Genomic DNA, 72,089 nt, shown 5'->3' with positions numbered 1-72,089 from the left:
CACCAGCCCGAGACCAGAACTAGATGGTGTCCAGCTACCACCAATGACTGCTCTGACAGGGAACACAACAGAGAGTCCTTGACAGAGCAGGAGAAAAGTGGTGTGCAGAACTCAAAAGACCAGATTTAATGGTCTCACTGAGACTGGAGGAACCCCAGAAGATATGGCCCCCGGACTCTGTTAACCGAGAGCTAAAACCATTCCCAGAGCCAACTCTTCAGATGAAGATTAGACTGGACTATAAGACATAAAATGACACTTGTGAAGAGTGTGCTTCTTAGTTCAAGTAGATACAGGAGACTAAATGGGCAGCTCCTGTCTGGAGGCAAGATGAGAAAGCAGAAAGGGATAGGAGCTGGCTGAATGGACGTGGGAAATCTGAGGTGAAAAGGAGGAGTGTGCTGTCACGTTATAGGGATAGCAACTAAGGTCACATAACAATATGTGTATAAATTTTTATATGAGAAACTAACTTGAGCTATAAACTTTCACCTAAAAAGCACAATCAAAAAAAAAAATGAGGAAATGATTTGCTCATAGTTATTACTCTTTACAGGCTTGCTGGTTCACATTTTTATTGTATGTTATTTCTTACTCAGCCATTCTTACACTATTTCAAACCCTCAAGCAACTTCATTATAGAGATGGTACAAGTGTCATTAACTTTATTGTATACATGAAAAAAGAAAAACTGAATATCAGAAATTTCAACAGTTTCTTACACCTTAGTAACATAGACTGACCTAGGACAATAGTGATTTGTCTCCTCTACCAATGGTAACTCTTCTTCCACTGTAATCAGATAGTTGCCTGCTCGCAAAATGCAGTGGCACAGAGAAGAGAAAGGGAATTCTATACAGTAGAGGGTGCAGCTCATGTGCCATTTCCTTTGCAAAACTTATATCACCATGGATAGAACAGATCTTTCTCTGCTTGTCTTCCCACTGCCTCCTGTACAGTCTTCTGCTACAGTTCCCACAATGCACCAGTGCAGGAGTTTATCTGCATGTCTGTCTCCTCTACCAGCTGACTGTTTCTTGGTGATAAAAAAATTAAAAAAAAAATCTTATTCATCTTCGTATTTCTATTATTTAGCATAGTACCCAGGACTCTGTGATTGCTTTATAATAATGGTAAATTGAAGAATGAAAAACATAACTGCATATTATGTGCACTTTGATTCAGATGAATCTAATTTTAGGTTATCGCTCAGGCACTTAAGGGCTTTGGGACCCTATGCAATTACTAGTTTTCTCGTCTGCAAAACATTGCATTGTTATACTATGTTATACTATATTATATCATGTCATTTCATCTTATACATCCGCTTCATTAGAGCTACAGTAAGGATTAAATGAAATACCACATATAAAGCTCTGCTACCTTGATAAATGGATGATGATACATAAATTTTTAGAAATTGAAATGGCATATCAATGTGTTTGTTTGTTTGATTTTGTCTCTTCAGCTGAAAGAAAAGCTCCATCAGTCTGGAAAATGGTCTGTTTTGTTCATTCTCTTCTCCCCAGGACATGGAATAGAGTCTGGCACACAGCAGGTACTTAATAAATATTTTATAAATAAAAGAAGGAATGAATTTTGGTGGACATATATTGAAGAATTAAAAAATTTAATCATGCACACTAATCACGCATCCTCTCTTCTGTGAGTTCATTAAAGGAATTTTATACGTAAGGATCCGGAAGATGAACCTTTATTACATATCGTGTAAGTGCTAGATATCCGGACACAGACCCCTGAGATGCAGCTGCAGCTGGAGCTTGTGATCTGCATGGAACCTGATACTTCCCTCTCAGTCTTATTCTTGGAATTGCACCAACCTTTGTACAGTCGCACAAAGAAAGGAAGTCAAAACAGAGAAGAAAAAAGCTCCATGTCTTGTAAGCAGTGAGTTCTGCTAAGAATGACGGGAAAATTTGGAAACAGATACTGTTAATGGTGGAACAACATGATAAAAAAGTAACTAATGTCACTGAACTGTACATGTGAAGAATGCTGAAAAGGCAAACAATCTGTTACATATACATTTACCACAATTAAAAAAAAAAAGCCGTCCAGAGGGTTTTCTCTACTTATTACATTAGTTGCATTAATGAAGAAAGTGCAAAAGGGACAACACAAGGAGGTGCTTGAAACTTTAACACAATAGCCCAGCCCACCAGCATCTGTGGCTTAAGTGATGTTTTGGATTTTATCCAAGGAATCAATTCTGTTTTAAGAGAGGAGAGAGGTGGAACAAAAGGAGTAAGCATCCTCCAGAGGAAAAAAATGTATGTATTTATATAAACATACATATATATATATATATTCATGTATAAAAATCTACTGCCACTGAGTTGATTCCAACTCATAGTGACCCTATAGAACAGAGTAAAACTGTTCCATAGGGTTTCCGAGGTTGTAAATCTTTACAGAAGCAGACTGCCACTTCTCCCTCGGAGCTGCTGATGGGCTGTAACCTCCAATGTTCAGATTAGTAACCAACAGCTGTAACCACTGCACCACCAGGGCTCCAGTATACATGTGTATACATACACACACACACATACACATTGTTGTTGCTAACTGTTGTTGTTGTTAACTGCTGTCAAGTCATCCCTGATTCATGGCAACCCCATGCACAACAGAACAGAATGCTGCCCTGTCCTGTGCCATCCCCATGATCAATTGCAGATAGGACCATTTTCAAAAATAGATCACCAAGCCTCTCTTCTTAGTTAGCCTTAGTCTGGAAGCTCAGCTGAAAATCTCTTCAGCATCATAGCAACACACGTCTCCACTGACAGAGAGGTGGTGGCTGTACATGAAATACATTGGCCAGGAATGGAACCTGGGTCTCTCGTGTGGAGGAAAAGAATTCTACAACTGAGCAACCATTGCCCACTACAAATATAGTTTACAAATATATATATACATACATATGCATATATGTAAAATATGTAGGTGTTTATTAATAAAAAGCTTCACATATCCCTCCAAGATAAATAAATATCCAGTGTGTTCCTAAGAGAGTATGTATCTTCTTTCCAGGGCCACTGTACAAGCATCATCCAAGGACAGATTCTTAACTACTGGGGATAATAGAGCTGTTACCCTGAAAGTCAATAAGCAGATGAAGTAAGTCCTCAAAGCCCTTCTAGTCAGGAACTGTATGATGCTGCATCTTAATCTCAAATGGAACAGCTTCCCCCAGTAGGTGAACCAAGCAGGGAACTCTCTGGTAAGTGTGGAATAGATCTAGTTTTCATTCCTGATTCCAAAGTATTAACTTGCAGTGTGGCCCTGCACAAGTCACCTAACCTTTCTGCTCCTCAGTTGTCTCATCTGTGAACTCAGGGCTTTGGACTAAACAAGCTTTAAGTTTAAAAATGCAGTGGACCTACTTGTGATTTGTGGCTCAGCGAAAAATGTCATTGCTTCAGCTCCCTCCATTTAAGAAAATACAAATGACTTCAGCCATCACACTGTCAGCCCCAACAAGGAGATATAAAACCTGTGTGGTTCATGACTTATTTTAAAAAGACAGTGACATTTCCACCTAGGTTTTAAAGCAGGTCAGCCTGATGGCAAAGCTGTGCCTCTCCGTTGGCTCCGCTGCTGCAAAGGCAATGCGGGAGTACATACTGCTTGCTCGGCAACAGCCACGTCTATTCTAGAACACCAATTCATTCCTCGAGCCGCGAACGATTTTCTTTTAAAGTTTAAAGCTGTCTTTCGATGTTCACTCCGCCATGTTTTTTTCTTAGACTATAGAGAAACACATTAAATTGCTGAAAAGTCCTGATGAGCTTCCATGGGGAGTTTCCATCCCCCCTCGCACTAAACCTTGTTGCCTCATGTCACTTCACCTGCTAATGAACCACACTTGCCTTAGCTTGATCTATTTCCACTGGCCTCCCAGAAGCTTTTCTCCATTTCCAAAAGACCACCCTGGGGCTAGAAACAAATTGGATTCTCTGAACTTTTTTCTTTTTTTCTCATTTTAAATGGGATTGTAAGGGCCACAATAGAGAAAATTAGTTAGGGGCAGCGGTGTTAGGCAGTTCTTTCCTGGGGCTTTCTAGCTCCTTTGGTTAGAGAAAATCTCTAATGAGGATAAACTCACTATTCTGCAGACAAATGTTCTTCCTAGATTTGGCCAATGACCTGGTTTGTTCATTCACTTGTTTAGTCATTCACTTAACTAACTAGATGCTAGGCACTAAGAAAAAATAATGCTAATTAGCAGTTTTTGAGTACTTACTTTGTGCAGACAAAGTACGATTGATGCTTTATATACAGATCTCATTTAATCTTCACAATTAAGGTAAGTAATATTATTCTTCCTATTTACATCTGAAGACACTAAGATTTAGGCGAATTAAGGAACTCGCCCAAAGTGGAGGAGTAGGAAGCCAGAATCCAACCCTGAATCCATATCAAACTAGAGTTCTAATCCTTATGGAGTCTAGTCCAGTCTAGTCCTCCATAAGGGAGCCAGATACTAAATAACAATCTAGTACACATTCAATTATTATTTGACTGTAATAATTGATCAATCATTATGAATTGTGATGAGGACTGAACAAAGGGACTGAGTGCCATGAGATTCTATTGAGAGTATCTGAGGAGGTTTCCCTGAGGAAGTAACACCTAAGCAGAAACACAAATGTTGAGAAGACATCAGCCAGGTTAAAAGTTCGAGGGTGGGGTGCTTTCTAGGCAGAGGGACCTGCGCTATAAAAAGAAAACAATAAATCAAAGAAGCTAGTATGTATTGATTGGTTAATAAGAACCAGACTATACTAAGCCTTTTGTGGCGATTCTCTTTTAATCTTCACAGAAACCCTTTAGCATAGATACTACTATTATCCTCATTTCAGTTATTCGGAGACTGAGACTTGGTATAGTTAAGCAACGTAACCAAGGCCATGCATCCAATAAGCAGGGACTTGGGGCAGTCTAACTGTAGAATTTATATTCTTAATTACAGTTTGTCTGGCACAGTGGTTAAGAGCTTGGCTGCTAACCAAAAGGTAGGCAGTTTGAATCCACCAGTCACTCCTTGGAAACCCCATATGGCAGTTGTACACTGTCCCATAGGGTCATTATCAGTCAGAATCAACTCGACAGCAATAGGTATTTCGGTATAAGTAGGAAGGAGCCTAGTATATACTGTAGTGCACTGAATAGTGTTCCTCCAAAATTCACATCCACCTGGGACCTCAGAATGTGACCTTATTTGCAAGTAAGATCTTTGCAGATGTAATTAGTTAACTATTTCAAAATGAAATTATCTTAGATTTAGGATGAACCCTAAATCCAAGACTGGTGTACTTAAAAGGAGAAATCAAGGCATAGAGAAGAAAGCAACTTGAAGATGGAGACAGAGTTTGGAGTGATGAATCCACAAGCCAAGGGATGTCAAGGATTGCTGACAATCACCAGAAGGGAGGCACAGGCTGGTTTCTCCCTCAGAGCCTCCGGAAGGAAACAACCTCACTAACACTTTCATTTCTGACTTCTGACCTCCTGAGTGGTGAGAAAATTAATTTGCTGTTTTAAGCTACCTAGTTTGTGGTAATTTGTCATGGCAGCCCTAGGAAATGAACTCAACACTCTTTTCCAAAAAGGAGCCTAGTAATAAAGTTTAGGTAGGTTTATTTATCCAAAAATTTTATTAACTTAGAATTAAGAAAGCCAAAAGCTGGTTCTTTGAAAAAATTAACAAAATCGATAAACCATTGGCCAGACTGACTAAAGAAATACAGGAAACAAATAACCTGAATAAGAAATGAGATGGGCCATATCACAACAGACCCAAACGAAATTAAAAGAATCATATCAGATTACTATGAAAAATTGTACTATAACAAATTTGAAAACCTAGAACAAATGGATGAATTCCTAGAAACACACTACCTACCTAAACTAACACAATCAGAAGTAGAACAACTAAATAGACCCATAACAAAAAAAGAGATTGAAAAGGTAATCAAAAAACTCCAAACAAACAAGAAAAAAAAGCCCTGGCCTGGACGGCTTCACTGCAGAGTTCTACCAAACTTTCAGAGAAGAGTTAACACCACTACTACTAAAGGTATTTCAAAGCACAGAAAAGGATGGAATACTACCAAACTCATTCTATGAAGCCAGCATATCCCTGATACCAAAACCAGGTAAAGACACCACAAAAAAAAGAAAATTACAGACCTATATCCCTCATGAACATAAATGCAAAAATCCTCCACAAAATTCTAGCCAATAGAATTCAAGAACATATCAAAAAAATAATCCACCAAGACCAAGTGGGATTTATACCAGGCATGCAAAGCTGGTTCAATATTAGAAAAACCATAAATGTAATCCACCATATAAATAAAACAAAAGACAAAAACCACATGATCTTATCAATTGATGCAGAAAAAGGCCTTTGACAAAGTCCAACATCCATTCATGATGAAAACTCTCAGCAAAATAGGAATAGAAGGAAAATTCCTCAACATAATAAAGGGCATTTACACAAAGCCAACAGCCAACATCATCCTAAATGGAGAGAGCCTGAAAGCATTTCCTTTGAGAATGTGAACCAGACAAGGATGCCCTTAATCACCACTCTTATTCAACATTGTGCTGGAGGTCCTAGCCAGAGCAGTTAGGCTAGACAAAGGAATAAAGGGCATCCAGATGGGCAAGGAGGAAGTAAAATTATCTCTATTTGCAGATGACATGATCTTATACACAGAAAACCCTAAGGAATCCTCAAGAAAACTACTGAAACTAATAGAAGAATTCGGCAGAGTTTCAGGTTACAAGATAAACATACAAAAATCACTTGGATTCCTCTACATCAGCAAAAAGAACATCGAAGAGGAAATCACCAAATCAATACCATTCACAGTAGCCTCCAAGAAGATAAAATACTCAGGAATAAATTTTACCAAAGATGTAAAAGACCTATACAAAGAAAACTACAAAGTACTACTGCAAGAAACTAAAAGGGACTTACATAAGTGGAAAAACAAACCTTGCTCATGGATAGGAAGACTTAACATAGTAAAAATGTCTATTCTACCAAAATCCATCTATATATACAATGCACTTCTGATCCAAATTCCAATGACATTTTTTAATGTTATGGAGAAACAAATCACCAACTTCATATGGAAGGGAAAGAAGCCCCAGATGAGTAAAGCATTACTGAAAAAGAAGAAGAAAGTGGGAGGCCTCACTCTACCTGATTTTAGAACATATTATATAGCCACAGAAGTCAAAACAGCCTGGTACTGGTACAACAACAGGCACATAGGCCAATGGAACAGAACTGAGAACCCAGATATAAATCCATCCACATATAAGCCGCTGATCTTTGACAAAGGCCCAATGTCAGTTAACTGGGGAAAAGATAGTCTTTTTAACAAATGGTGCTGGCATAACTGGATATCCATCTGCAAAAAAATGAAACATACCTCACACCATGCACAAAAACTAACACCAAATGGATCAAAGACCTAAACATAAAGACTAAAACGATAAAGGCCATGGAACAAAAATAGGAGCAATGTTAGGAGCCCTAAAACAAGGCATAAACAGAATACAAAACATTACTAAAAATGACGAAGAGAAACCAGATAACTGGGAGCTCCTAAAAATCAAACACCTATGCTCATCTAAACATTACAGATTAAATAGGTATGGTGAAAGAATACAACCCTGACGCACACCTTTTCTGACTTTAAACCATGCAGTATCCCCTTGTTCTGTCTGAACAACTGCCTCTTGATCTATGTAAAGGCTCCTCATGAGCACAATTAAGTGTTCTGGAATTCCTATTCTTCGCAGTGTTATCCATAGTTTGTAATGACCACACAGTCGAATGCCTTTGCATAGTCAATAAAACACAAGTAAACATCCTTCTGGTATTCTCTGCTTTCAGCCAAGATCCATCTGACATCAGCAATGATATCCCTGGTTCCATGTCCTCTTCTGAAACAGGCCTGAATTTCTGGCAGTTCCCTGTCGATATACTGCTGCAGCCATTTTTGAATGATCTTCAGCAAAATTTTGCTTGCGTGTGATATTAATGATATTGTTCTATAATTTCCAGATTTGGTTGGATCACCTTTCTTGGGAATAGGCATAAATATGGATCTCTTCCAGTCAGTTGGCCAGGAAGCTGTCTTCCATACCTATTTAATCTGTATGCTGAAGCTGGACTATATGAAGAAGAACGGGGAATCAAGATTGGAGGAAGACTCATTAACAACCTGCGTTATGCAGGTGACACAACCTTGCTTGCTGAAAGTGAAGAGGACTTGAAGCACTTACTGATGAAGATCAAAGACCACAGCCTTCAGTATGGATTACATCTCAACATAAAGAAAACAAAAATCCTCACAACTGGACCAATGAGCAAGATCATGATAAATGGAGAAAAGATTGAAGTTGTCAAGGATTTCATTTTACTTGGATCCACAATCAACAGCCGTAGAAGCAGCAGTTGAGAAATCAAAAGATGCATCGCATTGGGCAAATCTGCTGCAAAGGACCTCTTCAAAGTGTTGAAGAGCAAAGATGTCACCCTGAAGACTAAGGTGCGCCTGACACAAGCCATGATATTTTCCATCACATTGTATGCCTGTGAAAGCTGGACAATGAATAAGGAAGACAGAAGAAGAGTTGATGCCTTTGAATTGTGGTGTTGGCAAAGAATATTGAATATACCACGGACTGCCAAAAGAACAAGCAAATCTGTCTTGGAGGAAGTGTGGCCAGAATGCTCCTTAAAGGCAAGGATGGCGAGACTGCATCCTACATACTTCGGACATGTTGTCAGGAGGGATCAGTCCCTGGAGAAGGACATCATGCTTGTCAGAGTACAGGGTCAGCAGAAAAGAGGAAGACTCTCAACGAAGTGGATTGACACAGTGTTTCATTCTGTTGTGCATAGGGTCTCTACGAGCCAGAACCGACTCAAAGGCACCTAACAACTACAACAACATGCTCATCTAAAGACTTCACCAAAACAGTAAAAAGACCACCTACCGGCTGGGAAAAAATTTTCAGCTATGACATCTCCGACCAGCGCCTGATCTCTAAAATCTATATGATTCTGTTAAAACTCAACCACAAAAAGACAAACAACCCAATTAAAAATTGGGCAAAGGATATGAACACGCACTTAACTAAAGAAGATATTCAGGCAGCCAAGAGATACATGAGAAAATGCTCTCGATCATTAGCCATTAGAGAAATGCAAATTAAAACTACGATGAGATTCCATCCCACTCCAACAAGGCTGGCATTAATCCAAAAAACACAAAATGATAAATGTTGGCGAGGCTGCGGAGAGATTGGAACACTTATACACTGCTGGTGGGAATGTCAAATGGTACAACCACTTTGGAAATAGATCTGGTGTTTTCTTAAAAAGCTGGAAATCGAACTACCATACGACCCAGAAATCCCACTCCTTGGAATATACCCTAGAGAAATAAGGGCCTTTACATGAACAGATAGATGCACACCCATGTTTATTTCAGCATTCTCTACAATAGCAAAAAGCTGGATGCAACCAAGATGTCCATCAACTGATGAATGGATAAATAAATTATGGTATATTCACACAATGGAATACTATGCATCGATAAAGAACAATGATGAATCTGTGAAACATTTCATAACATGGGGGAACCTGGAAAGCATTATGCTGAGTGAAATTAGTCAGATGCAAAAGGACAAATATTTATAAGACCACTATTATAAGATCTTGAGAAATAGTTTAAACTGAGAAGAACACATTCTTTTGTGTTTTATGAGAAGGGGGAGGGAGGGGGGTGGGAGAGGGTTATTTACCAATTAGATAGTAGATAAGAACTACTTTAGGGAAGGAAAGGACAACACTCAATACAGGGGACGTCAGCACAACTGGACTGGACCAAAAGCAAAGAAGTTTCCAGAATAAACTGAATACTTCGAAGGTCAGCGGAGCAAGGGTGGGGGTTTGGGGATTATGGCTTCAGGGAACATCTAAGTCAATTGGCAAAATACATTCTATTAAGAAAACATTCTGCATCCCACTTTGAAGTGAGGCATCTCGGGTCTTAAACGATAACAAGCTGCCATCTAAGATGCATCAATTGGTCTCAACCCACCTGGATCAAAGGAGAATGAAGAACACCAAGGTCACAAGGTAATTATGAGCCCAAGAGACAGAAACAGCCACATGAACTAGAGGCTACAATATCCTGAGACCAGAAGAACTAGATGGTGCCCAGCCACAACCGATGACTGGCCTGACAGGGAGCACAACAGAGAACCCCTGAGGGAGCAGGAGAACAGTGGGATGCAGACCCCAAATTCTCATAAAAATACCAGACTTAATGGTTTGACTAAGACTAGAAGAATCCCAGCGGTCATGGTCCCCAAACCTTCTGTTGGCCTAGTACAGGAACGATTTCCGAAGCCAATTCAACAGACATGGATTGGACTGGACAATGGGTTGGAGAGAGATGCTGATAAGGAGTGAGCTTCTTGCGTCGGATGGACTCTTGAGACTATGTTGGCATCTCCTGTCTGGAGGGGAGATGGGAGGGTAGAGGGGGATAGAAACTGGCAAAATGGTCATGAAAGCAGAGACTGGAAGGAGGGATTGGGCTGACTCATTGGGGGAGAGTAAGAGAGAGTATGTAGTAAGGTGAATATAAGTTTATATGTGAGAGACTGACTTGATTTGTAAACTTTCACTTAAAGCACAATAAAAATTATTTTTAAAAATTTTATTTGTTATGTCAGAAATTTTTGTGAGAGTTATGAAAAATGTACAGAATTTGAATGTGAATCCATTTTTAAGGACTGCAAGGTGGAAAGTGACAAGTGTCATATAAAAGGTTTCAATAGATAGTAATAATAATAATAACTCTAGTGTATTAAACACTTATTAGGTGCCAGGAGGGAGGTGGTTTAAATGCATTATTTAATTTAATCCACAAAGGGTAGATATAATTCACTCCATTTGACAACTAAAGAAATGGAGGCTCAAAGAATTTCAATTACCTTCTCCAATATTATACATTTCTGCCAGTGACATTTAGGGCTGGCTCTCCATTTCCAGTGAGGAGATAAAAGAAGGCACTTCATTAAAGAGAATAGGTTTGATCTGGGTCTTGAATGATACGTAATATCTGGCCATTGGTGAAAGGAGGACAAGGAAATGGCGTTATGGGTGAGAGCAAAAATCTGCCTAATGGCAGAAGAGCAGAGAATGGGACTTTTGTGAGTAACAGAGTACTCCAATAAGTCGGAGTATATAAAACCCTAAACAGGAAAAATGGGAAATCAATTTGGAATGACACATTCAAATCTGTTGTCGATGAATGAGGTAATGTCAGGAGGAACTGGGAAATTATTCTTGAAAGAGTTTGAAGTTCTAGAAGATTTTGCTAAAACAAGTGGAAAGACCAATGTTGCTTCAGAAGGATGAATCCCACAGGGGTATGAAAAATGAACTAGAGACCAGGAGACACTGGGGACCAAGGATCCATTTAGGAGCCAAATGCTATGAGGAAGGAGCAGAATCCATTTACATTCCTAACTCAAATTATTCATTTACTCAAAAATATCTATTGAGCACCTTCTTTGCAAGAGGGAATTTATATTTTTTTAAATTATGCTTCAAGTGAAAGTTTACAGCTCACATTAGTTTCTCATACAAAAGTTTATACTCACATTGTTATATGACCCTAGTTGCTCTCTGTATAATGTGACAGCACACTCCTTTCTGCCCTGGATTTCCTGTGTCCATTCAACCAGCTCCTGTCCCTTTCTGCCTTCTTATCTCTCCTCCAGACATGAACTGCCCATTTAGTCGTAGGAGGGAATATTCTAAGCACTGGGAATAGAGTTGTGAATAAGACAGGCACAGATCCCTGTCGTTCATGAATTTTCTATGGCGGGCTACAAAAGCCTAAACAAAAATAAGACAAAAGAACCAACAGATACTGTGATAGGTAGAATAATGGCCTACCAATGATGTTCATGACAAAATCCATAAATCTGTGAATATGTTCCCTTATGTGGCAAAAGGGACTTTGTAGGTGTGATAAAGTTAATGATCATGAAAGGACATGATTATCCTGTATTATTCAGGGAGGCCCAATGTAAGGGTCCTTATAAGTGAAGGACAGAGGCAGGGGTGGCAGAGAAGGAGATGTGACAAGGGAAATGCAGGTCTGAGTGATGGATTGCTTACAGAAGGCCACAAGCCAAGGAATGCAGGCAGTCTTTAGAAGCTAGAAAAGGCAAGGAATGAATTCTCTTCTAGAACCTCCAGAAATAACTCGGCCCTGTCAGCACCTTGACTTCAGTCCCATGAGACCCCAGGCAAACTTCCAACCTACAGAACTCTAAGATAATAAACTTGTGTTGTTTTAAGCCACTAAGTTTGTGGTCATTTATTGCAGCGCATGACTTATAATAGATAGCAAACTAATGCAGATAGTAAACAGAAAAATAAATATTTTTTTTGTTGTTGTTAGGTGCTGCTGAGTCAGTTCCAACTCATAGTGACCCTATATGTACAACAGAATGAAACACTGACCAGTCTTGCACCATCCTCACAATCATTGTTATACTTGAGTCCATTGTTGCAGCCACTGTGTCAATCCATCTCGTTGAGTGTCTTCCTCTTTTTCGCTCACCCTCTATTTTGTTTTAGTCATCTAGTGCTGCTTGAACAGATGTACCACAAGTGGATGGCTTTAACAAAGAGAAATTTATTTCTTCACAGTAATGTATGCTGAAAGTCCAAATTCAGGGCATCAGCTTCAGGGGAAAGCTTTCTCTCTCTGTTGGCTCAGGGGGAAAGTCCTTGTTCTCACTCTTCCCCTGGTAGAGGAGCTTCTCAGGCCCAGGGACCCCAGGTCCCAAGGATGTGCTCTGCTCCCGGTGCTGCTTTCTTGGTGGTATGAAGTCCCCTTGTCTCTCTGCTGGCTTCTTTCTTTTATATCTCAAGAGATTGCCTCAAGACACAACCTAATCTTGTAGACTGAGTCCTGCCTCATTAACATCATAGAGGCAGGATTTACAACATATAGGAAAACCACACAACAATGGGAATCATGGCCCAGCCCAATTGATACACACATTTTGAGGGGGACATAATTCAATCCATGACACCAAGCATGATGTCCTTCTCCAGGGACTGATCCCTCCTGATAACATGTTCAAAGCATGTGAGACATAGTTTCTTCATTCTTGCTTCTAAGGAGCATTCTGGTTGTATTTCTTCCGTGACAGATTTGTTCGTTCTTTTGGCAATCCATGGTATATTCAATATTTTTCACCAACACCACAATTCAAAGGCATCAATTCTTCAGTCTTTCTTAATCATTATCCAGCTTTCACATGCATATTAGGCAATTGAAAACACCATGCTTGGGTCAGGAACACCTTAGTGTTCCAGGTGACATCTTTGCTTTTTAACACTTTAAAGAGGTCTTTTGCAACAGATTTGCCCAATGCAATATGTCTTCTGATTTCTTGACTGCTGCTTCCATGGATGTTGATTGTGGATACAAGTAAAATGAAATCCTTGACAACTTCCACCTTTTCTCCGTTTATCATGATGTGGCTTATTGGTCCGGTTGTGAAGATTTTTGTTTTCTTTACGTTGAGGTGCAATCCATACTGAAGGCTATGGTCTTTGATCCTCATCAGTAAGTGTTCCAAGTCGTCTTCACTTTCAGCAAGCAAGGTTGTGTCATCTGCATAAAGCAGGTTGTTAATGAGTCTTCCTCCAATCCAGATGCCCAGTTCTTATTTTTAGATAGTGTTATATTCTGGAATGAAGAAAAATTTTAAAAGGATACTTTGATAGTGAGATAGTGAAAAGGGCCTAACACAAAAACACACTTGGTCAGTGCTGATGGTGTGTAGGGAGATGATAAAGATAAAGAAGGAGGCTGCATTAGAGAGGAAATGCTTTAAAACTCTGCATATGATCATCTAACATGGTCAGAATGAAGAAATTTTAAACTGGTATAAGTTTGAATATCAGGGGTTTTTCTCTGATGAATGTCCTGTTTTTTCTACCCTTGAAAAAGAAACATAGGCTTCATATCAAGGTTAACATGGTAGATATAACCTTTTAAATATAAAATGGACACAGATTTCCAATTCAGTTTGGAAGATTGAACATATGGATTTATGTCTGTTCCCTCCTGAGATCCAACTAAAATGATTTTTTTTTTTTTTTTTTTTTGAGCTTTGAACCTTCTAGGATAAAGAGAATGGCGAAGGAAGTCACAGCATTCGGAAGATGTTAACAAGATTTTTGAAGATGAAAAGCTGATGGACGAGTGGAAAGCTATACAGACAATGGAGAAAGATGAAACTTAAATGTCTTCCAGTGGGAAACCAACAGGAAGCAATCCGATTCATGCAAAAGCCCTAGAAAAGCTTGGGAGTTGCAGTTACCAGGTAACTATCAAATCAAGATTGAGGGTTTGGGTTAAAAACAAGATGGCCGCCTGCTGCAAGTCTATGTAAAGAGGACTTAGATTGATTCCAGTCTAAAACAGGAAAATGTACCTTACCCACCCTGGCAGAAGATCCAAATTTATCTCCTCAGAGGTGAATCAGAGAGGCCCAGCCTACAAGGAGAGCAGCCATAGGTGAGATCTGGAGTGAGATGGAAACCTCAGGAACATGGAAGCCTGAGAAAACAACATCTACAAATAGGGTGATGCAATTATGAGCCCCAAGGAAAAGAAAATGTTGTATAATAATGGAAATGAAATCAAAGTAGCCCTTATAGTTTGGTTGTGAGCAATAACAGGTAGATTGCTTGAGATAGAATTCTAACTCTGCCACTAACTAGTTGTGTGACCTTGGTATCATTGCTCAGCATTATTTTAATAGTCACTGTGTAAACTCTTGTAGCGTAGCAGTTAAAAGCTACATTTGTTAACCAAAAGGTGGGCAGTTCAAATGCACCAGGCGCTCCCTGGAAACTCTATGGGGCAGTTCAACTCTGTCCTATAGGGTCGCTGTAAGTCGGAATCAAATCTACGGCTATGTGTTTTTTTCTACGTGAACTCTGAATTTTGACTTATATAAAAATAATGAGAGGATGGGAGAGAGTAAGTATGAGAAAAATAGAGGATGAAGGATAGTACGAGTATGTGTGTGCGTGCGTGTGTGTGTGTGTGATAGTTAATATTATGTGTCAACTTGGATAGATTATGATTCTTAGTGGTTTGACAGACACTATGTAATCTTCCATTTTGTGATCTGATGTGAGCAGCCAATCAGTTGAAGGGGAGGCTCCTTGAGGGTATGAGTTGCATCCAGTATATAAATGGATGTTCTGGCAAACCTTGCTCTCTCTCTCTTGACTCTACAATCTTCTTGTCATCTGACCTTTGGTTTTTGGGATGTAAGCCAGCAGAGGCCTCCATCCTGTCACCTGACACTCAGATTTTGGGTTCGTCAGTCCCTGCAACCACGTGAGCAAGCAGAGGCCTTTAGCCTGTCACCTGACGCACAGATTTAAGACTTGTCAGCCCCCTCAAATGTGTGAGCCATTTTCTTGAAGTAAATTTCTCTCTATACATATCTACATACACTTCACTGGTTTTGCTTCTCCAGAGCACAGACAGTCTAAGTCTAGGCTAAGACAGTGTGTGGGTGTGTAAGAAATAGTAAGACAGAGAAAGAGAGACAGAGGGAATTAAAACTAATTCCTTATCTTTCAAAAGAGGATATCAACAGGTTAAGTCAAAAATTAAAAATCAGTCAACACATATAGCACTTATTCTGTGCCAGGCACTATTTTCCTTCTTCTTTTTTTTAAAATAATATTTATTGTGTTTTCAGTGAAGGTTTACACAGTAGTTTAGGTTCCCATTCAACAATTTCTACACAATTTGTTCAGTGGCATTGATTACATTCTTCAAAATGTATAAACAGTCTCAATTTTCCATTCTAGTTGTTTCCCTGCCCTATTACATTCTCACCTTTGTTTTAATGTAATTATTGACCATTTGGCCTCATATAGATGATTTTTTAGTAGAACACATTACTCATGGGTGATATTCCTTATTTTGGGAGCCAATCTGTTATTAGGTAAAAGGTGACCTTAGGGGTTAGTTTTGGTTCAAGATTTACCAAGGATCTCAGTGTAATAGTTGCGGGGAGTCCTGCAGTCTCAACCAGTCCAGTAGGTCTGATTTTTTTGTTTTTGTTTTTTAAGATTTTGAGATTCTGTTCCGCATTTTTCCCCCATTCCATCAGGGTCCATCTATTGTGGCCCCGATTAGTAGAACGTTTAGTAGTGGTAGCTAGGCACCATCTAGTTCTTCTGATCTCAGGGTATTTGAGGCCGTGGTTTGTGTAGATTCTTAGTCTTGTAGGCTAGTTACTTCTTTGAGTCTTTGGTTTCCTTCTCTCTCTTTTGCTCCAGATGAGTAGAGACCAATAGTTGTATCTTAGATGTCTGCTTGCAAGCTTTTAAAACTCCAGACACCATTCACCAAGCTAAGATGTAGAATATAAACTTTATGAACTGTATTATGCCAATTGACTGAGATGTCTCATGAGATTATGGTCCAAATCCTCCAAACTCAGAAAAGCAATCCTGTGAGGTGACTGGTTATGTTTAAGAAATACCTATAACTGTACCCCCATGTACTTTATTATATATATGTGAATATATATGATCAGGAACTCTTTTAAAATGTACATATATGTATATTTTCTCTTCATATTCTCTAAAAAACTTACAATGCCAGTGCTATTATTATCCTTGTTCAAGCATACAATTTAGATTTTTTTTTTTAATTGAGAGTAAATATCAAAAGAAATAACTAAAAGAGTTGAAAATACTGCCACCTAGTAGCAATAACTTTTGGTAGATGGAATGAGTCAAAGATCTGCTGCTTTAAATAAAAATTAAAAAAAAAAAAAACCTTAAAAAATATTTGACTTTTAAAGCAGGTACATATATCACTTGAGTAAAGTAAAAAATATTAAACATAAGTATATAGTGGCTTAGAGATATTTTTGTATTGTCTTACCTGCTATGAAAAAAAGTTTTAATTTTTATCATTGTCAAATTTTGCCTCCCTATGATATGAAATAATGAGATATTGAAAATTACTCTCCCCTCCCTGTCTCTCCTCTTCCAATGTTATAGCCTCTGAGGTACGAAAAACTATAAGAATGCTAAACACTCTAATGGTGAGATGACTATTTTACACATTTTGCTTGTTCTGATATTGCAAGACCCAGTTCAACACCGAAGGCTTTTCCTAGTAGAAAAATTCAAATGGTCAGTAAAATAGGAGTCCATTTGCTTCCCAGTCCTAGTCTAAGAGATGTGAGTCCTATCAGATTCTTTGTCCTGAGGAGGACTTTTTAGATATTGAGTGTCTTCTACCTTAAGTCCAAGAGTAGGAAGAGTAAGGGTTGTTGGTTGATACCAATTGCCATTGGCATATTTTCTTCTTTCCACTCATCAAAAAAAAAGATTAATTACTTTTCCCCCCTAATATCTGCTATTATAACAGTGCTAAAACAGAAGAATGGGCAAGGGAAATGAAATTTTCTTGCTGGAAATCAAGTTAGCCCACAGAAGCAATTTCCCAAGGTCATTTGATTCAATCATTTTCAGATTGAGCTAAGCAAGAGACCCATGTTCAGATTCTGTTCTTTTGTACTGTCTGTGTGTCTGTGAGTATTTTTCTTACTATCCTTGAATAAATTGAAAGTGTGATCATCACATGGGAAAGAAGATTAATTTTTTAAAACATTTTATCAAGTCACATACAGACTTTTATAATAATCACCTTATGAACTGGAATCCCTCTCTCTGTCTTCTCACCGCACAATTTATCACATTATTGCCTGATTAAACTTCTTGGAATGTTATTGTGTTTGATCAAATCATTTTCCTGATCATAAACATTTTTCATTTTTTTAATTATCCATAAAATAATTTATAAATTTCTTAGTTAAAATCTGAGCTCTCTGAGAACAAGATCTGTGTCTTATTTATCTCTGTTTCCCTGGCATCTAGCAAAAGACCTGGAAAGTAGCCACAATTTAGAAATGTTGAACAAAATTTAATTGAATTAACTTGGAATTAAAGCCCTTCCTTTTCTGCCTAATATTCTGTCCTATGATTACTCTTATATGACCCTTTCCTTTCTTCAGTGTTTTTAATTTACATTCTGCACTTTGAATATTTCTATCCACTCTTCTTCCATCATCCGTTTCCCATGTGTATTAGTTTCCTGGGGCTGCTATAACAAAGTAGCATAAACTGGGTGGCTTTAAATAAGAGAAATTTATTCTCTCACTGTTCTAGAGGCTGGAAGTGTAAACTCAGGGTGTCAGTAGGGGCATGCTCTCTCTGAAGGCTCTAAGGGAAAATCCTCCGTTGTCGCTCTCAGCTTTTACAAGCCTCAACCATTCCTTGGTTTGTGGCAGCATAACTCCAATATTTGCCTCCATCTTCACATGGCCATCCTCCTTCTGTATCTCTCTGTCTGTGTGTCTTTTCCTCTTTTTATAAGAGTATCAGTCATATTGGATTAGGACCCACCTTACTCCAGTATGACCCCATGCTTATTTACCCAATTACTACTGCAAAGACCATATTTCTAAATAAGTTCATATTCACAGGCACTGGAGGTCAGGATTTCAACATATCTTTTTTAGGGGCACAATTCAACTTACAATACTACCTACCCAGTAATCTCAAGGTGTTATATCAAGACGATATCAGTTGCAAATAGTGGAAACTCCAGCTCAAATGCACTTAAATGCCAATTAGAATGGGCTTAATTAGTTAAAAATTTTGAAAAATTCGTCTAGTTAGGTTTCAGGTGTGGTTTGATCAGATTTCGAACTCTGTTTCTCTGCAATGATTGCCTGAAGGGATAGAAAAATCAATATCCAAAGAGTTCAAATGAATGGATCCAAGCCTCGCTTTTCTACATAATATCTGCCATGGTTCTCATAACAATATTGTCGTTGTTGTTGTTTGCTCTCAGGTGGATCCTGACTCACAGAGACCCTACAAGACAGAGTAGAACTGCCCCATAGGGTTTCCTAGGCTGTAATCTTTAGGGCAGCAGATAGCCAGATCTTTTCTTCCTGGGAGTGTGTGGCTAGTGAGTTTGAACCTCTGACCTTTCAGTTAGCAGCGGAGCACTTAACCATTGGCCACCAGTTTTCTTTCATAACAATCTTAAAGGGTTATTATTATAACCCCACACACAAATGTAAAAATTGATAAAAGGTGGCCCACTTTTTCAGTCTCTATCAGTGCTCTTTTCTTATTTGTGCTGGAAAAAAACTGCAGAAATATTAATAGCATTTGAAACATGTTTGCCAGCTGACTTTCAGTTTAAATCAACCTGCTTTAGGTTGGCTTTTAAAGCCAAGAAATCTTTTTCTCTTTTTACCACGAGAGGGCAGCAGTTAGAAAATAGTTATCGTCCTGTTTTTCTTTAATATCTGTCTGTCTCCTCTTTTTGTTGCTGTTGTTATTGTTTTTATTTACCTAAAATTATCATTACAGTATACTTACAGCAGTTCAACATTCTGGATTTTAAATATTCTCTCCGATTGACAAACTATGTATTCAGATTTTTGTTTTGGAAAACGCCACTCTAAATGTTCTGAAGTGGAAATCCCCCGCCCTCTGCCTCTTGATTGCTTAAGTAGCTTAGAAAGTAAAGCTAAAGAGAAAATCTTCAGCTGTTTGCAGCTAAGTGAGAGATTTCAATAATGTTAGATGCCTTCTTTCAAAGAGGAGAGAATTCCACAATCTTCAATGACTAACATGTCATTATTTCTGGAGGAAGAAATCAGTTACCCCGGATGATGAAAGCAAAATCGAGCCTTTATAGGACTCAAAGGGAGGCATTTCAATTAGGTAAGTTTTCACCATACCCAGATAATATTACGTATTCTCACTCCATTTATTCACCTGTAAAAGACATTAAGTAATGATGATATTTGCATTGGTTTCCATCATATTAAAGTATGTTATTTTATTACTTTGACGAGTTATATATCTTTCCTGATTTTGTTTTCCAATCTTCCCTTAAACAATTACATCTTTTACTCTATGAGATTTTTTTTTTTTTTGAGTTTAAAGAGGATGATAATTTCAAAGTCCTTTCTGTAAGAGTCGCTATGAGTCGGAATCAACTGGACAGCAACGGGTTTTTGGTTTTGTAATGTACCTCGTTATGTATATCGCATGGAATTCAAAATTAGAAATAATTTCATAGTAGTGAAAGAGCAGCATTTGGTCTCTATTTATTTTAAAACTTGGATTTCCCCATGGCATAATGGTGTGCAGTGAATAAGGATTTTTTTTTTTCCCTCTTGAGTGCAGAAAGAACTGGAATAAGACATAGAAATCTTCGTAATGGCAAATCTCAAATACAGAGTGGATGAATACATGATTACATACCTACATTTTTGGTAGTTAAAATACTTAAGGTAACTGTGTATGTTCATTTCTTTAAAACTCCCTGCTTCTAGTTTTTTAATCAGACAGATCACAGAGAAGTCAAGATAGTTCATACTAGGCCACACAAGGCAGCAGTGCCGAGTATTGGGTTAAGTACACAGACCTGCTTCTCAAGACAAACTTATTTCTTCTGTCTCTGGCTCTCAAGAAATTGTATTATTTCTTGGAAATGTCTCTGAGGCTAACACTGCAAAGTAAAGTCAAATAAAGCTGAACGAAAAACTCCCCACTTAAAAACCCTTGATCAGAAAAAAGTCACAAAAGAAGCCTAGAGCTTATTTGTATAGCCTAAACCCGAAAGAAGTATGTAATTATTAGAGTGAATGTTGATTTAGGAATTCAAGGTCAAATAAAGCCATACTGTCAAAAAGCTTTTGAAAACAACTTTCTCTTTAGGAATGTTCACTCTCTGTGTCTATTACATAAAGCTACAAAACCAAGTCAAGTTAATGGTGAGGAAGGGAGTTTTAATTCTCTTAGAATCCAGATTTCTGAATTCCCTGGAGGTTGAATGACTCACCCAAGTGATCACTCTGAGATAATCTTTGAACCTTAAAAATCAGAAACTGGTCTCCTAAAAGTCACCTTAAGTCAAACAATAATCTAGCTTAATTTTTAAAGAATGTTCACTTTAGACATTGTGCTGTGTTTTAGAATTATGTATGTGCAGTCAGTTTTGACAAATAGAAACTCCTAAGTTAGGACTAGAAGCAGTGTTTTAGGGCCAGTCAGTGATTAATGGTTCTTCAAGACAGTGCTGTATGGATCCTGAATAACCAACCACAAGCTGTTTTATCACTTTATTGTTGTTCAAGACAATGTTATATGGAATCCAGCTTAACCACAAATTGTTTTCTCAGTTCTATTCTGGCCTTTTTCTATGGCAATGTATAATTACTAGGGATAAGATGGAATATAAAAATCTGTGAAAAATCTTTCTTCTTTGGGACATTCTTGACTCTCTAGTCAGAAGTGATGCCGATTTGCAAATCATATATTAAATAAACTTCAAATCAGTTTCTATTATTGGCTTAATATTTTTTTATTTTAACAATGGGTTTAATATTAAACAGTGGGTTTTATATTAACAAAGGGCCTAACCAACAGCAGGTGCAAATACCTCTTCAATGAATATTTATTAAAATAATAAATAGAAACTGTTGCATTCAAAATGGCTTTAAAAGTGAACACCCTGAAATATTTCTTGGAATGCATTTTCCTTAAAAACACTCTAGCAGAGATTTTTTTTTTTTAGCAGAGATTTATGAATAGCCTAAAATATGATGCCTTTTTCTTCCCCTCCCCCTAGCAGTAAGGAAGGAAACTCACCAAACATATTACTATTTCAAAATATTTATACAATTATTACACTTTATTCTAATGAGACTAGAATCTCTAATTTTTTTTGTCTTTATGATTGCCATACCATCTCTAAATCTTGTACAGTGAAGCTTCCTTATAATAACCGGTTAATTGAAGGATTCTCAGACAATCTGCTTATTTCTAAAGACAATTGACTAGGCAATTGTAAATGTATTACCCACAAAAGAAACTTCATATTTTTAGATGTGAATTTTAATTTACCTGTTGCCATCGAGTCAATTCCAACTCATAGTGATCCTATAAGACAGAGTAGAACTGCCCCACAGGATTTCCAAGGCCGTAAATCTTTATGGAAGCAGACCGCTGCATCTTTTTCTGCAGAGTAATTGGTGGATTCGAACTGCTGGCCTTTGTTTGGGTTAGCAGCTGAATGCGTAACCACTGCACCACCAGGGCTTTTAAGTTTTAATATAACAAATATAAAAGAAAAAAAAAAACGGTAGTTTTAATTCCTTAAGGACCACAATTGCTTCTAAAAAATTAACATAACCTTCCACCAGAGGGCAACATTGCAAGACATTTAAAAGATCCTTAAATTGAAAAGTTGTTTCCTCACACAGGGATGTAAATAAATTCATACCAATCACAGTGCTGCTGAGTAGTATCTTTTGTAGATTTCAAAGAATACTAGGAATAGAAAACAGTGACTGTTAATACAGTTACTTAAACAAATGTATTTAAAATTCAATATCTACTCATAACCTGTAACCTGTTGCCAGTGGATTCCAACTCATAAAACTCATAGTTACCCTAAAAAAAAAAAAAAAGCAATAAATTGACTTTTTAAAATATATAAGAAGTTGAGAAAAGAAGCTCATTTCTATACATCACTGTTTTTTTTTTTTTTTCCAGTGCACTATTAGCCGTTTAGAGCAGATACAATGTGAAAATCTTAGGATGAGGAGAAACAAAGGAAGAGTGTTCTTCCATCAATGAGTAATTAATAAAAAAAATTCATAGAATTTTATAAGTGGAAGGAATAAAGGTAACTTGATACTGGATTTTTTTTTTTTTTTAACTTGCTACAAGCCTTTATGCAGATAAAGAAACGGAAGTTTATTAAAGTTAAGTGACTAATTCAAAGTTCTGGGGATGATCACCGGAAAAATCAGAATCCAGACTCAAGTCAGCTGCTTTCCGTATACCATACGCCACGTCACTGATACTCAAAGTGCTGTCCGAGGGCAAGCAGCTCTGTGACTTAGAATTGTTCAACCTTGAGCTCCACTCTAGACCTATTGAATCAGAATCTGTGTTTCAACAAGATTGTAAATTGTGATATGTAGGCTTTAACCCATGGCGCTTCCTCATCGCTGGTTGCATGACTTCAGACAATGCATTAAATCTCATTTTGCTCCTCAATAAAATAGGAATAAAACTGTTTTAGCTTAAAGAATAATTACAAGGAATAAATGAAAGATATTCATGAATTGTAATATGTTGAGCACATTCATTATATCCGATGAAACACTCTCCTTTTATTGTTAAGATTATTTGGGAAGGGAGCATAATTCTCCTCCTACAGGAAGAGTTGCCTAATGATGCAATTTGGCTGTTATTGATGTTAGGTGCCCTTGAGTTGGCTCCAACTCATGACGACCCCCACGTACAACGGAACAAAACGCTGCTTGTTGCCCAGTCCTGGGCCATCTTCCCTATTGTTGGTATGCTCCAGTCCATTGTTACAACCACTGAGTATTTTGAGTACCTATGGGTACTCAACCTAGGAGGCTTATCTTCCAGCACTATATTGGACAATGTTCTATTGCAATCCACAGGGTTTTCACTGGCTAATTTTCAGAAATAAATCACTAGGCATTTCTTCCTAATCTGTCTCAGTCTGGAAGCTCCGCTGAAACCTGAACACCCTGGCGACCCTCCTAGTATTTGAAATAGGGTGGCATAGTTTCCAGCATCATAGGAGCAAACAAGTTAACACAGTGTGACAACCTGACACGATACAATTTTAGGCCCTGGTAAAATTGCATGGAAGGTATTGCAGGTAAGGGAGAGTGTCCAGAAAAAGGAAGGTTTTCTTGATATTCCTAAAATAACACCATATCTGTTTCTACTGATATTTCTTTGTGTAAAGATAAACTTGGTAAACTTAGGGTAAAAAAATAATTACTTAGTGTTTGGAATTTGGTACTTTACATAAAGAAAATCTGTCGGGTAATAAATAGTATCTGAAGTTATGTCTCCTATACCTGGGAGTAGCTATTAATTTAAGGATGCCATAAATGGCATTCTTCAGTATCAGGTGGCCTTGTAACAACTCTTGTAATATTCCACATACAACTTTTTCCTTTTGTTCATGACTTTGTGCAAGATGTTCCCTCTGGTTGGGATGCTCTCCAAGTATAAATACCCTCCCCACTCAGTTCCACTGGGCTGGCATCACCTGCACAAAACTAAATTTCTTTTAAATTATTAAGACAGAAAAGGACACATCATTTCCTGAAATCCTTTCCCTCCCAAACTGAGTTACTTAACTTGCCTAATTCCACCCATAAGGATTTGTAATTTTATTTTATGTGTCTGTTTCCCAAGGGGCTTGTAAGATTTTTGAGAGGGCATTCATAGAACCTAGTGCAATTCATGGCACTCAATGAATATTTTTAGAATGAATAAATCAATATTAACAGTTATCCTGATTCAGGCACTCACTTAACCTATCAACAGAATGTAGGAGGGAGACAAATGACATTTATTTCAATAAAGGTGAATGTAATTATTTTACTCTAGATACAGTGCTTTTGTGTTGGGTTTACAGTGGTTGATGTTCCCTGAGGTAAGTATAGAAGAGATTCAGCAATCAGGTTTCCTGTTGGCTTATCTCTCTAGTCATTTGGGGTGAAATTTAAACAGGGGTACTTTGGGAAATCATTTTTATATCACTGTCATAGCTTCACAGATATTTATTATGACTGCTTTTTTTTTCATAACTTTGCAGAATTTCATGGATATCCCTAAATGTATCAAATTTAATGAATTGGCCACTATGGATTTGACAAAACACCTAGAAGAATCGATACTAACTAGCTTGAATCTTACGTCTGCAAGGAGGTAGTTCATTGAGGTTTTTCTTGTTTGTTTTCCTTTGTTTCTCATATTTGATCTTTTTGTGGATAGATATTATGTTGAGGCATTCTAGAGTTTTAGAAAGATATGGTTCAGTGGTTTTTTTTTTTTTTTGGTGATATACGTTTTAATACGTATTTATCAAAATAAGGGAAAGACACCTCCAGTATCCTTTTCTTTATCATCATTCATCATGGAATATAATTTGATGATGATTGAATTAAAAAAATGGTAGATGGTTTTAGCTACTTTTGATTATTTCTTTAAATTGTCCATTCAGCTTATATTAATTTAGTGTGTCACTTAGCTGATTCAGGGAACATTCTTCCATGATTCTGTGTTTAGATCCATGCTTCTGAAATTTGGTTCCAGGTTCCTGAAGAATCTACGCCCCCTGTTGGTTTCAATGAAATCTAAGGTTTTTGACCTTGAAAATGTAGTTCAAGGCCAATCTGTTTTGTAAGCATTTGCTGAATTGTATCTAAGATGTTTGTGATTCATGGGAAATGCATTAATAATTAATATCAAGCTAGCATAGTTTTCTTGCTTTGCTTAATGAAATGAATCCATTGATGCTCTATCTATATATGTGAAACCAAAGTCTTACATGACTATTTATCTATGTTTAGAAAAGATAGTGCAAAGAAAAAAAAATCAGATATTAATATGTCTTTAAATTAAAATAAAACTTGGAAATATCGTCAATGAAGTGTTTGAGAAGATGATAATTTATTGATAAGCACAAGACATAGACACAAATTGCATCAGTATGTTGATACTTCAGCAGTGTGCTGTAAATTAGTTAAGAAGCTTAACATTTGCAAGAAATGGAATACAAATTTTCCCTCTCTCTCTCTCTCTCTCTTCCTTTCTCTCTTTTTCTTCTCTCTCCCCTTGTTTTTCTATCAGGGGTTAAAACAAAACACACGAACAATAGAATTATACATTTTCTTTCAAACGTATAAGTTCAAGGAATCCCTAGTGCCCTGGAATATCACAAACATAAGTGAAATACATTGTGATCTTCCTTCCCTGCAACACTCAGTGCTGGCGTCAGCGTGCAGAGCAAAACGTGGGAAACTAAAAGTCACTTGTCAATTTTTAATAAAGCCTTCATCCCTTGTAGAGCCATTCCCGGCAAACCCTGGATATGATGACATCTTCCCACTTGGTTTCCATAGCATCCATTCTTGAAGAGCCCCAGAATTGTCCTTGGTCAGGGCGATCCGCCCATCACCCCTAGAAAGTTGGCAACCTGGCCATCCAAAGCCTGCTTCCCCTTTTACTGAAACTTACTCTTGTCCGTGGTGCTGAACCATTCTGCCGAGACCCGCTCAGAAGGGCGCTGTCAGCGGTGCTGAAAAAATCTTGGCGGCCGCTGCCAAAATCAGGAGGTGTGTCTGTTATTTACTCAAGTCTTCAAAGAATAGCAAGCCTTCTCCATCTTAATTCGACTCTACCGCAGAGCAGAGTTGCGCCGGCGTGAAGAAGATCATGGACAGGGAGGAAAAACTAATAGCAGCATTGCTCACCTGAGACCTGACACGCTCCCGTGAGTTTTGGAAGTGCTCTGCCCTTTACGCAAAGACACGATTTTAAAAGTACTCTTCTTGTGACTTTACCCTTACACAAGGGTTCTGTAATATTTCCGCCCCCTCCTTTTAAAAGCCAGCAGATTCTGACAGCAATAAGCCCTTCAAAACCGGGAAATTACATTGTTTTTCAGTGGACTGACTTCCAGGACAAGGACTCCTCTGCACCCGCCCAAATACCATGGCACTGCGTGCGCCCTTTGCCACCGGATCCTCCCCTTCCAATGAGACTTTCTGATTGTGTCTACCAACTCTCCTATTAGGAAACCGTGGGCTGCATGCAGCTATTCTGTTGTATTCTCGTTCTCTTCTCACTCTCCCTCCCCTCTCTCGCTCGCACTCTTACTGGAGGCACACTAATACCGTTTCGCTGAGAAGAAAAAGCCAACAACTACCTTAAGCGATTAAGACAACATGCGCAACCCCCGCCATTCATAGCGATAACTATTTAAGTCTGGCAGCACCCGACACCAGTCTTTGCAAGAATGGAGTCGGTAAAACAAAGGATTTTGACCCCAGGAAAAGAGGGGCTAAAGAATTTTGCTGGGAAATCCCTCGGCCAGATCTACAGGTAAGAGAAAGCAAAACCATGCCTGCCTGGGGCTCAGCATAAAAAAAAGAAAAAAATCTGCCAGGCCATTTCTGTAAACCCTGGTTGCTTACAGAGATTGTAATGTGATCGGAAAGTCTTTTGTTGCTCATTGCTGAGCGGGGCTGCTCTGGAAACCTGTTTATTAATTCAGGAATGTTGCACTAAACGAACCTGTCTGCTGTGTGTATGTGTGCGTGTGTGATTTTTGGTTTGGTACCTGCAGATTCTCAGCCATTTCAACTCTGGACTTACCCTCTTTGCAATTGAGAAATGACCAATACCTGGTCAAGGAGCCCTTCTTTTGTGCTAAAAGCCACCCAGATTAAATTATTTTGATTAAATAAATGAAGAAAAAAAATAAAAGCCTCTAAAAATTAACCAAGAAAATCCAAAGAGTAATGGCAAAAAGAAATTCAGATCCCAGCTTAAAAACCATTGGAATAGAGAGTCCCCCAGTGGAATCTTCCTTCTGTACTAAAGGAAGGGGAATCAAAAAATATCAATAATTGATAGCTGAAGCAGCTCCTCTATGAACCTGAAAACAATGTGTGTGTTTTAATTATGTGTCCTCTCCTAGAATTCTTTTTCTTGCATGGAAAATGCCATAATGGTTGTAAGAATAATAACCATCAAAATAGGTCTGAAACTAGAGATGATTAAAAATGTTTATCCTCCCTATAGCCACTATACTAATTATGCTGTAAATTTAACAACTTTAAAATCTTTCAAGTATGTTACATTAATACACTTTTTCTTCCAAATCTGGACTAAATTAAGAACAGAGCAGACACAAACAGGCAAAAGGATTCTAACACGGCACTTATTTTCAAATTTGGGAAATTGAAGCCTTTTGAAATGTGTGGGTAATGTAACAAAATTGACTAAAGCGCGTCCCTGTTATCAAATCTCTTCGGTTCGGTTGGGCTTCAAGCAGGCGCGATCATGTACCGCTGCGGCAGTGGATACCGCAAGGGCCCTGCAGTCCTGCAGCAGCCCCCAAAGAGCTGTTCTTTCCTAGCCCAACTGCCATCAGTTAGGGGGTTCAGCTTTGCATGTGTGAGCGTGCGAAGCCAATGGGGGGGGGGGATCACATTAGCCAATTTCTTTTCCTCACAGAATAAGTTACATTTTCTAACATTGGGGTTTAGGACTAAGCATTCAGGTAGCCTCAAATATCTTTCTGACCTGTTCCCCAGGTGATATTTTGGAGAATTTGAAAGTCGGACATACTTTTCTGGTAGCCTCAAATTGCTTGACTGCAGTATCTCAAACTCTACATTTTTGCAATTGATCTAAATATTTCATTTGCTTTTGTGTGTGTATGAAAACAATAGTGTGTGACTACATCATTTAAAAGGGCACATATAAAAATAAATTACCTGGTTTGGGAAAAGTCTACAGATTGTAACCGGAAAGGTTCTTTGTTTAAATATTGGAAGTATCGATCCCAAGCATTCACGGAGATGTTAGCCTTCACATTATTCGCTTTTTGAACTGAAATTTCACGAGTATATTGTGGATCAGAACAACACTTGCAGCCTTTGAGTAAAACCATTCCACCACTCCTCCTCTCCCTTCGCTCAAGGACGAAAGTGTGAAAGGAATTCATTCACACGGGTGAAATCTTCTGAAATACTACACAAATTTTAAAAATAATAATTACTGTGAGATTTTCCACCTCGATATGGAACATTTCAAACAGTTAATTCGGGTGCGTTTGTATATGCAGGAGTCGCATTTTATGATTTTGGAAATGGGCAGGATATTTTTCCGTGCTTGTAACCGAGATAGTAATGACGCAAGATCGTGAATTATTAATTATTCATGTTCTGGCAGTGGGAAGCTTAGGTGTCCGCCATATGTTGCGGAGGCCTTTGTTTCAAACTCGGGTAAAGAAAAAAAAAAAAAAAGGTGAGATTTGTAAAGCCGAGTAAGCATTGAACTGGCACCTGGGGCCGGAGGAGGGGGAAGTAGAGCCTTCACAACCCTTCTTCGCGTGGGCACCGGCCAGGGGGAGCCCTTAGTCCCCGGAGACCCTGGGCTCAGCTGGGAGGCGGGATCCCGGCGTCCTCAACCTGGAAAGCTTCAACTTGGCTGGGAAGAAAGGGGTAGCGTGGGTGCGAGGCTGTGGCTGGGTCCGCCCGCAGCGGGGCAGCCCTCTGGAGGCTGGGTAGCTGGATAACATCCACTGTCGCCGAGGTAAAGCACTGCGGAGGGAAGCGTCAGGCGCCGCTCGCATAGCCCTTTGCTCCACAAACTGCGGACCCGCCAAGAAAGTTAGGCCCTAGTGGCGGATCCATCTAAATAAGGCGCTGCGGGGTAGATCCTGAGGGAATGGGCAGACCTAAGGCTTGAAGGTATTAAAATTGAAAAATCGCTGCCTAGGGGAGGGGGACGGGCAGATTGCCAGAGGGCCTTGGGGGTCTGGAAACCAGGTGTCGCCCCACCCTAAGCCCTGAGGGAGGAAAGATGAGGTCAGCGCCTCCCCACACCAGCTGAGCCTTTAAGGCTGGGCTTGGGGGAGAATGCCGGCATCGGGTGCCTAACGCGCCGCGTCCTTGCCTCCCCCCGGCTCTGCCACGCAGGGTGCTGGAAAAGAAGCAAGACACCGGGGAGGCCATCGAGCTGACGGAGGATGGGAAGCCCCTGGAGGTGCCCGAGAAGAAGGCGCCGCTGTGCGACTGCACCTGCTTCGGCCTGCCGCGCCGCTACATCATCGCCATCATGAGCGGCCTGGGCTTCTGCATTTCCTTCGGCATCCGCTGCAATCTGGGCGTGGCCATCGTGGACATGGTCAACAACAGCACCATCCATCGCGGGGGCAAGGTCATCAAGGAGGTGGGCCGCTCCCGGATCGCCCTGGGCCCGCCACATGGCCTCGTAAAGCCACATCACCTGTGCCACCCTGTTTTCCCCAACTGCAAGACGAAGGAAGGCCTGGATGCTCCCTAAGTTCCCGTCTAGATCTGCAAATCTAGGATAAATCCGCAGTATTATCACTACTTCCCTTTCCGCTCCTGGAGCAAGTCGCTTCTGCTCTCTGGGCCTTTCTTTCCTCATTTGCGAAGTAGAACCATAGTGTCCAGGTCACTAGGTTTTTGTGAAGGGTGGCTTAATACAAGGTTTATGCACTTAGCCTAGTAGCTAGCCGGACACAGAGCTGGTGACTAATAACGTCCCCTAAATCTAAATAAAAATATTTTCCTTTTACCTTAAGGAATAAAAAAAGGGCGGCATTCTATAATCTTTTCCTTACCTCCTCCAACTTTCCCCAAAACATTCTTCATAATCAGTATAAAATAAAAAAGAAATCAAATGAACTATGCGCATCTCGGCAGTTTCATCCAAGAGGCCCTTTTGGAAACTTAGCGGTTCGAGGAGGAGGAGCCACAGCAGAGCAGTCTCTGGGGTACAGGGAGTCCAGCCCCGCTGTAATCTTACGGTGTGTTGGGGGGTGATGAGGCCTAGACTGGGCAGAGTAACGTCAAGGTCACAGAAACCAGAGGGTCCCCACTTTCTGTTTATGGGCCAGAGTGGCCATAAACCGAGGGAGGAGGGATTGGTGGAGACATTCCAGAATGGGGAGCTCCATTGGTCCTGGGGAGTCCGAAGCCTCTGCAAATTGCGTTTAGTTTCAAAATTTTATTCAAAAGGAGAAAAACTGTCCCCAGGTCCCTGGGCAGATAAGCACTCTTTCACCGATACGGATATTTGGCCCCAGTTTAATTTGAGGCCCACCACTTGGGGCCCGGTGGATGAAGGAAAGGCCCAGATGGGCCAGGTCGGATTTAGGCCGCGACCTGCATACACATCCGTCGCCTACACTTCTTACCACCTGGAGCACCCTTCCTCCCCCCCCCCACTCCCTAAACTGCCCAGTCTGCTCCAAATCTTTCCCACCCCACTCCCATCCCCCATTCTGCGACCACATCCTTTCCGCACTCTCTGTCCCCACCTCCCTTCCTCCACATTTCCCTACTTGGGTCTCCAGCTTTGGCTTGGTTCTCCAAGCGTCGTTACGTCCCCACCCGCCCTAGCCACCGTCGATTAAATGGACCCTAGTCCCGCATCTCTGTCTCCCCAGCCGGCAAATAGAATCTGAATTTCCAAGACTGGGTTTGTACATTCCTATAATCTCAGGTGCAGATTTCTGGCCCGAGGGCGCTGGAGATTCACCAGTCTGGGCCGATCTACCTGAAAGTCGTCAGGGAGTAAAAACTCTGGGCGCCCAGCGGAAGCCGGGTTGGTTATTTGGGTTGTCCCCACCATTCATAACAATATATTTCGTTAATGACCATGGTTTTTTCAGTTAAAAGAGGCATTTCTTCTCCAAAACAGGGTATAGAAAAGTTTTGTTAGGAAACAAAAATTCAGCCACCCCCACCCCGGGGATAGAGGGAGTGCCCTTGGGGTTGAGGGCTTTTTGGCCCGCGGATGAACGGGAGTTCCTAGCTCAAGCGCTGATTATCTTCTCTCTCCCTCCATCTGGTTTGTTTCCTACCCTCATAGAAAGCCAAATTCAACTGGGACCCAGAAACCGTGGGGATGATCCATGGTTCCTTCTTTTGGGGCTACATCATCACCCAGATTCCAGGCGGCTACATTGCTTCTCGGCTGGCAGCCAACAGGTAATGCGTCCGCTCTGGGCTCGGGGGTGTGGGGCTCGGACCTTCAGAGGGGGCAGCAGAGGCTGCGGGCGGGGACTACTCCAGAAGAAGGCGCCCGAAAGAATTTGGGGTGCATCAGGAAGGACGCAAGCTGTCGAACCCTCTGAGGTAGTTGCCCATATATTTCGCGAAATGGTCAAAGTGTACTGACTGCAGCTGGGTGGGAGCTGAGGCCGGGAAGAGCGTGGGCTCCGGGAGGGGAGCGGAGACCACCACGCGGCCTAGTGGACAAAGGGGTGAGGGGCGTCACGTGCTGCGCTCCCGTCGGCTGGTCTCGCGGGTCCCCAGGCTCCCCGTGGGGCTGACCTCCTGGCAGGGCGCCTCGACCGCCCGCCCCGGAGCCCGCCCACCTGGTGCTCTGGGTTCGCAGGATTGGTTTCTATGGAGGCCGGCGGGATTTCAGACGCCTGGGGTGCGATTCCACCTGTTAATGAGCTCCGCTGGGAAGGGGCAGGGGTGGGCGGAGGAGCTCAGCTGCGGCCCTCGGCCTCTCGCCTGGCTGCGGTGGCTGCAGCCAAGGTCCTAGCGCCAGCCCCCGCTAGTGTCCCCCAGCGCAATAAACAGAGGCGACCCCGAAGCACGTAGCATAAGGACTGAGGGGTGGGGGTGTAGGAATCAGGAAGCACGTCTGGCCACCAGAATGTGAAGGTCAGCTTCGTTTCATTCAGTGTGCATATTTTGATAAACAAAACTAGGTGTTCATTAAGCCTAAGAACACAAGCACGCGTCTTCCCAAGTCTTACTGCTTGTCACAGCTTCGTGTCTTTCTTCAGACCTTGGACCTTCATCCCCAAAGTCACAATTTAGGGGGAACACTAGAACCGGGCACCTCCCCAGTCATGGCCACGTCTCTGCCTTTGTCACCTGGCCTCTGCCACTTCTCACCGAAATCTCCCAGACTCCATCCCGTGGCTTTTGCCACCTACAATCTGGTTCACCAGAAAAATGGAAAGATGTCTTCTCAGTTATCTCCAGGGCCTGGGGAGGAATTCTGGGAAATTTATTTTAGTTTAGTATTCCTAAGGAGGGAAATTTTGGAGAGCCCTTCCAAAGTCAAAAAGAGAGTGCAATAGATTACGAAGGACTCTGATTGTGAATATCATTTTTAAGTAACAGGGATGACAAGCACTTAGACCCAGCAGGTGACAAGATATAATGTTAAAAAAGGAATCCAACCCACTGCTGTCAAGTCGATTCCGACTCATAGCGACCCTATAGGACAGAGTAGAACTGCCCCATAGAGTTTCCAGGGAACACCTGGTGGATTTGAACTGCCGACCTTTTGGTTAACACTTAACCACTACGCCACCAGGGTTTCCTAATCAGATGAGGATTATTAGCTGTGTGAGAAACCAATTTTATGGGTGGGATAAATCAAAGAAAAATTTGATAGTAGAAAATTTTTAAGAAATATTCTCTTTTGTATTATTGATAAGGAATATGTTTCTTTTTTGGTTTTCAAATCCCTAATGCATAGTATCTTGAATCTTTTATTTTTTCCTTCTGAGGAAAATTATTTTCTAAAACAAAATAAACTGCCCTCAAGAAGATACTCCAATCTTACATACATAAAATAGTTTTATTTCAGGGGAAAAACATTCAACGATGTGTCAGAAATAGTAATAACGATACAGGAAGCCCAATATGATGTCAAATGAAAATATAGTGGCTGTGCCTTTAACTCTTTATTCAGAGTCAAAATCTTCAGCTTGCCAAAAGTTAGAATGTTAACATTTTCCTGCCAGGAAGAAAACACCAGGGATGCCCCAGCTTTCCCTCAGTGTAAGGCTAGGAGGTCAATAAACAGGTTTTCCTGGTTTAAAAAAAAAATGCAAGCTCACTGCTATCATTTGTGTGGTGTTTAGTAATGAAAAGACTGATGCTGACTCAGGTTCTAATTTATTTGATAGATTTTCCTCAAAGAAATTTTTTTTTTCATTTTTAGAGGTTTTTTTGGGATCTGAATTCCCCTTAACTTTAAATTGGTAATCAAAGGACGGCAACTTAATATTTTCACGTACAATATCTTGTGCTTTGCAAGGCTAAGAAAACCAAGTGAAATGAATATTTCATATGTTCATAATTGAACATATTGACAATTGTTGAGCATAACTTTCTTATCACATCTTAGTATTTTGACATACTGGCTTTCTTTATACAATAAAACAAATACAACTGAAAACATATTTTTAAAATCCATGTAACATTTGTTTTTCTGGTTATAAAAATATTATGTCCTAAATGAGAAAATATATATAAAAGAAAGGATAATAAAAATCTTGAATAATTTAATCATCCAGAAATACCTATTATTACTGTTAGTGAATTCTCCAGTAGCCCTAGAAATCTAGGACTTTTATCTTTTAAATTTTATCTTAAAAGGTTTGCCTTTAACTCAAAACTTGAAAGGTTTTTTAGAATTGGCTTGAAAGATATATTATGACAGTTTTTCAAAAAACATCAAAGGCAACACAGCAAGAACAGTTTTCCAACTTATAAGCATTGTAGGTCCATTCAAATAAGCTTCTCCCTATAGATCATCTAATAGTAGAAGAAGACTTCCCTTGAGTGGAGTACTGGGGACAGATTCCTTTCCCTTTAGGTGTAGAAGAAGCTCCCATTGGAAGGTGTTTGCCATGGAATCACTGTTGTGTGTGGAACTGAAGTAGGGGAACTGAGATGTGTGGAGACAGCTCCTCAAGAGAGAAGGAAGGGCTCCTGATTACACCTCCTGGCAAATTTCTGAATGGAAAACAAACAGCAATGACTTAATTTCTCTTTTTTACTGATGAAGCAAAAATAGCCTCACTCTTGGTCACAATTTGGATTCTTGGTCCTTTTTCTGGCACCAATTTAAGTATTCTTGCTTTCCTGCTTGTGGCAGGAGGAGCCAGGGGACCAATGGAGGAAGTAAACTCCTTCTCAAAGGAGAGCTATTACATCATTTTTTCCTTTGTCTTTTTTAAAAGAGCTATTGCACACTGTGAGCAGGAGAATTTAGTCATCTCCATGGAGAGCCTTAGGATAGGAACTCAACTGAAGAATCGTCACAAATTGTGTAGCTTTTTTCTTTTTTTGGTGAATACTTGGCAAATAATCATCAAAATATATCTTAAATACTTAATTCAAAATAAAATTATGGTTAAAATTCAAACAACAAATATGTATAAAACAAAAAGTTAAATGTTCCTTCCTCTTCCCCAACCATTAGTCACTCACAGGGTCCTGCTCTGTATACTTCTCCATACCTTGCTTTTTTCACCTAATGGTATATCCTGGCAATCTTACAGATATGCCTTTTTCTTTTTTTTAATAAATTTTATTGTGCTTTAAGTGAAAGTTTACAAATCAAGTCAGTCTCTCACGCAAAAACTCATATACACCTTGCTACATACTCCCAGTTACTCTCCCCTTAATGAGACAGCCTGCTCTCTCCCTCCGCTCTCTCTTTTCGTGTCCATTTCGCCAGCTTCTAACCCCCTCCACCCTCTCATCTCCCCTCCAGGCAGGAGATGCCAACATAGTCTCAAGTGTCCACCTGATCCAAGAAGCCCACTCCTCACCAGCATCCTTCTCCAACCCATTGTCCAGTCCAATCCATGTCTGAAGAGTTGGCTTTGGGAATGGTTCTGGTCCTGGGCCAACAGAAGGTCTGGGAGCCATGACCACTGGGGCCCTTCTAGTCTCAGTCAGACCATTAAGTCTGGTCTTTTTATAAGAATTTGGGGTCTGCATCCCACTGCTCTCCCGCTACCTCAGGGGTTCTCTGTTGTGTTCCCTGTCAGGGCAGTCATCGGCTGTAGCTGGGCACCATCTAGTTCTTCTAGTCTCAGGATGATGTCTCTGGTTCATGTGGCCCTTTCTGTCTCTTGGCCTCATAATTACCTTGTGTCCTTGGTGTTCTTCATTCTCCTTTGCTCCAGGTGGGTCGAGACCAATTGATGCATCTTAGATGGCTGCTTGCTATTCTGTAGTGTTTTAAGATGAGAACATAATGCATATAGTGATACAAAAGTTTTTCTTAGATGCTATCAAGTTGGTTCTGACTCACAGCGACCCCTATGTACAACACAGTGAAACAGTAACGGGTCTTGCACCTCCTCACAATCCTTGCTATGTTTGAGCCCATTGTTACAGCAACTGTGTGAATCCATCACATTGAGGTCTTCTTTTTTCTCTGACCCTTTTCTTTACCAAGCATGATGTGCTTCTCCAGGGACTGGTCCCTCCTGATAACATGCCCAAAGTATGTGAGATGAAACCTTGCCAATCCTGTTTCTAAGGAGCATTCTGGCTGTACGTCTTCCTACACAGATTTGTTCATTCTCCTGGCAGCCCATGGTATATTCAATAATCTTCACCAACATCATAATTCAAAGGCGTCAATTCTTTTTCCGTCTTCCTTATTCATTGTCCTATTTTTGAATGCATATGAGGTGATTGAAAATACCATGGCTTGGGGCAGGAACACCTTAGTTCTCAAGTTGATGGCTTTGCTTTTTAACACTTTAACGAGGTCTTTTGTAGCAGATTTGCCCAATGCAATGTGTCTTTTGATTTTTCAATTGCTGCTTCCATGGGTGTTAATTGTGGATCCAAGTAAAACGAAATCCTTAACAACTTCAATATTTTCTCCATTTATCATGATGTTGCTTATTGGTCCACTTGTGAGGATTTTTGTTCTATCTTGAGGTGTAATTCATACTGAAGGCTGTGGTCTTTGGTCTTCATTAGTAAGTGCTTCAAGGCCTCTTAACTTTAAGCAAGCAAGGTTGTGTCATCTGCATATCGAAGGTTGTTGATGAGTCTTCCTCCAATCCTGATGCCCTGCTCTTCTTCATATAGCCTAGCTTCTTGAATTATTTGCTCAGCAAACAGATTGAATCAGTATGGTGAAAGGATACAACCATGACATATACCTTTCCTGATTTTAAATCACGCAATATCCCCTTTTTCTGTTCTAACGACTGCCTCTTGGTCTATGTACAGGTTTCTCATGAACACAATTAAGTGTTCTGCAATTCCTATTTTTTGCCCATAGAATCCTTCAGTATTGCAACTTGAGGCTTGAATTTTTTCTTCAGTTATTTAAGTTTGAAAAATGTTGAACATGTTCTTCGCTTTTGGGTTTCTATCTTCAGGTCTTTGCACATTTCAGTATAATACTTTACTTTGTCCTCTCACACTGCCATTTGAAGTCTTCTTTTCAGCTCTTTAACTTCATCATTCCTTCTTTTTCCTTTAGCTACTCTTATGTTCACAAGCAAGTTTCAAAGTCTCATCTGACATCCATTTTGATCACTTTTTTCTTTTCTGTCTTTTTAATGACCTTTTTCTTTCTTTAAGTATGATGTCCTTGATGTCATCCCATAACTCTTTTAGTTCTTGGTCATTAGTATTCAATGTGTCAAATCTGTTCTTGAGATGATCTTTAAATTCAGGTGGGATATGCTCAAAGTCATACTTTGACTCTCATGGACTTAATTTTCTTCAGCTTCACCTGAACTTGCATATGAGCAATTGATAGTCTATTGCATAGTCGGGCCCTGGCTGATTTGATTCTTGTGTATTCCATCTGATGAGGTCCACGTGTATAGTTGCCATTAGCGTTGTTGAATAAAGTATTTGCAGTGAAGAAGTCCTTGGTCTTGCAAAATTCTATCATGCTATCTCCCACATCATTTCTATCACGAAGGCCATATTTTCCAATTACTGATCCTCCTTCTTTGTTTCCAACTTTCACATTCCAATCATCAGAAATTATCAAAGCATCAATTTCAGTTAGCAAAATTTGGTAAAAATCTTCAATTTCTTCATCTTTGGCATTAGTGGTTGATGCATAAATTTGAATAATAGTCACATTAACTTGTCTTTCTTGTAGGCCTATGTATAGTATCCTATCACTGACAGCGTTGTATTTGAGGATAGGTATTGAAATGTTCTTTTTGATGATGAATGAAAAATTGTTCGCTTTCAATTTGTCATTCTCAGCATAGTAGACCACATGATTGTTGGTTCAAAATGGCCAGTACCAGTCCATATTGGCTCACTAATGCCTAGGTTATTGATCTTCAAGTGTTCCATTTTATTTTTGACAACTTCCAATTTTCCTTAATTCGTACTTTGTACATTTTGTATTCCAATTAATTATGTACGTTTGCACTTGTTTCTTTTCATTTTATGTTGTGCTACATTAGCAAATGAACGTCCCAAAAGCTTGACTCCATACATGTCATTAAGGTCAACGCTACTTTCAGAAGGTAGCTTTTCCCCAGTTACATTTTGAGTGCCTTCTAACCTGAGCGGCTTATCTTCTGGCACTATATTAGACAATGTTCCAATGGTATCTATAAGGTTTTCACTGGCCAATTTTTTTCTGAAGTAGATTGCTAGGCCCTTCTTTCCAATCTGCCTTAGTCTGGAAGTTCCATTGAAACCTGTCCACCATGGGTGAGCCTATTGGTATTTGTAATACCAGTGGCATAGCTTCCAGCACCACAGCAATGCACAAGCTACCGTATTACAACAAACCGAAAGATGAGTGATGGGATAGAAAGATGGTGGAGGCAAATTAATTTTGTTTTTAAACAATACAGGGCATAGGGCTGATAGTAATGCAGACACTTAAAAAAAGTGAAATTGCTAAGGAATATTTCTACCCTTAATTTAAAGAACTGTGAGGAGGAGGATGGACGACTGTTTAATGGGAGTAAAGTAAACAACAGAATATTTGCAAAGGGCGTGGATAAAGAAGGTCCAATATATTTAAATATTTGGTCAAAGTTATGTTTTTAATGCATTTTACTGCATTCACAAAGAGAATTCTTGCCTTTATCCACGTGGCAATATTGTTTCAACCTTTTTAAAAATGTTCTCCTACCCTGCTTCATCTTTCTGATTTCCAACCCTGCTTTGATATTTTGCAAAAAACTTATCACTACCTGCTCTAGCAACATTGTACTTATTTATGTTTATTGTCTGCTTTTCCCCAATAAAATGTAAGCTCAGTGAGGGTTGGCAGGTTTGCTCATGCTGTTTTCATTGCTATATTCCTAATATCTTGAAAAGTGCCTGGTTCATGATAGATATTTGTTGAATAAATAAAGTGAGCATCACGACAAAGTGTTCTGGGCTTTTAAAAAGGCAATGTGGTGTTGTGGTTAAGATATAGCTCTAAAGCCAAACATCTAGGTTCAGACTTCTGCGTGTTCTACTTAATAGCTGAATGACAAAAAACATGACTTATCCTTTCTGAGCGTCAGGTTATTTTTCTGTAAAAGAGGACTAATCAAAATATCTACCTCATACGGCTATCATGACAACTAAGTAAGATCATATGTGTAAAGTGCTTTGTAGTGCCTGGCATGTGATTATTGCTGGCCTTTATCATTTATTATTGATGAAATCTTAAATTCTGAAAAAGAAATGGAAGAATAAAAATGCCTGTGACCATTTAGTGTTACTTTTGTTTAAATTTGTCTTAAAAAAAATGAAAATAATTTCAGTTGTGATAAAAAGGCTTCTTCCCATGTCATATTTCTGTCTTTTAAAATTAATTTCCCATATGCATTATTTGCAATTCAATTGATTTTTTCATGGAAAATGTTACAAAGCTCATTTGAAGGCTTTTAAAAGGGTTGCCTTTTAAAAATATATTTTTAGCCCAGAGCATAGAGACTGCTAGTAATTCAGTGCATGAAGTCTGTAAATTCTAGCCAGGCATTGTAAGTATCCTTAGAAAAACCCATTTAAGCTTGATGTTAAACTTCCTTGTTGAATGTTACAGTTCATTTCTCACTGCCCCTATCTTTTATTGAAAGAGGTTCAGTTCCTAGTATAGCATCTTGTCTTATCAGGTATTTCTGGGTTTCTAACATGACTTTGGAAACCAGGGTGGTGCAACGTTTAAGAGCTATGACTGCTAACCAAAAGGTCAACAGTTCGAAGCCACCAGGCGCTCCTTGGAAACCATATGGAGCAGTTCTACTCTGTCCTATAGGGTCACTACAGGTCGGAATTGACTCAACGGCATCGGGTTTGGTTTTTGATTTTTGTTAACATGACTTTAAAGAAAAACAACTTCTTTATTTGAATAAAATGCATGAGGTTTTCACAAGGCTGTAGCTTTTGGTGAACTCCCTTTAACACAAAGGATCCATATTAGAGCTGGACAGGGCTCATCTAATCCAACCCTCCCATTTTACAGATGAGGAAATAGTCAGTGAGGTGGTGATGTGCCCAAGGTCACGACAGGATTGAGACTAGAACTCAGGTGTCCAGTAATTTACCACCACCAAAAACAAACAAACAAACAAACCCGTTGCCATCGAGTCGATTCCGACTCATAGCGACCCTATAGAACAGAGTAGAACTGCCCCATGTGGCTTCCAAGGAGCGCCTAGTGGACTCAAACTGCCGACCTTTTGGTTAGCATCCATAGCTCTTAACCACTGCTCCACAAGGGTTTCCATTTATCACCACAGGCTACCTCTACTCTGAAATTTAACGTCTCTGCCTGATACTATGTGCTTCATTGAGAAGTTCACTTTAAAGCAGCAAGTTGAGCCATCTGCTCTCTGAATGAGTAACTACAATCTATCATGTCCCAAATCCAGGGAATAAATTCGCAAATTAGAGAGAGATGTCTTTAGCAGACCCAAGGGATCATTAGGTTTTTTTTTTTTTTTTGGCTAAAGAAGCATACAGTGTTTGTGTCTGTGTACTGACTCTGGAAGTATTTGGCCAAAACATGGGCAATTCTGTTATTTTCTGTGCAAAAGGCAAAATCAAAAACCTTGTAATGACTTAGAAAAATAGTGTGATTTTCTGTACTAGAAAACATGGAATTAAGAGCTTCTCCTCACAACCCTGTCCCTTTGGACGCTGGACTCCTATAAAGCAGCAGACATTTGAGCATGACTGCAGAGAGTATCTGGAAACCCTGGTGGCTTAGTAGTTAAAAGTTTGGCTGCTAATAAAAAATTCAGCAGTTCAAATCCACCAGGCACTCCCTGGAAATTCTATGGAGCAGTTCTGCTCTGTCCTTTAGGGTCTCCATGGGTGAGAATCGACTCGACAGCAATGGTTTTGGTTTGGTGGAGAGTGTAGACCTTTTGTCTGCAAAAAAAAAAAGGGGGGGGATCAGTCATTGGGATTTTGGCTGACACAACTGGATTCAGACTACAGATTGATCTAATGAGAGGTCAATTTATTTTTAAAAATGAACAGATTCAAGTGTATGAATTTTAAAACTATTTACTAATGGGAATTTGCATTTATAAAAGTGAAAATTTGATACGATCTAGGTAAATATTTGGTTTGCCCATTTATGAAGTATCCTCTCGTGAGAACGATTTTTTAGAAAGAGGAACAAAGACTTTTTAAACACACCTTCATATATTTTAAGCCAAGCAAGGAGCAATTTTACTGTTGCTTTTCTGTCTTTTTCCTTAGCATATATTAAACAACAGAGAAGCGTTTTATTTTTTATTGGAATAAGCATTGGAAAGAAATTCTTATGCCTCATCACTGAAAACACTATCTATCATCGATCCATCTATCTGTCTGTCTATCCATCTATCTATCTGTCTGTCTGTCTGTCTATCTATCATCTATCAATCTATCATCTGTCTGTCTGTCTGTCTATCTGTCTATCTATCTAATCTATCCATCTATCTATCTTACCTATCTATTTATATATTTTTTCCATGTACACTAAGGCATCCATTGCAAGGAGGGGTTCCTTAACCCTTCCAGTGAGAAACGTTTGGAAATTTGCATGAGAAAATAATTCATACTATGAATAAAAACAAAACCTGCTGCAAGAGCCCACCATCTAGCTATAGTGCAAAAGGTTTATAGGCAGTCCTGTCTTCTGGGCAAAAGGTGACTTTCTCTATCTCACTCATCGACCTGTCTATCAAACAACTAGCCGCCTTCCCATTGTGGGCCCTATAGGTCAGGTATCTGGGGCAATGCAGAAGAGGCCTTCTTTTCTTGACAACAACAAAAAAAAAATACCCTTCCCCACCAGATGAATAGATGGATTGGGGCGGAGGAGGAGTCTCTAAGGACTGGCACATACTTCCTTCCATTCTCCTCTCCCCTCACCTTTCTCTAGCTCTGACTTCTCCTGCAGCTGTAGCATCCTCGACCGCAGTGCAGAGGCAGCCTCTGGAGGGAGGGACGTGATTTAAGAGAGGAGGGAGCCAGGTGGGCAGCTGGTGGAGCAATTCTCCCCCTGCCATATGCCACTGTTGGGGCCTTCTAATTTCTCTGTCATGAGTGATGAAATCATTTTTTACAACTTAATGATGTACCAAGGGACCAAAGGGCTGACTTGTGCCTGTGTATTCCTTTTTTAATATGTGAATGGGGGCATCAGATGTGACAAAGGAAGGCACTGAGGCCCTGGTTTGATTACATTACATAGATTAAACAGCCTGAATCAGTCTACTGCAGACCCTCCAGAAAAGGATTAGTCCCGCACCTGGAGTGAAGAACACTAGTCCCCTGTTAAGTGACAAGCCACTGCCCAAATGGAAATTGATTGATTCTGGAAAAATGTATATCATCTGTAGAAGCGATGAATCACTGGTGTTTCTGGCATTTCTTCAGGATAAATCCTTGGGGGGTGGGCTGGATATGTGAGGGTGTTTGTGGCTGTGAGCCCTAGAGGAAGAATATGACTGGGAATTCACAGCTAACTCACTATATTCCACATTCAATGTTAATCTCCAGACAGGGTAAGATGCAGGCTTTTAGCAACTGCCTTAGCTTTCTCAAATATTTCTGTATCACTAATGCTATTCTTCCTCTCAATTTTGGCAATCTCTTTAGTGTTGTAGACACACACACTCTTCTTTCTCCTACAGCTTGAAATGATACTGTCTCATATAATTACTTTAAGAACACTGGTCTCTCTCTCTCTCTCTCTCTCTCTCTGTGTGTGTGTGTGACAGACAGAAGAAAAACAAATAGAAATTAGGTCTTAACTTGGAAATAATCTAATTGAATTCACTTTGTATGTCATTTGCCACTGAGGAAATCATTAGGAAAACAGCAATTTTAAGTAGCTTTCAAGTGTTTTATCATGTTTAAAAGCTACTTTAATAAGCAAATGGCCCTTATTTTATTTCACAGAGTTTGTAATGACACTCTTTGAAAAATTCAGAGCACCCATCAGTTTCTAATCTTGTTCTTAAGGGAGAGAAAAGTTAAGATTTTACACATTACTTGGCACATTTCTTTCCTTTTGTTCCTCAACCGAATTTCTGTTGGTCTATCTCTGACTTATAGTCACACCGGGGGTGGGCTTTTTTTTCCACCATTCTTTTTTTTATTGTACTTTAGATGAAAGTTTACAGAACAAACTAGCTTCTCATTAAGCAGTTAGTATATGTATCGTTTTATGACATTGGTTACCAACCCCACAACACGTCAAAACTCTCCCTTCTTGACCTTGGGTTCCCTGTTACCAGCTTTTCTGTTCCCTCCTGCTTTCTAGTCCTTGCCCCTGGGCTGGTGTGCCCCTTTAGTCTCATTTTGTTTTATGGGCCTGACTAATCCTTGAAGGAAGAGTGGACTTCAGGAGTGACTTTATTACTGAGCTAAAAGGGTGTCCAGGGGCCATACTCTTGGGGTTTCTCCAATCCTTGTCAGGCCAGTAAGTCTGTTCTTTTTTTGTGAGTTAGAATTGTGCGCTACATTTTTCTCCAGCTCTGTACGGGGACTTCCATTGTGATCCCTGTCAGAGCAGTCAGTGGTGGTAGCCGGGTACCATCTAGTTATACTGGACTCAGTCTGGTGGAGGCTACGGTAGTTGTGGTCCATTAGTCCTTTGAACTAATCCTTCCCCCGTGTCTTTAGTTTGCTTCATTCTCCCTTGCTCTCGAAGGGGTGAGGCCAGTGGAGTATCTTAGATGGCCATTCACAGGCTTTGAAGACCCCAGATGCTACTCACCAAAGTAGAATGTAGAACATTTTCTTCATAAACTTTCTTATGCCAGTTGAGCTAGATGTTCCCAGAGACCATGGTCCCCACAGCCCTCAGCCCAGTAATTTGGTTCCCCAGGAAGTTCAGATGTGGGTTTTTAAGCTAGCACTTTAGTTGCCAATTACAAAGAAAAGAACTTTAAACAGAATGAAATTTCAACAATGTATATTTAATTAATAGCTATGTGGTTTGATGATTTGTTCAGGGAAAGTACTATTTGTTTAGTTTATTGCTGAGGAAATGTGTGTTTGCTAGAATTTTTTCTTGATGATTTATTTTAATATACAATACTGTATAAGTATGCTACCTGATATAGAACCTGGATTGAGAATTCAAAAAAACCAAAAGATCCAAATAATGAATAAGTCTTTATTTAGAGAAATTCATTTATTTCTATAATTTTTTTTTAATATAAAGGTCTACTTCTTTTTTTTTGCTCATTATTTATTCATTTTTCTTTTAAAGAAGCGATCAGACCTTAAATGAGTTTCTCTATTGAAATGGATTATAAACAAACAAGAAGAAAGAAACAATATAAATCAGAAATCAAAGCTTAATTTTACAAATGAATAATTGATAATCAGGTTGGATGGAGTCTTAAATGTCTCTCCTATTATCACCAATTCAGGTGATCTACATTATTATTTGATATGTTATGAAAAAAACCCACAATGGGATATCACAAGATAAAAGGATTGTAAAAATAAACCTCAAAACAGCACTAATGTTTGCTTTAGGCCTACCGAAGTTAAACAGTAACATGATCTGTTTATATGGTGAAGTCAAGGACAGCCTTTTCCTTCTTCCCCATAAGGGGGAAAAAAATGTCTAGACATTTGACTTTCAGATTAAAGTAGGAAAAGTAGAAAAAATAGAAAGCCAGCTAAACTGAGCTGAATGACAGAAAAATACTCTCACCATGGAAAGTGGGAATGAATGAGTGATTATCAGAAAAGCTTTTCAGTCAATGTGGAGCAAATCATTTAGTGAGAAAAATGTCTTTCTTCCCCTAAATAGTAGCTATTTGGATTGCGGGTAGGAAGAGAGAGAGGATAGGGATCATAAACCATCTTCATAATTGTATTAGTTCTCCATTTCAGGAGGTAGATAAAATTATATATATATGTAAATATCACTGAACTTTTTATGTGAGTCCTATTTCTTCCTCACAGCAACTCTGTAAGGCAGGAATCCGCATAACGGTTTTTCGGATAAGGAAACTGAACCACAGTAGAGCAGATTTCTTTCCCAAAAGACCGCTAGCTGATAAGAGGCAGAGGTGGTATGTGAACTCCAATATGTCTGATTTCAAACCATGTGCTTCTTTACTAAATGCATTTCTCCTATTAAGTACCTTTTCCGTGTGTTTTCTTTCAAAAATCTATTTTTCAGCTTCTTTGAAAAATCATTTTATTACTTAGTGTTGGGCTAGGTCCATAGGAAAGAGCAAATACAGGGGTGTGGAATCATTTTAAAGATTTATGTGTGTAGTTTTGATTGCTAGAGAAGTCTTTTGTTCAGAGTATAAATTTGAAAAACCTGCAATGGTGGACATTATTTTCAGGGAAGTAATGTTGTGAAATTTAATTATATGTATCAAAGCTGAGACCAATACTAGGGGTAATAAAACACATGTATATTGTTTCCTTGTATATAATTGCTTTTCCTCTGTTGAAATATCAAAGATATATTTAATGCTTATGGTTTTTTGTTAAAAATTTTTGGTGATGTCAGGGCAAACAAAATAGATGACTGTAAAATAAGCATGATATAATATACCCAAATACATTAAATATTGATAAATGTTGAAAGGACAATATGTCACCTCTGAAGCATTACCATCTAATTTCATTTTGAAAGCAGAGATTCACAGACAGTAGTTTCAAGTTTCAGAGGCTGATGAGCACCCTGCGATGGTCTGGAGGAACAGTGCAATGGCAGTTGGTTTTAGGAGATGCCCCAATGTTGTGTGAAATAATTAAGGATGAAGCCAGCCTGGGCAAAGTATTTGAACTCAGCAACTATCTCAAGTGACGATTTATCCACGTTCGTACTCTAAATTCTGGCTCATAGCTACCAACCTACAGTTATTATATAAAAAATCACTCAGTTTTCTGAGATTTTTATGATACCTACAGCAGCAGTTTGTCCTCATTATAAAGTTCAAGAACAGAGAGATGATCAACTGATTGAAAAGATATTGGGAGAAAGAAGATTCAGAGGAGAAAGGTCTATAATCACCTACATATACCTCAGGGAGGGAAGTTACTATTACCCTCTTTTAAAAGTCTTTTTATAAAAATAATTGGGTTCTCATTTCTTATGGAGATGCCAAAAACAAAGCACCCTGCTAGCGCCATGGTATTTTCAGAAGTGTAATAAAACCTGAGCCCTTGTCTCCAAGAGACACAATGAAGTGAGGGGGATACATGACCTTTTGGGTTAAGTCTTATAAAAAGGATTTAGAGTGCTTTAGGAATATCTGGGAAACCCTGGTGGTGTAGTGGTTAAGCGCTACGGCTGCTAACCAAAAGGTCAGCCGTTCGAACCTGCCAGGAGCTCCTTGGAAACACTACGGGGCAGTTCTACTCTGTCCTATAGGGTCGCTATGAGTCAGAATCCACTCAATGGCAGTAGGTTTTAGGAATATCTGAGAGAGAACTGACTAGTTAGAAAACGGGTGTCTGTGTGTGTGTATGTATGTTTGGGGGTACATCACTACTGGGGGTAAGAATGGAGGATTCTAAGACAGGTGTATTTGATTTAGAGAAGACTGTCAATTTCCCTTGATGATTTGCAGTCTTTGCTGTCAGCTCTGTCGGATAGACTACTGGGGGACAGACTAAGAGGCTGCTGCACTTCAGAAGGAGAAAGAAAATTCCCACTGCATGTCCTCATGAACTTTAAGCTACTGGCAATTCAGAATGGCATGGGGCAATTCTGATTCCATGATCACAGAAATTGTATTATTTAATTGGGGCAAATACATTCTGCAAGAAAATAAGGAGAAATAATAATTCTTTAAAACTCTATTGAATGTTAGGAAATTTCTACATAATAATAACTTGTATTTATAAGCCATTTACTATGAACCAGACACTGTGCCCTTTGTTAACTGATTTATTTAATCTTCATGATAATCCCTTGAAGTATGGAAGCTTATTATCTCCATTTTACAGATGGAGAAACTGAGGCTTAGAGATTTAGGTAATAACACCGTGCCCAAGTCATAGCTAGTGAGATTTAGATTTGGAATCTGAATTCTTACAGAGCTTGTATTCTTAACTCATATTATGTCATGATGTTTATTTGTCTCCCCAAAAGATATAACCAAACCAAAAACCAGATCCATCAACGTTGATTCTGACTCACAGTGACCCTATAGGATGGAGCAGAACTGCCCCGTAGGGTTTCCAAGGAGCAGCTAGTGAATTCGAACTGCGGACCTTTTGTTTATCCTCTGATCTCTTAACCACTGCACCACCAGGGGTCCTCTATAGTCAAAGGAAAGCCCCTTATTTCAACTGTGTCCAGCTGTGTTCATTCTAGGCCTGCCTTCCAAACTGTTTCTATTTTTGGTATCCTGGGGGAATTGGGGGAATACCAGAGGCCCTGGTGGTGCAGTGGTTACAGTGATCAACTGCTAACTGAATGATTGGTGGTTCAAAACCACCAGCAGCTCTGCAGGAGAAAAATGTGGCAGTCTGCTTCCATAGAGATTTACAGCCTTGGAAACCCTAAGGGGCCACTATGGGTCAGAATCCACTTGACAGAAGTGAGTTTGTTTTTTTGGTTTACGGCAATATCAGCATGGCATTACTAAGCCAGTGAGCCCTGGTGGCACAACAGTTAAGCACTTGGCTGCAAAGCAAACGGTTGGCATTTTGAACTTAACCAGAAACTCCGTGGGAGGAAGACCTGGCAATCTATTTTCATAAAGATTTCAGCCTGTCAAACCCTATGGGGTAGTTCTACTTTGTCAAAGGGGGTCCCTGTGAGTCAGAAGTGACTCAGTGGCACCCAACAACAATTGATAAACCACAAAGCAAGATCAACATCACCTGGGAACTTGTTGGAATTGCAAATTTTTGGGCCCCACCTATACATACTGAATCAGAAACTCTGGCACCTAGCAATTTTAAATAGTGTTTTAAGAAGCCCCTCTCCACCCAGGTGATTCTTGCACATGCTAAAACCTGGAAACCACTGTGCTAAACTGTATTATTGAATTTTTTTTCTATACTCAGTTCTACTACCTCTTCCACCTTATTGAAACCCAGATTTTTCTTCACGAAACCTTGACAAAATCCTCCCTAAATGAGCCTCCACATTTCACTGCTTACTTCAGAACAAAGGAAAGGAGGGGAAGAATCCTGCTCACCCCTCACTGTTGCTACCATCCACTTTCAATATATTTTCCTCTTTCCACGTTTTTGTTATTTTATCTGTTACTACTGGCACTATTGTGCTAGTACTTACTCTGGTGCTATTAGAAAATAGTAGAGCTTAGTTTTTAAGTAGTCAAGATCGACAACTAGACTAAATAAACATAAGCCACAGTTCTCTCACTATCAATGTGATCTTGACAAGTTACTTAAATTTTCTAATAAGATAGCATCCGTAAAATGAGAACCTAGAACAGTGAGCGGCACATATACTAACTGTGTGGTAATCATTGGTGATTATTATTTCTACTTGACTAGCTAACATTTATGGATTTATTTTTATGTGCCAGGCACCAGAGTAAGCCACTTAGGTGTATTACTTCATTTAACCTCACAGTCATCCTGTGAGATATAATACATTAATATCACCATTGTAAAGTTCTAACTTTCTTTAAATGATGAGAATATGTCAGACTCTCTTCACTTGTGATAACTTGCAGGTCCAGTTAATACTGCCATTTTGTAGATGAGTAAAGAAGCCCAGAAAGTTATTTAACTGGCCCAAGGTCACTCAAGTAGTACATGACAGAGATGGACTTCGAACTCAGTCAGTCTGGCTTCATAATCTGTGTCCTTAACCACTACACAGTGGCCTCCCTCATGCGTCTGTCATTTTGTCATACTGTGGGGGCTTGCTTGTTGCTATAATGCTGGAAGCTATGCCACCAGTACTTTCAAATACCAGCAGGAACACCCATGGCAGACAGGTGAAAACCTTATGAATGGCAGCGCAACATTGCCTGGTATAGTGCTGGAAGATGAGCCCTTCAGGTTGGAAGGCACTCAAAAGTGGCTGCAACAACAGGCTCGAACATATCGACAATTGTGAGGATGGCGCCGGACAGAGCAGTGCTTCGTTCTGTCGTACATAGGGTTGCTATGAGTTGGAACCAACTCGACGGCATCTAACAATAACAACACAGTAGTCTTACAGGTAAAGAATCCTTTATAGACAAGAAACCTGAAATCTAGAGAGGTTAAGTAACTTACCAGTCACATAGCCTCCTCAGCTGTACTATTTACTATCTATCTTTTCTTGGTCAGTCTTTGCATATCAATTTCCTTAGTTGTAAAATGAGAGTAAAGTCTACCTCAGAGAGCTGTTGTGAGGATTAAATGGGATAGGTGGAGGTAGTGTCGTAAGGGCCTGTAAATCTCAGCCCTCTTCTCCTCAGCGTAGTACTCTGCTCTGAACCAATGTTTCACAAAGATCTGGTGTGTGAATGCGTAAGTGGATGTTGCATGAAGTGGCTGCTTCAATTTTTGCTGTGTGTACAAGAAAAGTATAAAGGCTCCCCAGATAGGATAAGAATTTTGATAATTAGAATTTCAATTACTTGGATATTAATTTGGGTAGCAATTGTATAAAAATAAAGAAGAGGTTTGGAAAAGTATGGTGGATTTTATTCTTAACTAGTTAGAATAAGGAAACCCTGGTTGCATAGTGGTTAAGTGCTACGGCTACTAACTAAGAGGTCGGCAGTTCGAATCTGCCAGGTGCTCCTTGGAAGCTCTATGGTGCAGTTCTACTCTGTCCTGTAGGGTCGCTATAAGTCGGAATCGACTCGACGGCAGTGGATTTGGTAGTTAGAATAAAGTCAATACAATTTCATGATGCAGTAACTGCTAGTACTAAAAAAAGATGATGAAAGAAATTAAGGAACTTAAAATTAGGAAGCAGTTAGAAATGTCAAAAATCGTGTAATTAAGATCACTCTTCAGGGCAGGAGCTAAAAGTAAACGTGTAAACTGATCTATTGCCATTTTATTTCATGGATAGCAATGTGATTTCAAGTACCTTTGTGAAGATTATTATTACATTTACACTTAGAATCCTGAAATATAGCACTAACTACATCCAAAAAAACAAACAAACCCACTGCCGTTGAGTTGATTCTGACTCATAGCGACCCTATAGGACAGAGTAGAACTGCTCCATAGAGTTTCCAAGGAGAACCTGGTGGGTTCAAACTGCCCACCTTTTGGTTAGCAGCCATAACTCTTACCGACTATGCCATCACGGTTTCCAACTGACTACTACGTAGCATGGGCATAATCAGATGGTAAATCATAAAGACAAGACAGAACTGGGTTTGAAACAGGACTTCTCTACTTAGAACTGGTTAACAATTTGAGTAAATTATTTTACTTCTTTCAATCTTAGTTTCTTCATCTGTAAAATGGGTATATTAATAATAACCACATCATTGGTTTATTGAGTGGTTGTGAAATTTAAAGCACGTGTAGTGTTAGCATGGTGCCTAGCAAGTTGAATAAGCACTCATTAAATTTATCTATTTATAGTAGGGACATGGGTGACTGGTGGTTCAGCAGTGGAATTCTTGGCTTCCATGTGGGAGACCTGAGTTTGATTCCTGACCAGTGCACCTCAGGCCCAGCCACCACCTGCCTACCAGTGGAGTCTTGTGTGTTGCTATGATGCCGAACAGTTTTCAGCAGAGCTTCCAGACTAAGACAAGGCTTGGAAGTGGATCATTCAGGTTCAAACTCCTGCTGAGTATTTTCATTTCTAACAAGTTCCCAGGTGACGCTCATGCTGCTGGTTAGGGACCAATTCTGAGAACTACTAGTAGACCAGAGGTTCTCAGAACTTATTATACATGAGAATCACCTAGGAATCTTGTTAAAATGTAAATTCTAATTCTGTATATCTGGGGTGGAAATGCAAATTCTCAGCACGGGTTCTAACCTGACTGAACTAGTTCGAAACTCTGCCAAAAAAATCAGCCAGTGAAAACCCAATGGATTACAATGAACCCATTGCTCAGCTCATGGCCTTGCCATGAGTTGGGGGCTGACCGGCCAGAAGCTAAAACAACACAGTGGGTACCCAATGAATACTTCGTAATTGTTTCAGCTCTACTGAGGGGTGATTTTCCAATGTCTGGAGATGTTTTTGGTTGTCCGATTGGGGAGGGGTGTGCTACTGGTACCTAGTGGGTAGAGGCCAGTGATGCTGCTGAACACCCTACAGTGCACAGGACTGACCCCCACAACAAAGAATTATCCAGCCCAAAATGTCAATATGTGGAGGCTCAGAAGCCCTAAACTAAAGATTTGGTAAAATTAATCTCTCTCCAGCTTATCTAGAAACGTTAGCATTTAAAAAGCCTCCAAAGAGAGAGGAAGTTATTACTGAAAGTTCTATGCCTAGAAAATAAAATTCATGTATCATAAAAATGCCTTCAACTAATTGTAAGAAAAGAAGACAACGCATTAGATAAACGTGGATGAAAATTTTAAGGCATTTGTTCTTCGGCCATAGCATGCAACTTTATCACCTGGTTTCTTATTAAAACATAGATTTCCAATCTGCACCCCCAGAACGTCCTGATTTGGAAAGTCTAGGGTGAGAAAAAGGGGCCCTGGTGGCACAGGGGTTAAGTCCTCAGCTACTAACCAAAAGGTGGGAGGTTTGAACCACGAGCCATTTAGCAGGAGAAAGATGTGGCAATCTGCTTCTGTAAAGATTACAGCCTTGGAAATGCTATGGGGCAGTTGGCTAATATTAGAAAAGTGGAAAATAATTAGTATTGATGAGAATGTGGAGAAATTAGAACCCTCATCCATTGCTGGTGGGATTGTAAAACAATACTGCCGCTATGGAAAACAGTTTGGCAGTTTCTCAAAAAGTTAAATATATAAATCATATGTTTACTCAAAAAGCTACAGTATGACCCAGAAATTCCACTCCAGATATGTACCCAAAAGACTTGAAAGCAGGGACTCAAGCAGATACTTGTACACCGATGCTCAATGCAGCATATTTCACAATAGCCAAAGGTGGAAACTATGCAAGTGTCCATGAACAGATGAATGGGTAAATAAATGTGGTATATCCATGCAATGGAATATTATTCAACCATAAAGAGAAATAGATCTGATACATGACGTGAGTGAACCTTGAAAGCATGCTGAGTGAAATAACTCAGACACAAAAGGACTAATATAATCCTATTTATGTGAAATATCTAAAATGGGCAAATTCATAGAGAGCAAATATTATTCGTGGTTAGCAGGGGTGGGTAAAGGGGGAAATGGGGAAATACTGCTTAAGGAGCACTGAGTTTTTGGAAAACTTACAGGGGAGTTCTACTCTGTCCTATAGGGTCACTGTGAGTTGGAATCGTGTTAGAGATAGTGTGTCCAAAAACATCTCTGAGAGAGAATCTTTCTAAAATTACCCTTTAAGGGGATATTTTTTCCTCTGTATGAACATCATTGAAACTTTTTTTTTGTAAATAATACAACGGAATTTTTACTTGCTGATGGATAAAGTCTTTAGCACTGTATTTCCAGAAATTCCTTCTTGAATTGGCGTGTGTATATATGCCACTAGAGGTGTGCTTCAAACACCCCCTCTCAAAAAGCAAAAAAACTAAACAGATATATTAAGTCTTAGCTATTTGTATTATTCACTAGAAAAGAACATCATGTTTGGTAAAGTAGAGGAGATCGATTGACACAATGGCTACAAAAATGGACTCAAACAGCAGATCATGAAGATGGCACAGGAACTGGCAATGTTTCATTCTGTTATACGTAAGATCACCACGAGTCGAAGCCAAGTCAAGGGCAGCTAACAACAAAACTTTGTATTATATAAATTTGTGCTATAGAATCTAATCGTGAGATTTTATAAGGCATTTAAAATATGATTCCATTCATAAATTTTTATGTATATGCAGCTCCTGAGGAAGTTGAAAATAGTAGTATAATGTGAGGCATAACTGTATTCATTCATGAATTTGTTATTCTTTCAAAAACTCTTCAGTGAGTGTCTACTGCATGTTGGCACTGTGCCATGTGCTCAGTGGATATAATGGGATATAACAGTGGGAATGAAAAACAGGCTCTTGCCCTTTTGCTGCTCATGTTGTAGATGGATATAGACCAAACACATGTACAATGAATCATTCAATATTTATGATTTGTAATAAGATATATGAAGAAACTACATACACTGGATCCTTATTTTATTTCTTATGTATCCAATAATGCAGAATTTTAAGATAATACAATTATCTATTTGCAATGGCTAGCCAATCAAGTTCAGAACATATTTTATTCTTTTAGAAAAACTATCTTAAAATTGCTTGTGACGGTCAATTGCCTTAAATGTTTAACTTGAACTGACAGATTTAAGTCTGTGCATGTAAAATGTTAAACCATTTGAGCAGTGTTGCCATCTCCAACTTCCTTTCTGTTTCAGGGTCTTTGGAGCTGCCATACTTCTTACCTCTACCCTGAATATGCTAATCCCATCGGCAGCCAGAGTGCATTATGGGTGTGTCATCTTTGTTAGAATCTTACAAGGACTTGTTGAGGTATGGAACTGCAGTATGATATCATTTTAAAATGGGTATGTTAACGATAGCCAGAAGATTATCTTTTCTTGATCTATAAATAATTTTATTAGACTGTGTATATGTACCATTAAAGTAAAAAAAAGGAAACATTGGAAAAGTTAGGTAATCCTATATTTTATCTATATACTATGCTAGACTATAGATTTGGTTATCTCCCCTTCTCCAGAATTGAGTGGGATTAAGTGAATATTTCAGTGACTATATGAATTAACAAAACAAAACAAGCAAATAACAAAAAATGGTTCTTTTTTTTAAAGTATTGTGGTAAGAATTTTTGAGTTTATCCTTTGCTGGTAATAAACCTGAATTAATTCTTTTTTAGAGTTTTATATTGAGCCCTTGTTGACTTTGAGTCAAGCCATCTGAATTTTCACAGATACATTCCATTGAATATACTCTTTGTCTTATTGTAATGATTGGTATTTGTTCCTTCAGTCTACAGATGTTAAAAGAATACCATTTAAAACTTTGAGTTTGGCCTACCTAGAGCCCCTTCTTTTTCCATGGAGTTGGTAGGTAAATCAGAGAAAAGTTTTAAGGCACTGAAAACATCCCTCCCAGTCCCCACCCCAAGGAAAAGAAAAAAAAAAAAAAAGAAAGAAAGAAAAAGTGATAGGATCAAAATAACAGGAAAGTGTTGACGGTTTTAAAAGCTTTAAGGTCTAGACACTACTTGCACTAAGTGTGAGCACCAAGAATCTAAGTGTTACCTTCCCCTGGATGGAGTCCTTTTATTTGGGAATCACTGAGTTTAACACCTCACTAAAAGGTATCCCAAATTTCTCTAACTGTTCAGAATTAAAGACAAACTGAGAAACACAAATACTGAGTCTTGTCTTTCACCTTAACCTGGAAGAGAATGGAGGCAGAAGGCAGACCTGAAGGTTGGGGAGAGTTTGGACTTGTCACTTAAAAGAGGCCGTGTTTTAGTGGGCCTAGGCTGAAGGCTTTCTAAATGGCATTTCCAGGAGGCAGCGAGAGCCATGAACAGCAGCTTTCCTTAAGACCTTGTGCCCATCGTATAGGCAACAACATCAGAGAAGGAAATGTGCTTATTTTCCACTGACCTTGAAATCTAAATGGTGATATATGCCTTTCCCTCATCACAGGGTGTCACCTACCCAGCATGCCATGGCATATGGAGCAAGTGGGCCCCTCCTCTAGAGAGAAGTAGATTGGCAACCACGTCCTTTTGTGGTGAGTGCTGTGTGCAGTTGTAATATGGTGGGTAAAAGTTTAGGAGCACCTTGTGAAAGAATTGAATGTTTGGTAAGCCTCATCTGTAAAGTCATCTTTTTTTTTTTTTGGTGAAGAAGAGTTTTTGGCCACCTTTTCAATTCCTTTCATTCTTATTGGTGCTCTTAAGTCCTCTATTTTTTCATGTGTCAATTTTGGTACTGTATTTTTTCAAGGAATTTGTTCATTTTGCCTAGGGTTTCAAATGTATTCATGGATGGTTTTTACAATACTCTTAACATGTTTAAATCTCTGTTTTGTCTTGAATAGGTGGGTGACATCTGCTTGTGTAGTCCTGTGATCCTGTGTATGCATATTTTTAAATACTGTTAAATAGTTAAATAATAATATTAAATATTATTTATAGTATGGGTTCATAACCTGATTCGAAAGTGATGCATGAGTTTTGGATCCATGCACTTGTATTTGTACATATGATGTGGCTTTTTTTTTTTTTTTTCTGGAGAGACCTTTTCACTATTTTTCATCCATAGCTTTCCTAAGACTTTCAAAAGATTTTCAAAGAAATTTAAAGGCACTTATTTATAGGGCGTATAGTACAAGTTGGAATTGCCACGTGTGTGTTTTCTGGGGAGGAGGGAGTATGTGCATGGGTATGAGTGTGGATATACCTGAGTGGGCAAATGTGTGTTTGTATGAGCCAATCAAGGAACATAAGATGGAGTCAAGAATTTCCATGGGTTTCACTTACCTTCCTCCAATCCTTTTTCGGCTTTAGGTTCCTACGCTGGAGCTGTGATTGCCATGCCTTTAGCTGGCATTCTTGTACAGTATACTGGCTGGTCTTCAGTATTTTATGTCTATGGTATGTGGCATTTCTATACAATAGAGTTAAAAGAAATGTGCACGAGCTAAAAGAAAAGTAGTTGCAGGCAATGAGAGAGATCACTGAATATACTTTTGTCTTTATTCACACATTTTTTCCCCTTAAGAGTCTTTTTCCTGTATTCTGAATTCAAGAAAAACCTTTTACCTCTATTATTTTCCCTACGTTGCTATTTCTTGCTTTTATAAAAGTAACCACATTGCTGATGGGAACTTTGTGATGTATGGCATAAATTATCTTTGGTTATGGAGAAAAATAATCAAATTATTCTTGATTATAAGCTGAGTAGAAAGGAAGAGCTAGTAACAACTGGGTCTCTGCTTCTGCTTTCCTGGTCATTTCCCTGACCCTGCCTCCTTAAGATCGAATGGGGATAGAAAGGTGGGAGTTGGTGGAAGGGTTGATGCAACAATTCAGTTTTGTGATAAACTATATCAGCAGTCAGCTGATGTAGCAGTGCATCTGAGTTCTTGTGTCCCTCGAATTTAAGGAGGTTAGTTAAGGCCCCAAATTAAAATCGGAAGTGAAAAGGAACTCTAAATCCAAACACCCTTTCCAATCATTTTTTACCCACAAGCTGAAAGCTTCCCACTTCAAAGAATCTCTATAGTCTTTCTCTCTAAGAGGCATTTTTTATAATAACGAGGAAAGGAGAAATATAAGAGATCTGGATTCCAGCTGATATTGTCACTGATTAATACTGTCTTTGGAAATGGGCATGAAAGTCTGAAAGATTAATGAAGTCATGTGGTGCAACAGTGTCTGGCTGCTTCCAAATTTGCCTTGATCCATTCCTATTTTAAAATGTTCTAAAGTAAAATCTAATGTTACAGAATCTTATTAAATGTTATTTCTAGTATGAGTTCTTAACCTGGTTCAGAAGCCATAGATGAGTTTTGGATCCACGAATCCCCTAAGTCACACTTGAACTTGTACATATGCTGTGTGTCCCCCCACCCAAGACCTTTTCATCACGTTTTTCATCCTTCACTTTCCTAAGACTTTCAAAGAATTTTAAAAGCACTTAATTTTAGGGTGTATAATACAAGTTAATACTGCCATTTATTAAATACTCTATTTTGTGACTTAACCCATTACTTAATTGAAAATACGATATGACTTTAAAGTAAGAGTATCAATTTCTGCAAGGCACTTACGAACACCAGTCTCATTATTTCAAGTTCTAACTCATGTAATATTTATCATTGAATAGTTCGAAGTCAAAGTGTAAACTTCAGATCATTTGAAAATAACACATCATAGTACTTGCTATGTATAACAAAAATTGGGTCTTTGAGCCACATATTCAAGATTCAATAGTTGTATTTAAAAAATTACAAAATCCTATATAGTTGGTTAAGTTTAAAAAAAAGATGTATTTAAAGCAATGCTTGGCACAGGATGCATCCAGTAAATGGCAATGATTATTGTCACTAAATTACAGGAGCTCTCATTATTGAATGCTTATTTTGTGCCAAGCACTGTGCTGGTTGCTCTATATGTTACCTCCTTTTTCTCTACCTTTCTTCTATAAAAAGGAATCATTACCCCATTTATAGTGAAAGTTTTAAAAAATTCAGTTTCTGGTTTGATCATACAGCTAATGAATGACAAAACCATGATTTGAATCTGGGAAAGTCTTATTTTATAACCACTACACTTTATGGGATTTTCACACTCTGTCTTCAAACAGTGTTTGCTGTCATCGTTAGTAATTAATGGGAAAACGGCACATCAGAAGCTGTGGTATTAAGGAACACTCAGAAAAGATTGAACAAGCAGAAAAAAGTATTATAAAGATCAGGGACATTCAGACTGTTACCCAAGGGAACAAGAGAATAGCATTAGGAAACAATGAAATGGTCAGCTGCTGGGAAATCAGAATAAATCACTTGGAATTCTTTCTATTATTAATGCTTATGGATTGATGTTACAGAATAAAGACATGTTTTAATGGTGAAATGTTAAATAAAGAAAGGATGAAAAAGGACTTGCAAACAGCTTATTGTGTTAAAATTTATAACTTTCATTTGTCTGAAGAATGACCCATAGGCAAAAGTATGTACTAAAAATAATATAGTATATAGTCACAGAAAATGTTATTATATTAATTACATTTTTCTTGTAATATTTATAGCCACTTGGGCTTAAAGGATCTGCTGGATTTTATTCAGTAAGCTATTTACAGGATCTGGAAGCGTAACAGAAGAAGAAAGTGAGCATTTCTTTTTTCCAGAAACGCAGATCACTTTCATATATTTAAGCGGACAAGTAATAAAAGGTCTATTCCCAAACATAACTCTTTGAAGCCAGGAATTATGTCCTGTTTATCATATTTCTCACACTTAGCAGAGTGCCTGGAACAGTAACTGTTCAGTAAATACTTACTAGATGTATGAATGTGTTCAAAACACCACATCCATTTAATAATTATTTATTGTTTCTTGTGTACCAGGCATTGTTTAATAGAGACAGAGAAAGAAAACCACAGGGCGAGTCTTCAGGAAGCTTGAAGTCTAGTGGTAAAAAACAAGAAGAGATGTCTAAAGCCTGTGGGAGAAGCTCACATTCTCTATTGTATAGAATGTGTTTAATGATAAGAATATTGCAGTTTTATTCCAGCAAAATGACTGTTAAAGTGAAGTATTTGTGATAGCTTTCTTTGACTTCCTCCTTTTGCATCCTTACTTGCAGGAAGCTTTGGAATGATCTGGTACATGTTTTGGCTTTTGGTGTCTTATGAGAGTCCTGCAAAGCACCCTACTATTACAGATGAAGAACGTAGGTACATAGAAGAAAGCATTGGAGAGAGTGCAAATCTTTTAGGTGCAATGGAAGTAAGAACTTTATTATGGTGTATATTCCTATTCTTATTCCCCATGCCACCCTCCTTCAACCAACCAATTCTATGAGTCTATATTCAACAAAGCTAATTTGATATCAATCATGATTTTTTTAAATCCATCCATATTCCCTGAGCTATTTTAGGAATGTTTACCACTTCCTCCATCTGTAATTTCTTTTTTCCTTGTATCTTTTTTTAAAAAAAAGCATCTTCTAAATCTACCCTACATTATAGCTATGGCTGCAAATAGAAAAAAGTTTTTAAAAACAGTTCAATGTAATTTCAGCAAATTCAACCGATATTTGTTAATTCTAAATTATAGGAAATTCTGAATCACCTTGCACTGTCACGAAAAGAGCTGTTTTGTTTATTGAATATTTCAGATGTGGATTTTATATATGCATATTTGTATGTGATTCAGGAAATAGTTAATCGATAATTACCTAATAATAGGTGGCACAAAAAAATTCTTAAGTTCTTAACATAATTTAACCATTTTCTTGATAAACTGTCATTTCTCAGAATTTTTATTGTGAAGGTCAACTGTTGCAAAGATGATCTTGTGAAGCCATTTTCTGATTATGGTTTGGTTTCTTGGACAGGATCTGCCTACTGAGAGAGAAAAAAAAAAAAAGTACTATTTCAATAATACAAATGCTTTAGTCCATGTGACATGAATATATCTTCAATATTAAATGAAGTCACCTGATATTACCAAAATACAAGAAAAACAAAAACAAAATACAGTTAATGAAAGTCATATAAAGAGACCCAAACCAAAACCCACTGCCATCGAGTCGATTCCGACTCCTAGCAACACTATAGGGCAGAGTAGAACCACCCTGTAGAGTTTCCAAGGAGCACCTGGCGGATTTGAACTGCCCACCTTTTGGTTAACAGCCCTAGCACTTAACCACTACACCACGAGGGTTTCCATAATGAGACCAGGGTTTCCATAATGAGAAAGATTCTATAAACCAGCAACCTAAGCAGTAACTCAATTTCCACTTTCTTTTAGTAGGTTTCCCCCTCTTCATTCTAAGTGTTTTTGATTCTAACCTTGATTCTCTATTCCTTAGAGAATGGCCATCTTTGACATCTCATCCTACGTTAAAAAAAAGGTCTGTCACCCATTATTGCTGCGTATAGCTTGGCTTTTAATGAAGAAAAAAAAAGTATTGGATATCACTCAGAAGTTAAACAGCAGTGGTTTAAAAAAAAGATCCTTACATTGCGGTGTTTCGAGAGCTGAATAGATTGGCATTAGGATTTCCCCCCTTCTTATAGGGTCGCTGTGTATCGGAATTGATTCGATGGCAGCAAGTTTTTTTTTGGTTTCTTTTGGTAAACGGACTTGTAATTTCTTTCTCACAGTGGCTATTCAAGAAACAAGTGGCGATGTAGGGGTGCGAGGGTTGGCAGCATGCCCTGCTGCTCCCCAGCTGCGGGTGCTGTGTTGTTAGCTGCTGGGGAGTGTGCTCTCACTCAGGTGAACCCCTTGTGTGCAGACTAGAACTTATCCATAGGGTTTTGAAAGCTGTTAACCTTTTGAAAGAAGACTGCCAGGCCTATCTTCCCAGATGCCTCTGGGTGGGTTAGAGCCACCAGACTCTCAGCTAGTAATCTAGGGCTTAGCCGTTTGCACCACCCAGGGACTCATAGCACTTGCTTTGAGGAGAAGCTAAATATAGGCTTGTCTTTTTTTTTATGATGGGTTCAGAAACCCCGGTGGCATAGTGATTAAGAGCTACGGCTGCTAACCAAAAGGTCAGCAGTTCAAATCCACCAGGCGCTCCCTGGAAATCCTATGGGACAGTTCTACTCTGTTCTATAGGGTCACTGTGAGTTGGAATCGACTTGACGGCAACAGGTTTTGTTTTGTTTTGTGGTGGTTCAGAGCAAAGGCCTGGTGTTCTACTTCCAAAAAAGATCAACCATTGAAACCTGTAGAGCACAGTTCTACTCTGACATGTGTGCAGTTGCTAGGAGTCGGAATCTACTCCAGGACAACTGGTCTGCTTTATTCATATGTCTTTCATAGCTGTTTGTTTTGAGTCTGGTTTCAATTAAGAATCACACATTGCAGTTAACTCTAATGTCTCTTAAATATCTTTTTTTCTTTAAAATGTTTGAATTTAAATATAACATATACATAGAAGAATGCACAAAGCATAAGCAAACAGCTTGCTGAAATTTTATAAACCGTACATACCTGTGAAAACCAGCACCTGGTTCAATAAATAGAATGTTATCACAATACCATATGCCCCTCTCTGGCCCCTAGTAATGGTTAAGGCACAAAATTAGATACTTTTACATTTGATAAAGTACTTTACCACCTGAAGAGGAAAGGTTTTTCAGTGGAAATGGTCCCTAGCATGAATAAAAGTAACACCTTAGCAGAAAAAGTTATTTACTTCTAATATTATGAAGTCATGGCCTATAAAAGTATATTATAGTGCAGACTTCCCTGTGCTTGGCCATTTTTAGTACCTTGACGTAAGTGTATCCACCTGGTACCCTTTCCCCAGAGTATATTGAAATTTTTGAGAAATAGCACTTTTTGAATCCGTCTATGAAGTCGTCACTGTAAATTTTTATTCTAAGCCACAGTACTCATTTACATACCATTAGGACAGATTTTTTGTTTTATTTGTTTCTCTTTTGAATTGTATGTATTTGTGATGATGACAGAGTAATCCCTTATATTACTTTCAAAATGCTCTTTAAAAGGCTTAATTACGGTCACAATCAATACTTGCAATTTTGAGGATTCATGTCTAGGAATAACTACTAAATCTGTGTCAAAAATTTTTTGCCTCCTCTCTTACTAATTTGGATAGGTTCAGTGCCTCAAATTAACATTAAAAAAAGTTATTTTAGTCTATTTTTTCTTTCTTAAATGGTATATTGTTCAAAATAACATAATTGAGACAATGTTCTAAAAGATGAGAGACATTTTTGACATATTAGCCTTGGGGGGAAATACTTGGTTTATATTTGGGAATATACAGGATTTTTATGTAAACTAGGTCTGATTTTTTAAATAGGTGCCATAAGCAAAGGCAATCATATTTAAGTTGTTGACTTTGAGCTTGGCCTGAATTTTGTAAATATCAAATATTTGTGAATATCATAACTAGTTATGGCGGGCTCAGGGTGTGCTGGGTGGCTAAATTCTATAACCCAGCTGTGTAGACTTGAGAGTTCACAGAACCTTGCACTCCAGTGTCATAATTGATACCCATTGGCTCTCAAGACAATTTATAGATTGGTAGTGGAATCATTGACTTTAGGTAGGTTCTGGAGTGTTGCACTCCTAATTTTTCTTATCTTTATCCTCCCAGCTCTATTAAATTCTCAGAAAGTTTTGGGTGAAATGTTTTGGATACCAACAGGGTCACTGATTTGACAGTGAGTTTCAGCTGAAGCATGATCACTGCCATAAAAATGAAAAACAAAAACAACACTCCCTTCCCCTCCAAAAAAAAAGGAAAACGAAGCAAAACTTAGACACTAAAAGTTTGTGCTTTTGAATTACTTTTCTATAAACACATAACCTTGTGTATTCCTAAAGCTGGAAGGAGAGGCTGATAACTTTTTTCTCTTCTGTTCATTAGCCATGTAGCTAAACCTACCTGGATTGTTGCAGTGAATGGCCTCCTACCTCCCGCCCACATGCTCCTCATGCCACGCCATACTCATCCCGGAGATGCGAAGTACCCTATCATTCCCATTTACGTCAGAAAATATTTTAATGGTCAGAATGACTCTTTTTTTGGGATTTCAGAAATTCAAGACTCCGTGGAGGAAATTTTTTACATCTATGCCTGTCTATGCAATCATTGTGGCAAACTTCTGCAGAAGCTGGACTTTTTATTTACTGCTTATTAGTCAGCCAGCGTATTTTGAGGAAGTCTTTGGATTTGAAATCAGCAAGGTAAAATATCGTTATTTAAATATTGGAAAACTTTTGTGTTTGTTAAGTGAATATTAAGTTCCTCTGCCAAGATTGTTGTCTTCTAAATTTTATAAGTTATTCATTCATTCTTTTGTTTATTCATTCAACAAATAACTGATGGGAAACAACTGGTGCAGGGAATACAGACAACACAGAATCAGTCCCTGCCCTTATGGAGCTTACATCCCAACTGGGGTGGACGGCAGTATAGCCTTCTTCCTGGAATAAAACATAGCTGCCTTTAAGTCTCAGGTCAGTGACAATGTAACAGTGAAGGAAACAGTATACTATTCTAATGAAGTTATATTTATATTCTTACCAATCTAACTCTTCCTCTTCAATGCTTTAAGAAATCTGTCCAGATAAAAGATAGGAGAATAGCAAAAAAAAAAAAAAAAAAAAATCCAGAAAAAGTCTTGCATTTTGTTCACCTAGTTTATTCATTTAACAAGCATTTTGTTGAACATGATATACTAAGCTTTGCGTTGCATTTGGAAATAAAATATGGTTTCTGTCCTCAAAGACTTCACAGTTTGGTGGAGTAGATGAAAAAGTCACTAATTACAGAACTGAATGTTAAGTGCCACAGCCATTTGCATGCGGCTATGGAAATGTAATAATTTTGAAATTTTTAGGTAAAGGTAAAATGAAAATGAAATAAGAATACTACTTTATATTTACGTGGGAGGTTGAAATTTAAAGTTACTTTCGTATCCATGAACAACCTTATTTGGTTGACCAGTTGGGTAGCTAGCATCAGTTTCATTTAACTAACAGTGAAACAAAAACAAAGGAAGGTATTTAAATTGACCAAGACCATGCTGATAATAAATGACAGAATCAAATTTAGACTCAGAACCTTTGATAGCTGTTAGTATTCCTTCTTACTGTACCATTTAAAATTTAGGTAAACCATATATTTATTCAAGCATTTAGAATGTATTTGTTGAATGCCAACCATGTGCCAGGCTTTTTGCTAACTCCTAAATACAGTTGTCTGTAATGGCAGTGGTTTTGCTATTTCTCTTCATGTCATTACGTAAGTCCAGCTGGGCTCACTATTCGTATTATGTCTCTACTTGAAAGACTATCCAAGGCCTGGGACTAAAGAAAATCCGAGTATAGGAGTAGCTATTCTAAGAGCTCTTTTGTAATCCCTGTTTCTAAGGAAACTGTTGCCTCCCTCCCTGAGAAGAATGGCTGCTTCAGGCAGGGCTCTTCTCTCTGGAGCTGATCAAACATCGCAGGGTACCCTTTGGGAGCTCTGAGAGGTGTTACACTTCTCAACAAAGGCTCCTGGAGGTGCAAGTCCATTTTCATAATCTAGGACGAATATGACACTGAGAGGCTATTAATAAAGCCAGCTGTCATGGAGGGAGTGAAGGAGCCACCTGATGTTAATGAGACTGTGTGGTCATTCTGGCCCTGTGGCTCCAATTAATTGAAAATGCTTGAGTAAAAGCAGTGACATTTTGCAAAAACTAATTGTAATAACCAGATGGGTTGATTTGATTCACCTGTTATATTTTTAACTAAAATCTTGGATAAATGCTACACACACAGATTTACTTGGAGATTTTGAATAGACTGGTAGAAAAAGGCTCTCACCTTAAAGGTGTGAGAGGAAGTGATGAGGAAAGAGAGCATGGGCTTTGGATCATTACTGATGTGGCTTTGAATCCACGCTAGACAGCGACTTAAGATTACATTAATTTGCACTCCTAATTTTCTTATCTATAAAATAATAGTATTAAAACCTTCTTTCAGAATTTTAGCAAAATTTAAGTGAGGCAAAATATTTACACGGGAGCTAGTTCTTCCCTATCTTTGTTAAATTGGGTATCCTATGGACAAAACCACAAGTGCTATGGCTTAATATTCAATCCAGGCACATTGGCTCAGTTAAGGAAGAATTACAGATATATCTTAACCTATGCTCATAAGTAAAATTTTTTAGCTCCTTGAGAATGGCATCTCAGGGGAGGCCAATGCTAGGATTAATCAGGAACAGATTTGAGACATCAGATTACAGAAGCCAGCCAAATGAGAAGAGACATTTATTTTCAGCCTCATTTTTAGGGGAAGAGTAGTGTTGAGTGGTTGTACTTTGCTCTAGGATACCAGCCAGTTTCTGAGCAGGATATGGATCAGATGGGGAAAGAGGAAATCCAGACTATGACTCAGAGAAGCAAAGAGGAAGGTGAGGCAAAGTCTATTGATTTGGGTTATCTATGAAAAATCAATCAGTTATAGACTCCAAACATTTAGCCTACTCTTGCAAAAATCTTAACGAGCAAACTGCTGTGCCATTATCATGAATAATGATACAGTAAGAAGGTTTTGATCATCCTGACTAGGTGTCAAGTGATTACTCATCATAAGTCACTCAAAGCTGAGAAGACAGTTGAATAATTTTCATGAAGTTCAAAACTCCTGTGACCCTGTTGAGGTCACATACAGAATATGTCTACATATTGCCTAGGAAACTGGGAGATTCAGTACCCTCAAAAGCAAGTCAAAATCCAAAACCAAACCCATTGGCATCGAGTTGATTCTGGCTCATAACAACACTATAGGACAGAGTAGAGCTGCCCCCATAGGGTTTCTAAGAAGGAGCTGGTAGATTTGAACTGCCCACCTTCTGGTTAGCAGCTGAGTTCTTAATTACTATGCCACCAGAGCTGGGCTAAAATATCCCCAAATTTTTGCTATTCAACCTCGGTTGTTAGTTGTTTGCATTTCCCATAGAGTGTCCCACACACATTTTGCTGAGAGAGCAAATCAGTGAAGTAATCAAATGTTTCTTTGAGTGGATAGTAAATAGCAGAGGATGTTCAATTCAAGAACTTTTGACAAATCTCAAATTCTGGGTCAAACTGCAGGCCAATTATGTGGACTTAGGAAACCTAGGTCATTCTTCTAATGAATATTACAAATACTACATGCAATTATATGCAAATCCTAACATGGTACCTTTCAGAATGTTTCAAAGGTGTCTTTCCCCACACTAATTGCTTTGAAGGTTTCTACTTCAGTTAAGCATAAAGAACCACTTTTTCAAGATGTCATTCACAAAAGCAATGATATTTGGCCTAATGTTAGTTCAGCTTATACCTTTATTTATCTCAGATTTATTGAGTTCCTAATTGCCAGGCTTCTAGCTAAACTGAGCGCATTTATACTTGTTGTCTGATTTATCTGATTTTTCTCAAAGAGCAGTGGTGCTGCACACAGTGGTTAGGGAAGAGCTCAGTCTTTGGACTCAGAACTGACTCAATACTTGGCTCTGACAATCAGGTAACTACTCTAAGTCATAGTTTCTTCATCAATACAATGGGAATATAATAGTAGTAGCTTCCATCTGGGGTTGAAGAGAGAATTAAATTACCTGAAGTTACTTTAGATCATTCACTATTTCAATTAATCATTACACCAACCCAACCAAGTTTATGATCACTACACTGTATACCACTGTAAAATAAAACAGAATCCTTGTTTTAAACCTTCAATAATCTAATTGAAAAAACATACACAAATAATATCGAGTAGTTACCATGTAACATTCCAGTCACTGTTCTTCAAAGTATACTTAGTAAGAAACTTCCTATACATGTTTATATTCAAAATTTGCCAAGTCCATGTATATAGAAATACACACGGAAAATGCATTTTATTCATGCTTCCTGCCTTCATAGTTCCTAGAACAAAGTCTAAAGGTAGTGGTGAAAAATGCTTGTTGAATTGATGCCGGTTGTTAGGTTTTTGATTGGGCTATTTAGTCTAAAGTTAGTGTAGAAACCGTGCACCACCGTATGGCAATGTGACCAAGTATTGTTACTCGACGTAGAAAATGGGTAAATTGAAGAATTGATCTGATTTTTCTGGGCTCATAGTCTATAGAAACTAAAACCATGCTATAAAACTCACAAGAAAAAATATATATAAGATGAAATTAAAGTTTTTAACTTTATTGTGAATTTAAAAATGAATTTTTCAAATATAGTCTCTTCAGGGTTTGTAGAATATTTCTCCTCTCTCTCTTCCCCATTTTCTCCAGTTTTCCCCCCTTACTCTCTCTCTCTTCTTCACTCTCTTTGTTGGTGAATTCACACAAACATATATAAGAATATAAAGTGGACACATATATGTGACTCACTCTGTGATGGGTTTAAGGATGGTTGATTCAGAAGCTCAACATTTACTGACTCAAAACACAACAAAAAATAAGTATTCCCTTCACCTAGAAGGTATAAAGAGGTCAAAGTAAATTTACTCAACTTTTTTTTTTTTTTAATTCTGTTTTAAGTTATTACTTATTCTAGTAATGTGTAAGTGGTCATTTGGAAAGTTTTTTTTTTTTTTTTTTTTTGTCCATAAAGAGTTTATGTTGGATTCAGAAAACCAAGATCATGGAGTCACTCACATTATTTACGGTCACGTATATTTCTCCCCTTGTTGGTTTTCATCAGGTTGGCATGCTATCTGCTGTACCCCACTTAGTAATGACAATTATTGTGCCTATTGGAGGACAAATTGCAGATTTTCTTAGAAGCAAGCAAATTCTTTCAACTACTACCGTGAGAAAGATCATGAATTGTGGTGGTAAGTACATAAATGGCGTTAAGGGCCTGTTTTTCACTTCACTAAGTTCTTATCTACTTGAGTGAATAACCTTTTTTGTATGTTGCATTACTTAGTTGTAGTTAAATTTGTTCCTTGATTGTTCATTTAAAATGATTTTCCCATCTCGCTTCAAACTCTCTATAACTCCACAATAATGTATCCCACCATGCGTCTGTCAGTTTGTTGTACTGTGGTGGCTTGTGTGTTGCTGTGATGATGGAAGCTATACTACTGGCATTTCAAATACCAGCATGGTTACCCATGGTGGACAGGTTTCAGCGGAGATTCCAGACTAAGAGAAGCTAGGAAGAAGGACCTGGCAATCTATTTTTAAAAAACTTGGCAAGAGAAAACTTTTTAAATAGCAGAGGAACAGTGTCCAATGGACCAGGGCACTGTTTGGTTCAAAACTGACTCAATGGCACCTAATACTGTATCATTTGTATTTATTGTAACTAACTTGACCCTTCCCATCATTGAAATTTTAGGTTGCTTTTGATGTTTTAATAATACAAGGAAGGCTAATCATCGTAATTAGCAATCATCTCAGTGCATAAACTATTACTATTATTATTTTTTAACATAGAGCCCCTGAAATGGAATTGTTAGGTCAGTAAGTACGAATGCTTTTAGCACTTTGGGCTTATTTGTAAAATTTACATGAATTTCTCAATTGTTTCCATATGTTTCCTTCGGAAGGTTTTGGCATGGAAGCAACACTGCTTCTGGTCGTTGGCTACTCTCACACTAGAGGGGTAGCTATCTCCTTCTTGGTACTTGCAGTGGGATTCAGTGGATTTGCTATATCCGGTAAGATACTTTTTTTTTTTGCGCTTGCAACATCCTGGTTTTTGGCTTGTAATTATGAACATATATTTTCTGCTTTCCTCATTAATATTTTGACTATCAAAAAGGTTTTCTCAGCATAGTTCCACCAGAAAAGAAGAATTAAAAATGTTTTAGATTTGATATTACTTGTTTTCCCCTTCTTACCTCTCCCCCCACCCCCAATTTTTTTTTTTGGTTATAGTAGACCAAAAACATTTTCCCCTCTCTGTGGAGAATTATTTAACCCATATTACCGGTAAATACTGGATGAGGAACCATACATCATTCCATTCTTATCATATCCTTGAGCTAAATCATCAGAAAGTAGTTACTAAGCACATGCTATGTAGCCAGTAACTTGGAAGGAGTTGTGAATACGGCAGAGAATAATTTATAGGCATTTACTTCTAAGAGGTTGAGGATTCTCTGAGTGAAAGCTTATGTGTATATTTCAGGTTTCAATGTTAACCACTTAGATATTGCTCCAAGATATGCCAGTATCTTAATGGGCATTTCGAATGGTGTTGGCACATTGTCAGGAATGGTTTGCCCCATCATCGTTGGTGCAATGACAAAGAACAAGGTAAGAGGGAGCAAAACAGATATCAGTTGTAGAGGATTCCCTATCATGGTTGGGAAAAGAGTTAGTATGTCCTCATTAGGAGTCTTTTTCTGAAGCAGTTACCCCACTTCTGAGTAGGGAAGGTAATTGAGGCTCAGAAGAAAACATCTCTCTAGGGACTCTGAGGAGCTTACTTCCCCAACCTCTACGTACCTTTTAACATTTCTGATATCCCTGGTGTGATGAATACCCTTTTGCTTCTAGAGTATTAGAAAAGGCAAGCAGAAGTCGTCTGAGATTTATTTGTAAACCTCAATACAGACTCCTCTGAAGTTATCCATGGAAGAATGTTTTTATGGCTTATTTATAGAGTTTCAAAATCAGAGTTTACAAGAAGGAAATAAAAGGAGGGGGAGAGAAAGATATTTAAAATCAATGGAAATTACAAGAGAGACTGTGATTTAAAAAAATTAGCAGACAATAGATATATTTGGAATTTTATTTCAGAACCTTAAAAAAATTTTATATTTTAAATAATGAAAATCATGGCATTTTAGAAGGTTTCTTTCTATTAGCATGTTTGCTGTATATAATCACAACATAGGTTTCCATTTAAGATAGTGTTTCATGAAAAACTCGATAGTGGAGCATTCAGTGAAGATGTTAAGCTTTCAATCATGGGAAATTTATTCTCACAGTGCCACTTTTTGTCACTGCAGTCACGTGAAGAGTGGCAGTATGTCTTCCTGATCGCTGCTCTAGTCCACTATGGCGGAGTTATATTTTATGCAATATTTGCCTCAGGAGAGAAGCAACCCTGGGCGGACCCTGAGGAAACAAGTGAAGAAAAGTGTGGATTTATCCATGAAGATGAACTCGATGAAGAAACAGGGGACATTACTCAAACTTATATAAATTATGGTACCAGTAAGTCCTATGGTGCCACAACACAGGCCAATGGAGGTTGGCCCAATGGATGGGAAAAGAAAGAGGAATTTGTACAGGGAGAAGTACAAGACTCATACACCTATAAGGACCCAAATGATTATTCATAACAAAGCTAATTGCTGGATTTATTTTTAGTGTTTGTGATTAAATTGTGATTGCACAAAAATTAAAAAAAATGTGGTGTAAACATGTTAACATATCAACCTGGCAAGTCTTGCTGTAAAAATGAAATCAAAACAATCCCATAAAATTGCCATGAAGTGCAATCTGTAGAAGTTGTGAAATTCCATCATTTCCATTCGAGTCATCTGTTCTTGCATTTGTGATTTAAAGGTTGACCGGTCAAAATCGTACAAGCAAGTAGTTACTCATTGGGTCCATCACCATTTAAGAAAGCATCACCATTCAATAAAGCACAACTAAGGCAGGTAGCACACTCCATATCACAAAGGTTAGGAAGCCAAAGCTAACTGATCATGAAAAAATGTGCTTATATATTTGTTACTCTGTAGAGCAAGATATCACACAAAAGTCATGTTTAACCAAAAGTGGAACTGTCATGTTTGCTGCATCAGGCATTGGTGACATTTGTTGAGTCTAAATCATGGAACTGGGATATCTCTCAATCAGAGAAGTATATCATGAGCTAGCAACTAGCAAGGTGTGTTGAAGAATTATCGAGATTATATAATGTGGGATATTTTGGTGAACCTCAAAAGGAATATCTTGCAGTGTTTTATATGAAATGCTTGGGCACAAATATTTATTTCTGTGAAAGAGATCTTGTGAAGTGAGGGGTATGCTTCATGTTCTTCCATTCATTTACCTAACAGTATAAAGCACTTCACATTTCAATAAAATTCAACTTTTCATGTAGCATATCAGATAACTTTTTTGCAAAAAAAAAATATAAAAAAGAAATAGACTTCAGTGTATTTTTTATTACAACTTTGTACTGGTTGTAACTTGCGTTAGGAAAAAAAAGATATATACACCTTTAAGAATCTAATAAGAAATTTACAAAGGAGATATAGCCCTTAAAATGCAATATTAAAAGCAAAGATACTAGAAAAATCATTTAGATATCTTTTTTCCTTAATAATTCAATACTGTATGAAACTTGTGCCACAGTGCTATATATAATATGAAAAGAGAAACTTAATAGAGTTATTGTAAGTAGACAATTTTATTATTTAAAGTCCCATTTAAAAGATATTTGTCTAAAATATATAGAACAATAAATTATATTAAAGTTATAGCTATATATCTTATACATATCCATGCACAGAAACATAATAAACAATCTTTACACAAAACCAAAAATAGCATACACCTAATGTTGGGGTAGGGGATTGAAATTTCTACTTTCATAAAGTCATAGAATTTTAGATGGGGAAGAGGCATTTTGCTTGTCATTTCTTAATATAATTCAACAGGAATTGCAACATTTGTGTACCAAGCAATAAGTGCAATGCATAAAATTTCCTGTCTGTATGGTATCTTCATTTTGCTTGTGGTAGCTGTTTGGGTGGTTGGGGTGATTTTTTTGTTTTTAAGAAGTTCACATCAGATCTCTTCAATGCTCTAAAATAGTAATAATGCATTTCCCAATTCAAATCAAACTATTATTGGTGTATTTAATTGTCTCTTCTGGATATTTGATATGTTCATTGTATTGTGCTAGTGACTGGAGGCCCTGCTACTGCAAATATAAAACATAAAGTTTGTTAAAAAAATGCAAACCATTCTTGACCTTAAGAAAAATAAAAATACCTTTTGCTTTGTGTCTCAAAGTGACGTAATGTGGTCATAACTTTTGTTGTGTTGAATGAAAAGATATGGACTGTCATTTTCTTGCTGCAAAAAAAGTGTTAATAAAATATCCTATTTATCCTTTTATAAAAAATACATTAATTTGGATTTGTTTGACTTAGTGTTTAGCTTTTATGTGAATTTAGCTTATGGATGTGCCACCATGCCAAATCTCTGCTTGAGAACAACAGCCTTTTTAGCCACTTGAAGTTTCATGGAAGAATGTGGTATTCATTAGATTTTCTGGGATGTGGATTCTTAGAGTTTTAAGGCAAGAAGTAGGTTTCTGAGTCAAGCTCCATCTTTCGGTGATAGTCTTCTCACAACTGCTGCTTAAAGAACAGTTTAGGGAAAAAATGCAAAACTTGTCAGACCAATGACACTGCTAACATTGATTACACACTTACCCTTTGCTGGACACTACCCTCATCATTTTACGTATAATACGTTATATAACAGTCCCTGGGTGGTGCAAATAGTTAACCATTTTGACTGCTAACTGGTTTGAAATTCAAGTCCACCCAGATGCATCTGGGAAGAAAGTCCTATCAATTTCTTTAAAAAAAAAATCAGCTATTGAAAACCCTGTGGAGCACAGATGTACCGACACACGTGGGGTCACCTGAGTCAGAACTGACTTGATGAGTTGACCACAACTGGGTATCTTATATAGCACCACAATGACCCTCCAAAGTAGGTACTCTTTATTTCCGGCTTAAAAATCAATAAAGGGA

General features: G+C 38.5%; 1 protein-coding gene across 1 annotated transcript; it reads left to right on the top strand.

The window, feature by feature from the left end:
• Positions 1-27,089: 27,089 nt before the first annotated feature.
• SLC17A6 (solute carrier family 17 member 6) lies at positions 27,090-69,981 on the top strand. The gene is made up of 12 exons (XM_003412316.4): positions 27,090-27,175; positions 29,782-30,034; positions 31,706-31,824; positions 53,537-53,651; positions 54,803-54,890; positions 55,669-55,755; positions 58,471-58,613; positions 62,412-62,561; positions 67,052-67,184; positions 67,905-68,015; positions 68,489-68,616; positions 69,315-69,981. The coding sequence occupies exons 1-12, from the start codon at positions 27,090-27,092 to the stop codon at positions 69,648-69,650; spliced, it is 1,749 nt and encodes a 582-aa protein (XP_003412364.2). The 3' UTR covers positions 69,651-69,981.
• Positions 69,982-72,089: the final 2,108 nt, after the last annotated feature.

This window comes from Loxodonta africana, chromosome 7 (assembly GCF_030014295.1).
Source record: "Loxodonta africana isolate mLoxAfr1 chromosome 7, mLoxAfr1.hap2, whole genome shotgun sequence".
In the NCBI taxonomy this organism is placed as follows: domain Eukaryota; kingdom Metazoa; phylum Chordata; class Mammalia; order Proboscidea; family Elephantidae; genus Loxodonta; species Loxodonta africana.
The sequence above is the reverse complement of the archived record's forward strand: the minus strand, read 5'-3'. Positions and strand labels throughout refer to the sequence as shown.

What these genes read in the sequence shown, in the direction of transcription:
- SLC17A6 (XM_003412316.4), top strand. Translation starts at nt 27,090, where the DNA reads ATGGAGTCGGTAAAACAAAGGATTTTGACCCCAGGAAAAGAGGGGCTA. An exon ending in TCTCGGCTGGCAGCCAACAG is followed by an intron (nt 31,825 to 53,536) that starts GTAATGCGTCCG and finishes TTTCTGTTTCAG; the next exon opens with GGTCTTTGGAGCTGCCATAC. An exon ending in CAGTGGATTTGCTATATCCG is followed by an intron (nt 68,016 to 68,488) that starts GTAAGATACTTT and finishes TGTATATTTCAG; the next exon opens with GTTTCAATGTTAACCACTTA.